At 33.5% G+C, this 66,893-nt stretch overlaps 2 protein-coding genes across 2 annotated transcripts; one reads left to right on the forward strand and one right to left on the reverse strand.

Moving 5' to 3' along the window:
- The first annotated feature begins 28,321 nt into the window (after positions 1-28,321).
- Positions 28,322-30,386, forward strand: LOC134235607 (uncharacterized). Its single transcript, XM_062717744.1, has one exon. It carries the CDS (start codon positions 28,738-28,740, stop codon positions 30,001-30,003), a length of 1,266 nt encoding a protein of 421 aa, XP_062573728.1. The 5' UTR covers positions 28,322-28,737; the 3' UTR covers positions 30,004-30,386.
- A 3,389-nt stretch (positions 30,387-33,775) lies between these two features.
- LOC134235608 (protein kinase C-binding protein NELL2-like) lies at positions 33,776-54,113 on the reverse strand. The gene is made up of 15 exons (XM_062717745.1): positions 53,496-54,113; positions 42,455-42,598; positions 41,650-42,155; positions 41,459-41,536; positions 41,145-41,304; positions 40,755-40,916; positions 40,540-40,650; positions 40,313-40,405; positions 40,078-40,179; positions 39,833-39,928; positions 39,538-39,633; positions 39,180-39,275; positions 38,553-38,646; positions 35,317-35,433; positions 33,776-34,425 (listed from the first exon to the last, which is right to left on the reverse strand). The coding sequence occupies exons 1-15, from the start codon at positions 53,956-53,958 to the stop codon at positions 34,368-34,370; spliced, it is 2,376 nt and encodes a 791-aa protein (XP_062573729.1). The 5' UTR covers positions 53,959-54,113; the 3' UTR covers positions 33,776-34,367.
- Between the last annotated feature and the right edge of the window lie 12,780 nt (positions 54,114-66,893).

Here is a 66,893-nt window from a genome sequence, read left to right on the forward strand (position 1 = left end):
AAGAAATAAAAGAAGAAAATATTCAGTGGATGTAAATATATCATCAACAGTTGCTACAGTGCTTTATTGTCTGACGTAACGGCGTCAGGCTGTTAAAGGATTCAATATTTTCATAATCCGAAACCATGCGATCATACCTAGAGAGCTAGATTTTGTGCAAGCTGATTTACATTGGAATTCTTTACCTGCATTTTAAAAGAAACAGTTTTCAAGAAAAAAGAATGAAATTGCTGATGCAAAATACTGCAGTATTTACTTCCTTTAGTCTTTTTGCATGGAACAGATTATTCCATGCGATTCGCCGTTTCAACCTGTCCGTGTATCTTTTTTCAGCATTTCTAAACTAGCGGATCAGTCCATTCATATTCTACGAAAGGGGTGAATCGCTCTTTCGCGCCAAATGTCACTAAGTAAAGAAATGATTTGTCTAATATGTTACCCCGCTATTCCGCGGTTGGTTTATTCCATAAATTGACTAGTTCAATGATAAATAACAAGTCATGGTCTCCAGATGCATGATCTGTTTTATATCTCTGTTCAGATGTACATAATAAATAAGAAACCAGTGCAAAATCTTTTTTCCTTCTACAAAGGCCTAAATATTGTGTTTACTTATTTAATTCTCAATATATGATAGTGGCACTACCCCACTTTCCGCCCCTTTTGAAGAAAAAAAACCATGAACACACATCACTACTCTTTTCTTCAGTGGAGGAAATACCCTCCAACAAAATGTGTATCTAATTATATTCATCTTTTGAAATGTTAACAATGCATGATTTGATAATAGATTTTATAATACTAGTAAGTGTTACAATGTAGCTTGAAATCAATTTAGATCAAGGGCAGATCAACTTAGATCAAGGGCAGAACCACTTTCAGAAAACCCCCACAGAATAACAGATCTTTAGTATGCAGTGTAAAGAGATGATTCTTCTACAAGTTAAATAAAATCAAGATTTCATTTACTCAAGGTTCTCAAAATATAAAGTAAGCCTAGGGCATATTTTAAAATCAAACCCATAAAAATTTTGCTCAAAATGCTCAAATCACTCCTCATGCAGATATTGCTTGATTTAGTCAGGCAAGCTTTTTGAAAAAGCTGTTACTTTCCGTTGTTTTTTAATTTCAGTAAAAAATCACTTATATTTTGATACTAACAGTACTTTTATTTGAATAAACCTTGGCTAATAATTTTTTTTTTATTTGAGAAACTGAGCATTGGAAAACAGGCTTCGAAAAAATACAATGTTCTTGATTATTGCAGAAAAAATGCATATTTGGCTACTTTCAGCAAAGAATTAAAATATGAGCTCAGCACACGATCCAAAAATTAAAACATGTTTTATAATCTTCAGAAACAGAACTTTCATTATGTAATTGCTATTTGGATCAGCGGTTGTGCCCTATACATGCTATGTGAAATATTAAAAAATACTCTTAAACCCTAAGCCATTTTCAAAGGAATTTACAGGATGTGGGGAAAATGACGCATTTTATGACGTCATAATGCATTGACTGGAGGGAAAATAACGTCATGTTTAATAGATACCTGGTCACCAACAGTCCAATTGATAAATACTGCATTTTCAACCTAAATTAATCAGTTTTAATTTTTCAGAAATTGTCAGGACCAAAAAAAGGCCTTAACGAGGCCCAATCTATTTGTCTGCGCATACGTTTTAACGCACCGTCGACTCAGGCACGTCACAATACCCTTGACTGCCGTCACAATTGAACACAATGACGTCACAATTAAAATGACGTCAAATTGCGCTAAAATGTATCGCTGATCTTGCTTACCTGGTAGTGCTATAGACTATGCATTGAAAGATGGCATTTCTACTATTTTTTTAATATTTAAACTAATAAACAACTTTGGAACCAAATTAACTTTAGGGATCAATTTTTTGGTACAGATTCATTAATTTATCCTGTTTTATTTCAATTTGTGAGTTTAAAAAAACGAACACTGCAACTAAAAGTTAACGATTTTAGTCATTCTCTTCGAACATGTTGAAGTGTTTATACACACTCTTTTTATTGCGAAATTAAATATGCATGGATTATCTTCAGTTTTATATTAACCATTTAAATTGAACCCTCGAAATATTTTATTTTTCTATATATTACATGATATTAGTAAAAATCGCAATTTTGTCGCCTTTACCCCCCCCCCCCCCTCTCCCCTCTACTCCTTTTTTCCTCGTAAAACAACGTCGCGTGTTCAGAGAAAAATAAAACATGGCGAGAAAATTATTTCATAATGTAAGAATAAATTATTTTTTAGAAACTAATACAATATTGCAATCGTTTGTTGGTGTTATGGAAACCCATTGCTACTTATAAAATACGTAGTTTGATAGAATAAATCCAAATTTTGTGTTTTGACATGCCCCCTTTTCACTGCAATAAAGGCTACCTCTAATTTTCTTTTCATTTTTTATAAGAAGAATGAAAATTGCATGATATATGTGAAAAACAAAGAATTTCATCATGTATTTTTTTAATTTGTAAATTTCTTTGTTTTTTGAAGAGTTTTAGTATGTAATTTTGTATAAAAACACGAAAAATGGTCCATATCTTGACAGTGTCCCCATTTCACTACAATAAAGGCAAGGTAACAAAATTCCATTCTAATTTTTCTAAACATAAAACATACCAGTATATTTCCAAGAATTAAAATTTTTCATCATTCCATTTATCGTAATTTTCAACTAGATCGGGCCTCGTTAAATGGCTCTTGCTCTTTTGACCACCTATTTTTCTGAGGAAGGACTTTATTAAACTTGAATTTAAACAAAGTGTCAATTGAATAATCTTATAGCATTAATAAATAGAAGTTTTTTTTATCTTATATATAATGCCAATCATTTAGATTGTGACTTTGTCTAAAAATTTAGTCTAAAATGGCATGAAGACAATTGATATACTCATAAATTTCATAGCTGACTTCGATTCTTTTTTCTTATATAGAAAACATGTTATAAAGAATATTAGCAGTTTGTGGATATAAATTTATACATGTATGTGTGCATGCATTTCCAGGAAATAAAAAAGAAAATGAAAATTGAAATTAACCAATCCTAAATATAAACGTAAAATTCCCAGTAACTTAAATAGCTCTTAATAGGTATATATTTATACTCTGTTTGTCGAGTTCTATTCTCGGAGTATATTAACATCATAAGGATGTATCTTAAGCCCTCAGAAATACGATTTAGTCAAGATTCCATAGGAAGTACCTTTGGATGTTACACTTCGCATCCCTTCAGACCAATAGGAAACACATTAGATGATATTTTGTCAGGAAAATGTGAGGTAGAATCTATTCCTCTTATTTCTGTGATGCGCAAAAATGGTCTATGGTTCACAGCAGACAATAGAAGGTTGTGGGTGTTCCAAATGGCAGAAAAAAGAGGAAAATGCGGCGGAATAAATGTACGAGAAATTTCTTATATCAAATATGAAAAATTCACAACGAAAAACAAGGGGACATCTATCCAAGTCAGAGGAAATCCAGGAGGTTCTCTTTGGAGAAGAATGGCAGACGAGAGCTCTCGAACAAATCAAGAAAGTGGATATCGTTCAACGAATTTTACAACAAGATTGAAACCAATGGGCACACCGAGGCCTGCATCTCAAAGTCCTCCAAAAATGATTCAACAGACGTACAATATTTCGTCCTTTTCCAGAGCTTCTGGCAGCTCCGTAGTGTCTCAAAGGCTCTTCCAAAGACCTGAGCGCGATTCTAACCGGTCTACAATCTTTGGGCCTTATAGAGCATCTACCTCATTTAGTGCTAGATGGCGATCTCCAGGACAATCTAATTGCATGCATGGACATATTCAAAATTGCAGGTACTGTAAACAACTTACAATTTCACCGGCGCAACATACATTCCAAACGCATTATCAGATTACGAACAGAACTAATCGTCCTTCTACATCTTTTTCAAGGCCCCGTCTGGGATCGAATCGGGTTCCTTTTATAACATTTTCTAATAATAGTCCCTTACGAAATGTGAATCAGTTTCCACAAATGCAAACAAATTATAGTATCAGGAGTAGACAGATTAGTGAACGGTATTTCAGAAACTTGGATAAGAATAAAACATTTGAAACAGAAACACAGAGGGCAACCAGAATTATTCGCCCTGCTACATCTCCCAGCAGGCGTTGCATACCTACACTGCACATGTAGGATGTGATTTCCTTTTCCTGCGTTCATTAAACCCTTTGTGGGCACGAAAAACTGTCCTAAAACAAGTTCCTTTACCAAAAAATTGGAAATAAATAAAACAGAATCATTTCAGCTGGATCACAGAATCATTGCAGCTGGAAACCACCCTAAGATATATGCAGTATTGTAATTCCAAGACAAACTAATCATTTGACTACTCGTATTTTGTTTTATTTATTATCTTTAAAAGATTAAATATGGAATATATATACTAATAATCGAAACGTAGGTTACTTGATTTAATTTTCTTACAAATGTTAAAGATGAAAGTGATTGATTGATTGATTAATGTTTTTACGCCGAGTCTGCAATATTTCAGCCATAAAACGGCGGGAAAAATGGAACAAAAATGCTTTTAAAGTTGTGTGTTAATTAATTTTTATTTATCATAGATCTTTTCACGTAATTATCTGCCTTTTCCATAATTAAGTTTTGTTTTCTACATGTACATATTAAAAGTGAGAATACCAGAAAAATAATTTTATATTGTGTGCTATTTGTGCAATAATTATTATATTATATTGGAGACGAATCCTCCTACTTTATTATGCAATGTAATAACAATTCGGAAAAAATATTTGATACAGAAAAAAATGTACATCCAGATATTATAACATTCTGTAAATTGATGAAATACTAATGCATCATTCTGAGGAGAATTGTGTGTATACATTGTACATGACTTATCAAGCACTTTTGTCATTCTCTGTTCTCTGCAATTGAAGTACCGGCAATTCCTGCTCTTTCGTAATTGTTTTATATGTGAATATTAACTTACAAAAGCTTTCCATAACATCAAACTTACACCATTCGTATTAAATTGTTAATTAATTAACTATTTTTTGATAATGTTTGCACGTGACTTATTTTATCTTTGAATTTAATAGACCATATTATAATAATAACCTTTATTCCCACTTTGCCAATGAAGCTCAAAGATTTTTATGATTTTAAAATAGACTGTTTTATTTTAATTCTTTTCTTGGCAGGAGCTGAACAAATGCGTTATGTTTTAAATTCCTCAATTAATTTGAAACAAGGTATAAAATGATATATATGCTTTTTAGCTCTGCAATATTTTTAATGATATTCTGAATGCGTTGTACCTTTTCAAATATAATAACAGTATTTGCAATATTTATGAGATGTGCCTTAGTTGTCAAACAATGTAATAAATTAATTTGAACCCAATGGTTTGAATTGATTCTCAGATTGAATGCGGATATTGCATGTTTTAAAATTCACTTTTATGGATCTTCTGTCCACTGATGTTTTGGATATTGAAAATCTATATTTTATAAAGATGTGAATGTTGAAAGGTTTACATGTTTCATTTTTCAACAATTAGTTGTCAAAGACAATGAGGGATTGTTGAACAGAAATCATTGTTTCATACGTGAACGAGAACAATACCTGGTACATGAAAATGAAGTATTAAATGAAGACAATTTACTGAAAAATTGAAATTGTAGGAATGGATTATGCATTTTGAAAATGTAGATTTTATTTCCTTTACAATAAATTTAAGGGCATATCATTAAAGTGCATAAAATACCATGGAATGGAACTCTTTAATCTGCAGTGTGAAGCTTCTTGAAAAGAAGGTGAAATTTTTCAAAATCTATACATAGACGAACTGGAAAATTAGATACCATTGAATAATTAAATCATTGAGATAACCTATGGATATTCATTGAGAGAAACACGTCGTAAGCACAAGGATATATCTTAAACCACGAGAAATTCGTTTTAGTCAAGATTCCATTGGGAGTACATTTGGTCGATGCACGTCACATCCCTTTAGGCCCATAGGAAATACACTGGATGATATTTTATCTGGGAGTTGTAACGTTAACTCTATACCTAATATTTCTGTGGTGGAAAGAAATGGTCTTTGGTTCACATCAGATAACAGAAGATTGTGGGTTTTTCAAGAGGCAGAGAAACGAGGAAAATGTAGTGAAATATATGTCAGAAAGACAAGTTATATTAATTACAACAAATTTACGACTACAAATAATGGCACTTCTATATATGTTAGGGGAAATCCGGGAGGTTTTCTGTGGAGAAGGAAACCAGAAGTGATCAGAAAACCAATAGAGCCCCCAAGAGAACTTTTTAATATATACCAGGAATCTTCAATGAGAACCTCTTCAAATATAAATACCGAGATAAGTCCTAGGCGAATGGAACAGGATATGTCTTTTTTCGGCAAGCTATAGCTATAGGTACCGCAACCCTGTAAGCACAGGTTTGGCATATAAGTTACCAATAGTAGAGGATTCGTCAGAAACATCATCAGAACCATCACACTGTGAACAAAACTACTCAGTGGAAACCATAGATACAAAAATATGTATCCAAAACCACAAGTGGACAATTTATCAGAAAAATCATCAGACAGCGATCAAAGTTATTCAGTGGATGTCAAGAAACGAAATGTAGAGGAAATGGAAGATTGCTATAATGAATATTCGAATTCTATGTCCAGCTTGGATGATACCAAGGAAACAACCATGAAAGAGAGTCATCTTCGAATTGTCCTTCAGATAGTATTTGTTTCGAAAAAGAATATCCAGGGAAGTTTCCAAACGACTTTTATAATTCATCAATTGCAGATTATAGAATCAACAAAAGTTTAGCAACATCGGAAGAAATAAGGGGGACATTTGTGGAGACGAAAACAGTGGTAGAAGACAAAATAATCTCAGAAGACATTATTATCATGGAAGATAACAAGGATATGGATGACACTGAGAGAGAAGAACCGACTGAGAATAAGAATGAAACTGACTTGATAAGAAGCATGACTTCTATGTCAAAAGAAAGAAGGGGAAGATTTATAAAGACAAAAACACTTACGGAAGAGGGAGGATTATCAGAAGATAAAGTAAACATGGAAGACAGCAAGAAAATAAATCAAAGTGACATAGAGAAAGAAACGATTAATGATATCAATAACGAAACTGAGGGCCAAATTAAAAGCGCGATTTCTTGTTCAGAAGAACTTAATCATGGAAAAGAAAGTGTCATTATGAACATGGAGGATGTGTCCGAATATCCAACAAATAAGTACATGTCTACGAAGAAAATTATTTGTATATCATTAATTATAATAGCTCTGGTGATAGTTATATTTTTTCTTGCTTACTTTCTCAACTAAGTTTTATTATCACATGCATTACCTTGTTTAGAGACTCAAATTAAGAGAAAAGAATTTACATCACCTTTTTATTCTGTTGAATATTGTTTACGTGTACATGTCTAATTTTAATTGAAATCTATTTTTAGAATTGGGTAATTTCCCATTGTTTATATTTAGGAAGCATACTCGTTTTCTGAAAATGATTTGTGACGTAAGTCTATTCAAAAGAACAGTCTACCATAGATATAGGACAAAATGCATTGTATCAAATGCTATTATTAACACACGCTGTATTTGAACTTCTTTTGATAAAAAAAATATTTTGTACCAATATTTCATTCAGTACAAAAGATATGAAAAATAACATAATTCATAACGCTGCATAATGTTCAATGATATAGAAAATGCAAATTATTTAAAATTTATTATATCTTAAGGGTGCTTTTAAATTAACACAAACAAAATTTATATATATATATATATATATATATATATATATATATATATATATATATATATATATATATATATATATATATATAAAGCACTAAAAATGACCAACGACACGAACAATAAAAATTGTCAAATTTTCGGGACGCCCTGTCCCTTCCTCAGGACAAAGAAAAGAGTTAAAAAATCATAAGAACAAAGGAAAAAGCGAAACAAAAAACAACTAGCACTACTACTAAACTACTAAACACTATATATTTACATACTTAGTTACATGTTGATTTGGAAATTTTTAAGAACACTATTAAAGAAAGAATCCGGACCGCTATGAAATGCGTCCGGTCTATCGGGTATAAAAATGTCCTGAGGAAGGGACAGGGCGTCCCGAAAATTTGACAATTTTTATTGTTCTTGTCGTTGGTCATTTTTAGTGCTTTTTATAAATTTCCATCCGTGACCTTGTATCTACTTGATAGATCCGACATTTAGGATATACAGTGTTGTTGGTTTTTTTAGTGCTTATATATATATATATATATATATATATATATATATATATATATATATATATATATATATATATATATATATATATATATCCAAGAAAAATCACAGTGATCGGTGATAAATATGAAAATGTTTTTATTTATTTAAAATGATTTTCATATATATATATATATATATATATATATATATATATATATATATATATATATATATATATAATTATAACAGTAACTTGATCCGAAGGGTCGTATCACGTCGAGTTGACAGGAGCGGATCATCAGATCTAACGAGATGCGAACCGTCGAGTTTGATCTTATGATCCGCGCCTGTCAACGAGACGTGATACGGCTCTTCGGATCAAGTTACTGTTATAATGATAAATTTATTATTTACCCCACCTCTGTCGATTTTTCCTTGAAATCCTGGCTTACGATTGGTTGAAGTCTGTCACGTGAAGACGGTGGATTACTTATACCCGGTCAGTTGTAAATCTATACCCGGTCGATGTATTACGTCACAAACACAAACGTGACGTCATAATAGGCACATGATAAGCGTGATAAAGCATTTAGCAGAGAAAACCATTTATAAACTACAGATAAAACGGAAATGTTTCATCGGTGGGGTAAATTCGTTACATAGTCTTCGTAACTAATAATACCCCCTCATAACTAGCTAAATATAGCAGAATAAAACTTTAGAGATCAATTGTATAATATTTAAGAAATAAGGTATCATTTTTAAACATCTATCGGGATATAAATATGGGTTGGTCACGAGATTAAATTCCATAAAGTCCGAAGGGCTTTATGATGAATTTAATCTCGTACCAACCCGTATTTATAGCCCGATAGATGTTTTAACCCTTTCGACGCCGAATAACGTTACTACTGAAACGTCACGGATGCCGTACTGTGACGTCAACTAAGACGTAAAATAGTTGCGTCAGGAAAAAAAGCGTCAAAGAGTTCATGAAAAAGCACCTGTTTAACCAAGGTAATATAATGTAAGCAAAATGCTTAGAAAAGAGTCATCTCTATTCCTATAATTTTAATCTCAGTACAATAAAGTAAGCAAACAATAATCCTTTATCTAGCAATTGCAAGGAAAGACTTTAAATAGAACGAAAGAGACCCCAATTCTTTTTTAAAATAATATTTCTACTAAATATTATTAAATTATGACTGCCGTATACGAGAAAACGGAACCTTATATAACCTGATACTTTCTGAATGCAAATATGCATAACTTTTAATTATATAATTTCTCATTTTCCAGAATTTTATGAGCATTTAGATAATTAAGACGAGTCGAAACAACGTTGGCGTTAATCAATGATAATGTTAAGTCGTTGCGGGTCTCGAATTCACTTTCTTAACATTACCAACATTTTTAATTAATATCTTTATTGTGTTGATAAAACCCCCTCCCCCCCCCCCCCAAAAAAAAAAAAAAAAAAAAAAAAAACAAAAAACAAAAAACAAAACATGAAAAAGAGAGAAGTCCAGTCCGAAAATTAGGGCACCTCGCAAAAAAAAAAAATGATCTCGATATTATAGAACAAATATTACTTTCATTTAGATGACCTCATGGTATATAAAATTGGTTCTTCAGGGTTAAATCATAAATAATTAAATTTTTTTCTACTACCAAGCGGATTTTTTTAATTTTACTTTTTTTAAAAATAAGTTGTTATATATATTTGAATTTTCAGTTTCCATTTTTAATTTTCTAAATTCAATTTCTTCGTCTGAAACACAATAGAAACATAAAACAGCAGGCTCATTTATATAATGTTATCAAAGTATTGTTTTGAGTGATTGATTAATTGTATATTGTTTAACGCCGAGTCGGCAATCTTTCAGCCATATTTCGGCGGAAGTATTGTTTATTCCATATTCAAAAATTAAATCATTAATTGTATTTATGTTTTTTTAAAAGTAAATCAGACTGTATCAAAAGCAGTAATAAAATTAATGCTGCTGAACTTCATTTTTTTTTGGTGGTGGTGATGGGGGGGGGGGGGGGGTGGGGGTCTGGGCTATCGACGCTTTTAACACTTGGACACATTAATTCAACATCATCTCAAAAACGTCATAGAAACTGGTTTCTATGATATAGATTCCATAATGTCGGAATGACTTGGCCATTCGCGATCATATTCCCAAATAAAATTCTCACCTGCTTGACAGAAAAAGTATAGCCGAGAGTCACGTGTCATGCTTTAGCATATGAGTTCGACATTCTAATTTTAAGTAAAATTAAATTGTATAACATTAGTTTCATTACGCATGGTTTAAAATAAAGAACTTTCTGAATTCCTGGAATTGATTAAATCTCGTCAGATATTAATCAATAATATGTCTATTCAACGATTGTCTGGTTTCCAACTCAGCTTTATGAAAAGTTCAAAAATGAAAAAAAAAAAATACCGAAACAAAAAAAAAATGTTTATTTTGATCAATGATAGGTGTACTGCAGTCATTTGACGAAATCTATTATTTATTATATTTATATATTTAAATTGTGTTGAAATGTACATATTTATTATATGTTTCTAAAGCAATAAAGAAATAATTCGTATACGGTATAGGTCTCTTTGTTTGAGGCCGTGCAGATAGGCATATCCTTTAGGCAGATAGGCATATCCTTTAATACTACGGCTCTAATTGGACTCTCTTCATCTCAACCGTTTTGTGAATACAAAGTAACGCTTTCTTGGAATCTAAATGTTACAGAACATGACTTGTAATTTTACAGGCTAGGTTTTTTTTTCGTTTGTTTGTTAAGCGTCCACATTAAAGTAAAAAAATCTTTCTATCCGAATAAAAAAAACACATACATGTACTGAAATAGAAAAGCGCAACATGAAGAATTTATCATCATCATCTGGGAATATACATTGTATCAAAGATAAACTACTAGTTCAGCGAAATCAAAATTTTTGGTACACAAAAAAGGGAAAGGGGTGCCGATCTCAAAGAGTAAACTGTGTGGCAATCATTTGTATTTGTACATTTTCATGGTGTGTTTGTTTTCAAATGGACCTCAAAACTAATTCCGAGTCGTCCGATCACGCTACACATAGAGTTTTTCAATCCAATGGAACTTGCAGAAAACCTTAAGGCTCGATCATAAACCCTCTGCTCATTCATATAAAATGTTGCTTGAACCTTAATGATTTTTCCCAAAAAAATGCATTTTATAAGTTAAATACAAACAATTATACGGGGCAAAATGAGACCAAAAGACAATTCAATATGTAAAATTCATAAAAGATTAATAGACATTTACGTCATTAAGAGTTATCTCTCTTATCAGAGTATAGATGTACCTTAAGACATAATCGGGGTGTAGAGTGAACAGAGTTGAAACTCGCCGTCCATGATTTCAATGTTAAACTGGACATTTAATACTATTACATGCTGATATAACAGGAATTTAATAGAAAGGCCATCTTTCAAATAATGTTTGTTTTCCTTTCCCGACTCAATGAAAAATAAAAAGGTCGGTAGGTAGTTGGGTTTTTTTTTCTTGAAAACTTTAGCATGTATGCTATCGGGATAAGACCTAAAAAATCTTGTCTTGGAATATTAAAAGAAATTTTTGTTTGACTCGGGACATTTTTAGTTCATCGGGAGGGGGCAACAATTTTTTTTTTTAGAGATGGCCTCTTTTTGCTTTTATTTTTCATTTTCCCATAATGTATACGACTTTGCTTAATTTTTTTTTGTTTAAGAACGCCCAAAAATCTTTAGATTGGGTAGGTAAACGTGTTTGTTTAAAAAAAAGATTTTTTTTTTTTTTTTTTTTTTAGAATTTTATTACATAAAAAAATTTAGCTTAATAAACATAATTAGCTCCACCTGATTGATAATAACGAAAATCAAGAACAAAAAATGAAATAGTTTCAATATCCCAGGCTTTAAAGCTTGAAAATTAAAATAAGAAAATGATTTGATTTTTTTTTGTTGGGGGGGGGGGGGCACTTTCAGTTGATCGGTAGGTATCTGAAAACAAACCAATTTTTAATATAGGCCCAGATTTCTTGAATGGCGTTAATAACGCTTACGATAACAGGTGATAGTACTTTTTCAGCTATCATTAATTCATTCTCAAAAAATGTCGCCATATGAAGATTAATTAATCTTTTATCAGAAGATCGCAAGTGCCTGTGGAATATCAATATATCATTTTTCAGCTTTGTCTATTGTTGTTTCTTTTGTTTACATACATGTATTATCAAGCATAAAATCATTGTCGGTATTATGCTCAAAAATAAATAAATACGCATCGGCGTGTATCTAGCTGTATTTCATTTCTTAAAAATTTTTAAAAATTTGCAAGTTCAATAAAATGTCAAAGTGAGTGAATATTAATATCAGGGACTACAGTTTTTAAATGTGTTTAGTCTATAATTTCAATTTATTTTAACAAATCTTATTTTTTGAATGCTGAAATACCTTTTATGAAGACTATAAGTAAAAAAAAATGTAAACCCCAATTTTCAGTGCCTATATTATGTATATATTTGCCCCCCACCCCCACCCCCCCCCCGGTTCCGACGCCTATGAAGTAAATTGTACATTCACTGATCCATCTCGATCTCTCTCTAGATGAAATATTTATATGCATGTAGGTATCACCGGGGGAATTCCGAAATAAGTGTAAACTGTCCGAGGACTATGAATCATTAAAAAAAACAAACTTATGCTATGGCGCGCCAAATTTTATTTAGCTTACTCCTAAACTTACGTCATAGTTTAACGTCAATATAAAGAAATATGACGTCATATTTAGACCAGTACCAATTTAAAAATAAAGACCTATAACTGTGTAAAAATATAAATATTACTGTATTTAATTTAAATTGAGATAAATGATAAATAAACGAAAAAGTTAAACATATATTAGAAAACGACATTTTTGTCGGTTTGGCGTTGACACAGTAAACGACATTTTTGTCGCTTTGGCGTCGAAAGGGTTAAAATGATACCTTATTACTTATATTTACATTTGTGATCAAACTCTGTAAAATTAACAATAACAAAAACAAGGAAATTGATGGGTATATAATAAATATATACTAGTATATCTATGTGTGTGTATAGTAAAAAATAACAGAACGCCGATTAAAACTCTACCGGTTTCAATTGTATCATCAGGAGTTTTGACATATTGCTATAGATACAAACATTTCAAAGTATATAGTGACGTCATGTAACGTCAAAAGTGTTGCGCTTTAGTACAGTTCATTGTGACGTTATTATGTTACGTTATTACGTTAACAATTAGACAAATAATGCGGGGAAATTGTAAATTGTCAATTATGACAGGGCATTTAGTTTTGGTTTAAGCAATGAAATAAAATGTTTTCGTTGGTTTTTTTGGGAAGTCTTGTTATAGAACTTGTATATAGGAAACACTGTAAAATTAGGAAAAAATTTTTCAGCACATATTCTGATATGTCCACTCACGGCAGTGCACTGGTATTCAGTTTGACGAATCTGTTGACGATGGACGGTCATTCGGTGTCTAAAGGTGTCCCCGGTTTGGCCAATATAATGCTCGCCGCATCCTGAACATGTCATGACATATATCAAATTTGAACTTTCGCAGGTAAAAGAAGAATGAATAACGAATTTTCTTCCGTTTTTAAAAATAAATTGTTCGGGTTCCTGTAAAAAGGGACAGGTTCCACATCTTGGATGATGACATTTTTTAACACCGGCTGTTTCTTCTGTATTGTTAAATTTGGCTCGTGTTAAAATCTTCTTTAAGGATGGGCTCTGTCTTTTACTTCTGATCAATTGAAATTCACTGAGTACGCCTTTCATCCTTGGATCATTCTCTAAAATTGGCATGTTGGTTTAGATGACTTGGAAAAATTCTTAATTTTTTGGATCGTGGGTAAATACGTAAGGAATGAGATTTTTTACGGGTTTTTCTTGTATCTGAAGAAGGCTGTTTCTGTCATGTAGTTTGGCGTTGTCTATTCCTTTTTCAATCAGTAAGGTTGGATAATGCCTTTGTTTTAATAATTCCCGTAACTCATTAAGTCTGACATTTAAAATATCCTTGTCCGATATTATGGTACAGAGTCGCCTAGCTAAATTATATGGTATGTTGGATGACAGGAATCGTAGAGAAGGTATTGTTTTGTGTCCGTGGCCTTGTAATATACGTCAGTTACGATTTTCCCTTCCTTTTTCATGACCATAACATATAAAAATGGTAACTTGTTTTCGTCACTCTCCATTGTAAATTTTAAGTTGGGGTTCATGTTGTTTAAAATATCATAGAAACTTTGTAATTCATCGGTACATTTGGTCCAGATTATAAAGCAATCATCCAATTATCGTTTCCAGGAGTTTCGAATAAAATTTTTGCACTCAACATCAAAATGTTCTTCCACGGTTTTGTTTAATTTTTCCTCAAGGTATCCCAACGTAAGTGTGGCATATGTCGGGGCAACTTTGGTTCCCATAGCTGTTCCAAGTTTTTGTCTGTAGGTTGTTCCATCGAAGTTCATAAAATTATTTTCCAATATGAATTTTAAACTTTCTAGAATAAACGTTTTTGAAAAACGAAGTTGTAGTAATTCTGTGAATTCATCAATCCAATGTTCAGTTGCTTCTAGTCCTAATTCATGTGGGATGTTGGAATATAAGCTGGTTACGTCAAATGATATGAATCAGTTGGAATATTGTCAGGTAGTAATTTTAAAACATCAATAGTATTCCATATATAACTTTTTACCTTTGATACATATGGTTTCAAAAGTATGTCCAACAAGTTGCTGATTCTCTGTGTTTCACAAGATGGCCCTGCTACTATCGGTCGTAGTTTTAAATCCTGTGGGTTTGGAGTGCATATATAAGTAGAATATGATTCCTTACACAATTTGCTTATATTTGCGCTTTTGTGAATTTTGGGTAGTCCATAAAAATCGCTTGTTTTTACTTCAAACGATAACAGGTAGTCGATTTCTTTTGCAGTTAAATCTTGTCCATGCTCTGCCATGATTTCACTTAATTTCTTCATTATACTTATAGATCGATACTCTGTTTGTTTTTCATAGTATGTTTCATCTTCAAGAATTGAAAGGCATTGATTTTGATAATAATCCTTATTCATCAGGACGACTGCACTACCTTTGTCAGCTTCTTTTATAAAAATGTTTTCATCCTTCTTTAAATTTTCAATGGCTGTCCAGTCTGATTTTCCTAAATTATTCGAAGACTGTTTTCTCTGAACATTGTCTTTGGGATCATATATATATATATATATATATATATATATATATATATATATATATATATATATATATATATATATATATATATATATATATATATATATATATATATATATATAAAGCACTAAAAAAACCAACAACACTGTATATCCTAAATGTTGGATCCACCAAGCAGATACAAGGTCACGGATGGAAATTTATATAAAGTACTAAAAATGACCAACGTCACGAACAATATAAATTGTCAAATTTTCGGGACGCCCTGTCCCTTCCTCAGGACAAAGAAAAAGTTAAAAAGTCATAAGAACAAAGGAAAAAGAGAAACAAAAAACAACTAGCACTACTACTAAACACTATATATTTACATACTTATTACATGTTGAATTGGAACAAAGCATTAAAAGCCTAGTGAATTAAAGGTTCTTCTGAGAATTCGTTTGGTGATCGAAAGAAATCGTAAAACGGATAAAATGAAAGAATAAATATCATATGGTTATATGTGTAGTTGGAATCGCTTTAAAATGGTATTTCAAACCACTTCGTGGCAATTTAAAGTTCGCAACAACATCTATATGAAATATCAATAGATAAAATGAACAAAAAAGTGGTTTGATTACTTAAAGAATTGACGAAGAATTTTAAAGTGGATTTGCAACTCACTGATGTTGACACTACAAGTGTATTCTTAAATAATGGAAATCAGATGCCATTGCTTTATTTAAGCATTTTCGTTAATGCGTTGTGGGGAATAAGCACAAGAATGTACCTTAAACCATCCGAAATTCGCTTCAGTCAAGATTCCATAGGATGCTCATTTGGGCGAAGCACGTCAAATTTCTTTTGGCCCATAGGAAATACACTGGATGATGTCTTACCTGGGCGGTGTAACATACATTCTATACCTAGTCTTTCTGTGGTGAAAAGAAATGGTCTTTGGTTTACAACGGACAATAGAAGATTACGGGTGTTTCAGGAAGCAGAGAAACGAGGGAAATGCCGTGAAATATTCGTCAAAATAACAAGTTATACCGATTACGGTAAATTTACAAATACAAACAATGGTGTTTCTATACAAATCAGGGGGAACCCCGGAGGTTCACTTTGGAGAAATATGCCGGAGGTGAAAAGGAAATCAAAAGAACTTGCTCGAAAAATTTCAACAGAAAAGTCCAATCCCTTCGTGAAAACAACTATGAAAATGAATATGGAAATCGGCATCGGGCAAAAAGGTCAAGATACTTCTGTTCTTTTTCCAAGCTTTGCGAATAACAGTTCTGTAAATTTCATGTTTCCGAGACATTCAAAAGATGATCTTTGTGGAACATTATTAGTTTGCAAACAAAATTATTCAGTCAATGTCACAGAGAGAGAAATAGAAGATATGAATGTTGATTCTTTTGTCCCTTTTTCTGAAATGACTTTTGTCAACGCAAACAATCATAAAGAGTCATCGATGACACTCCTTCCTGATAAAAGTAGTATTAGCATGCCCATGCCTGTTCAAAGACCAGCCATGTTTTCAAACCATTTCTACAGCGCGTCAGTGACAGATATAAGGGGAACAAGTGTGGATCTCAAAAGAGTTGTGGAAGACTTGGGAGAAAACATGCTTGTCAAGGAGTACATGATGGCAAAAGAAGGAATGGTTGACAATATTAACATTGAATCAAGAGGTCAAATAGAAAGCAAGATTTTAATTTCAAAGGTACTTAACCACAGAACGGAAAGTAACATGTTGAACATGGAAAATATGTCCAGAAAACCATCAAATAAGTGTAACCCCAAGAAAAGAATTATTTGTCTTTTTACTACAATAGCATTTTTAATAGTAATATTTTTCTTATCCACATTTTCCTCTCTATTTCATCATCTGATAAATAATTTGTGGAAAAGACTTAGAATGAAGGAAAATGTACTTTCAAGTGTTTAAGAAGCTTTGAAGATAATTATTTGGAAAAAGGTTATATTACTTTGTGCTTGTAAAGATTGTTCAAAGAAGCTAATTTTTATCTGTTTGAGTATTTTTAGAACTTGATGGATTACTTGTGGTTATATTAAATATGACCGTTTTCTGAAAACGGTCTATTAGAGGATCTTGTCAGATATATATTGAGAAACACATTCTGAAAATGTCAACTACAATGCATTTCTACCTTTCTGCTGTATTAAATAAAATATCTTGCAAAGATAGTTCATTTTTAAGAGATAAGACGTGTAAAACAATATTTCTCGAAGCGTCTAATTATATGAAAAACTTAAAATGTATCATTATGTTCCCCAAAAGGAGTTGTATTGGGGAACATATTGTTTTTACTCTGTTTCTTACTATTATTATTTTTTTCCTTCTGCCTGGGTACTTATTTGTCCGCTTATGATCTCCTAAACTACTCGTCCAATTGAGGTAAAACTTTTTAGGGTAAGTAGGCATGTTAATAATACAATTTAATTTTCAGAAAATGTTCCGAACATTCGACTATCGTTCGAATAATGCAATCGAATAATCGATTGAGGAAAATAGATATTTTGACATCCCTTAATTTCTTTTACTTCTTCATTGTCAAAAACATTCAAAATAATTAATCTTTCACTCAATATATAATAAACAATTATAAAGGAGAAGTTTATTTGCTCAAAGATATAGGCAGAAATCGGTGTTGAATTTGTAGAACTTGAATAAATATATATCATGAAAGTAACTTGCATGCACTTTCAATGTACGAGGGTTGATCCAAAAGTAATGTCACAGTGTCCATATCTTTTATTTTTGGCGTCATATTATCAAATATTATATACCAAAAGATGGACAAATATAAATTTAATTAAACTTTAATTTTTCATTCAATAATGTTTAACTGAATTTATTTTATAGATGTTTAAAACATATAAGACAGGGGGTGTCGCCGCGTCAAAACCGAACGTCAAAAATGAAAGTGTACTTTTTTAGTATAAAAAAGACAAACACTTAAAAAGCAACTTTTAAAAGCGTCTAAACGCAAAATACTTTAAAAGACAAAAATTTACATCATTTTCTAGTCTTAAATTGAAAATTATATGACATCACTGCTATTTTTTTATGAAAACATCGTTGATTTATTCCGGTGCATTGAAAAAAGGAGGAAATGTCAAAATGGACAAAAAAAGCCAAAACAAACTGTAAAGCATTTTTGCTTCAAAATGGAGAAATCGCCTTTAGAGACAGTTACGTTGATTCACCAGACTTTCTGAGGAAAGAATGTAAAAAAAGAGACTTGTTTAGATGGTGTCAGCGATTTCCGGTGGGTAATAAGTCATTAAATGCTCAACAGATAACAAGAAAAATGAAAGATGGGAGGGCGGACGAAAATGTTCAATGGTGTGTGACAACTTGTCAAAAAGACAGAATGATAGAGCGATAGGTGAAATTTTAAGTTGGTCTTTTACTACTGTTCAATGAATTTTGACAGAATCAATTATGAAAAGAGTGAGTGTACGATGGGTACTAAGGGTAAGAAAGTGAAATTTGTGAACGTGTTCGTGGATATCAAATCTCAAATATTTTTTAATGAAACGAAGGGAAGCGTTTAAATGTATGACGGCGCGTATCCGTCATATGACGTTATTTAGCTGCGGCGACTACCATAATCGCACGTTGTATATAATCCGATATTTTGAAAAGTATAAATCATGTAGAATTGAAATTTTCAGGTCTGATTTGAAATAAATGTAGCTTTCTTCATTTGTAATTTTGTTGTTTTACGTCGACTGATAGCGATTTTATCGAAGTTGTGACATTACTTTTGAATCAACCCTCGTATAAATATTTTCATTCACAACTCATACTTTTATCAATTGTTTTACCGCTGTTTTATGCATCCGGATCAGTTTTCTTTTAACAGTGGGTTCGACGCCATCTGATATTCTAGAACTTTAAATAAATTGTGATTGATTGTATTGACTTAATTCTTCACTTATGTGGAGACGCCACCACTTGCCGATGGAGAGCTGCAAATGTTGTCCTGTACCTGGCTCTTACAGCCATTGAGCAGGGAGGGACCATTTTCGTGCCAGCACCTACTGCGACACGGGACCTCGGTTATTATGGTCGCATCCAAAGGACCGGTGTCAACGTCCCACAGTGGGATTCGAACCTGCGACTTAAGGATTGACTCCTTACTTTGTGAGTCTAGAGCAGACGCTCTAACCACTGCGCCACGCGGGAGAAACTTCTTAAAGTTTTAACCCTAGAAAATTCCTCAAGCAACACAACAACTAGAGAAACTAAACTTTTTAAAATCGAGATCATATTATACATTCTTCTAATGAAATATGCCTGAAAAATTACCGACTCTGCTTTAAACAGTAATAAATCAATCACAAGTACATTGTAATACTACAAAATGACAAATGTGATCTCAAAATGTTGACTACCGTATAAGCAGAATTTTTAGCGAGGATTTAATTTGGCATTATGAGCAAGGGTGCTGAAATCGCTACGATTGAATATCGCTAAAAATTATTAGTGTTTTATTTGTAAAAATTTCCCAAGTTAGCATTGATATAACAGTTTCAAGAACAAATCGCTTAATTTGCGTCTCGTTAAAATTTCTACTTAGTCGGTATAGGTATTACATATCACTATTGACCGTTCACGGTAGCTCAGTCGGTAGAGCGCTCGCTCCGTGATCGGGAGGTCGTGAGTTCGTATCTCGGCCACGACTGACCTAGTCGTTAAAATTGGTAGCAACTGTTCCTTCGCCATGCGCTCGGTACTTTGAAGTGAAAGTTGCGGGTCTTTCGGATGAGACCTTGAAAACCGAGGCCCCGTGTCAGCGGCAGGCGTTGGCACGATAAAGATCCCTCACTGCTCAATGGCCCTGAGTGCCGAGTAAAGGTCAAAATTTGAAGCCCTTCACCGGCATACGGTGACGTCTCTATATGAGTGAAAAATTCTCGAGAGGGACGTTAAACAATATACAATCAATCAATCAATCATATCACTATTGACTGACACAACTCTCAATACCATTTTGTGCGGTACTTAAGTTACAACATTGTACAAAGACACCTAATGAATTGTATGAAATAAATATAATAACAACATCAACATAATTGTTATGAAAATAACGGGTAGTAAGATGAGATACTTTTTTTTTTAGATACGGTGGTTCCCCATTTTTTAAAAAATATAAATAGCGCAATTGTTTTCCGCAAGCAAGAGATTGTGCAATCTAACTTAGAGTTATCAAAAAGGTTAACAATGATTATGTCATCATTAATTTAATCTTGCTTCAAGCGTAAAATATTTTAAAGACATTATATTTCATATTAAAAATTAAATTTAAAAAAAATGAGCGTGTTTTATCTTAATAATTAAATAAAAAAAAAAAAGAGCGAATATGAAAGAAACTTAAGAACGACAATGTTGCAACAATGCAAATATATTCTAATAATAAAAACGCACACAGTCTGAATGGAAGTTTAAGATTCTGAAAAAATTGACTTGTTTATTAGGGATTAATATGTACATTTATTCTACCCTTACTTCAAGTTTTAATTATCAAATTAACTCAAGATGATGAATACTAGTACCGCTTGAAAACATGCATAAAATTATACTACAGACATGCAGTAATAGAAATTTATACTGAATAATAATGCCAGGAACGCAAATTTTTGTTTCTGATTATTTTTATGCACATAAGAACATAAAAAGGGAATAACTTGCCAGAAATTTATTTTTCTTTATTGCTGGGAAAATGGATAAAAAATTTTCTAAACGATTTTAATTTATGTCATATCATTTTCAAATTTAACACGAAATGTAGAGATATAAAACTACAAAACTTGCATGGTTAGCAATAGACATCTTGATTCCATTACCATATATAGTTAGCAGAAACTTTACAGTCGATTTATAAATGGAACTTAGGCATTCAATAGATATGTGTTTCTATAAGTTGTTCCAATACATGTACTTGTACATGTATTTGTGTTTCTTAATTCACTTTAGGAAACTACTGCAGATCATTTATGGCTATTTTAAAGTATAGTTTGAATGGATTCATTGAAAAAAATAATATGGCATCTATCTCGCCTATATGCGAATAAGATGCTTTTATCTTGGCAGCGCAATTTTTTTGGCGCAGTTACCTCTCCTTATTTTGGCCTTCAGTTATATATAAAGAAAGCACTCGTGCGGCAAACTCTCTCTTTGCCGGCTACACGCTAGTTGCAAGGTTGGTGTTATTCAAATTTTAGAAAACGACTAAGTATAGAGATTTAAAATTAGATTTTTGCTAAAGCCTTGATTGCTTTTAATTATTTGTTGAATTTGTACTGCTTATTTATATATTCGTTGACAATACAAAGGTTTTAGACCAGGTCAGACGCATTTCAATTTTTATATTTTTTTGCATCACCATGTGCTCGCCGCCATCTTTGTCCCTAGTAATCGAGCATGTATTTGATAATGATTTATAACTTTAGCTTATGATTAATAAACAAATAAATAAGAACAATGCAGCGGAGGATGTTTATAGGTTCCTTACTAAAATTTAAAAACGTGACTTAATCGGAGGTTGATACCACTGTCTACAGATTTCCTAAGAGTTATCGCCCGTTGTCGGCGTAACGCTCAATTTTACCACTTTGTCATTTGTAAGTAAGCTGTTGATATTTATTTTTTTGTACCTGTATTGCCACAGGACGGGTCAACAGGCAAATTGGAAATCATAATGAACATATTTAATACAGATTTTGTTTCTAGGATACTGGCCCATAGAGTTGGTAAGGTTATAGAGGGAAAATAGTGCCTTGAATTTATTGACCCTGAATTGAACTCGCAAAAGGGGGGGATAATTTCTTTTTTTTGTAAATCATTAAATGTCAAAGTCAATTTTTAATTTTTTGTATAATTGGAAAAATTTTGTTTTAAATTAACTTTTCATTTTTGTTTTTTGGGACTCACCATGCCATGCACAAAGTGATCAACTAAAGGTAGACCACCACAACGATTTGATCCAGCTGAAACAACGATGGAGAATCGGGGTCGCACAAGAAGGCGGTTGGACCGAACCCAAGCAACCCCAACCCCGAACATGCAAACCCATCCAGAAGCTACGTATATACCAGGTCCATCTAGTCGACCCATGCAGCCTCTGCAGCAGACACAACATGAGGCCCAACCACTGCCTGCGGCCACAACACAACATCAAGTCAGCCAGCAGTCAATAATGCAACCTGCTCCAATACCTCAGCAGACCCAACATGAGGCCCATCCACTGCCGGCTGCCACAACACATCATCAAGTCAACCAGCAGCCAGTTGCGCAACCTGCTCCAATACCTGCACAGTCACAGCATTACACGATCCCCCAAGCCCAACCACAGCAGACTTTCTTGTCAGGTCCATCGCATCAACCCATTCAACCTCAGCAAGCCCAACAACAGACTCCCACGACACAACAAGCAATGATCAGGAATCCGTACCAGTGCATTCGGTTCATAATCTAGGTATGCACATTAATCAGTCATTAAAACAAAAAATAATTGAAGGTCAGTTTGTAGAATTACAGTCTCTGCTTCCACCTAAACCTGGGGGTACTGATAAAAAAACTAACCCTAAGTGCCACAGGAGAAATTGTAACAAAGGAAAATGTGGCTAAAATATATACAATTGAAAAGTGGACTGATGTCATGCTCATGTTTGCATCTGTTTACATATCTGCCCATCCAGATAAAGCAGTAGATATGCTAAAGTACATCCATACAGTTCGGTTGGGGGCTTCAAGGGGGGCCACAGGGTGGTACCAATATGACACGCAGTACCGTCTGCGGAAATCAATAGATCCCTCTAGTTCTTGGGCATTAGTTGATTCAGAGCTGTGGTTGTTATACATGAATCCTAGTTATCAGCTTGGATTTCCCCAGACTCAAAGCACGCAAGTAAACAAATGTTGTTACGATTTTAATTTTCGGGGGTCCTGCAGTTGATATCCGTGTCAGTACATGCACACGTGTACACGTTGTGCCGGCTTGCACTCAGTCATACAATGCAATTATCAAAGAGCCCAGGTAAATACCAGTAGCTCATCAAACTCCACAAACTCCTTTCGAACCCAGTCCATGCAACCACAATCACAATTTAGAAATGCATATACAAGACAACAAGCTCAACCAAACTCCTACCAAAGATCTCAGTCCCACTTCCAAAATTACAAGGGAAATGGACAGAGATATTTGGGTCCTAGGAAAAACACCAATTAAAATTCCCATATTAAAGAGTTACCTTGATCTTTACCCAAACAAATCTGTAGCAAACAAATTGTTAAGTGGCTTTTCTGAGGGGTTCAGACTTTATTACTCAGGTCCAAGGTTACATATAGAAAATAACAATTTAATTTCAGCTTATGAACACAAATCAGAAATAAAAGAAAAAATTAACAAAGAAGTTGAATTAGGCAGGGTGGGGGGACCCTACAAAGAACTACCAATCTGTAATCTCAGAGTGTCGCCAGTAGGAGTGGTACCAAAGGGGGATAACGCTGGGTGGCGTTTGATAACACACCTTTCATATCCTGCGGATAACAGTGTAAATTGCTATATAGACCCTAGTGAGTCCACAGTTCATTATACATCCTTTGATACAGTTGTACAAATGTTGGCAAAGGTTGGTAAAGGTGCTTTTATTGCAAAAGTAGATATTAAATCAGCATTTAGGCTACTACCTATCTTCCCTGGGGATTTTGACCTTTTAGGATTCAAAGTTGAGGGTCTATATTACATTGATAAATGCCTTCCAATGGGCTGCTCTCTCTCGTGCAAAGTATTTGAAGAATTTGCAACATTCTTGCACTGGATTACTGAAAAAAAGAGTGGTTTTGATACTTTAGATCATTATTTAGATGATTTCATATTTGCAGGGGAGGATAGGGAGTCGTGTCTTAAATTAATGAAAACATTTCAAGGAGTTTGTACTGAACTGGGGGTCCCCTTAGCTGATGACAAAACGGTTTATCCCACTCACTGTCTTGTATTTTTAGGTTTAGAAATTGACACAGTGCAAATGTTAATCAGAGTACCTCATGAAAAATATATTGAATTGAAGTACATACTGCATGAATACTTAAGCAAAAAACAAATAGTTTTGCGTCAGTTACAGTCATTGTTAGGGAAGCTAAACTTTTTTACAAAAGCTATTTCTGCTGGCCGAGCATTTGTCAGGAGATTGTACGATTCAACCCATGGTGTGTCTAAGCCTCATCATCATATTAAGCTAAACAATGAAATGAAGCAAGATATGCTTATGTGGTTAAGTTTCCTAGAGCAATTTAATGGTCAAGTTTATTTCCAAGAAAGTGATTGGTCATCAAATTTAGTTTTAGATCTGTATACAGATAGTGCTGGTTCTGCACACCTGGGTTGTGGAGCATACTTTCAAGGGCAATGGTGCTATTTTCCTTGGCCACATGAATGGGTCACTTCAGATATATTGCGTGACATGACAACACTAGAGCTTATCCCAGTAGTTTTGGCCATTAGCTTATGGGGTAGTCAACTTGCAAATAAGAAAGTACTGTTTCATATTGATAATGCAGCATTGGTTTCGGTTTTGAATAAACAGTCCTCAAAATCCAGTAGAGTTATGAAATTAGTTCGCCCATTTGTTTTAGATTGCATGTTAAACAATATATTTTTTTGTGCTGTTCACATTCGTACAAATGATAACATTATTGCCGATTCAATTTCTCGTCAGCAGTGGCACCGTTTCCGGCAGGCTGCACCACATGCACAGACCTCACCACAACCTGTACTAATCGAATTCCAGAACCTCATATCCAGCATGAAATAAACAAGTTGTTAGGGGCAGCATTATCCGAAAACACTAGCAAAGCTTATCAAATAGGCATGAGAGCATATTTCAGCTGCTGTTCACAACAAGGATTAAATACCCCTTGGCCACCCACCTGCGATTTGATTGTTAGATTTGTTGCGCATTTGTCACTTAAAGGCCTTGCATTTTCTACAGTTCGTACCTACTTGGCTTCTATTTCTTACAATAGCAAACTTCAAGGTCATAAAGATCCAACAGAAGAGTTTATAGTTAAAAAGTTGTTACAGGGTTTGAAACGCACAGCTCACAGTAGTGACACTAGGTTGCCCATTACAAAGTCCATATTAGAGCAGATTCTTAAAATTCTACCAAGTGTATGTACAAGTTTATATGAGGTTTCATTGTTTTCAGCTGCATTTTCTATCGCATATTATGGCCTGCTTAGAGCTGGAGAACTGGCAGTCTCCGGCAAATCCTCAGATAAAGTTGTTGCTTATACACACATCCAATTTGACGACAATAACACTACACTATTCCTCAAAATAAAATTTTCAAAGACTGACCAATATGGTAGGGGTACAATTTTGCAGATATATGGCACAGGGGATGTAACTTGCCCCTGCACTAATCTCAAAAGGTTTTTAGAAAATAGACCTACTCAGGGGGGTCCATTATTTTGTCATTTTTCCGGAGCTCCCCTGTCTAAGTACCAATTTACTTCGATTTTATCCAAAGCAATATCAGCCCTAAACCTTGAGTCTTGGGGCTACAAATCCCACTCCTTTCGGATTGGGGCAAGTACGGAATTTGCCTTAAAGGGGTTTTCATCTCAAGTTATTCAATCCTCAGGAAGATGGAAATCTGATTGCTATAAAACCTACATACGTATTCCAAGATTTTAATTAACCCAGAGTTGTTATTTCAGATTCTCAAGTCGTATGGTTGTTTGGGTCATCAATTATTAAAAGGGCTTTTGCAGAAGCTAAGAATAGGCCTGGTAGGTGTGATTTAAATTTGCAAAGAATAAATATTTCAATTTGGTGGCAAGGTTACAGTGGTATAGAATTTAAGAATGCTGTAGCAAAATTGCGGTTGCTGAAAAAAGTTGGTCCTAACCCTAACGTCATCCTTGTGCACTGTGGTGGAAATGATATCGGGAAAACATCAGTAAGAAAATTAAGAATGTTAGGTATAAAATTCTTGGAATTTATTAAGGAGGAATTTCCTCTGGTTCACTTAATATGGTCTCATATTCTGCCCCGCATTAGTTGGCGTTATTCGTCAAATAACCTGGCAATGGAGAACACTAGAAAAAGGTTAAATGCATTTTTCTCTAACAAAGTTTGTCAAAATGGGGGTTCTGTTATCCACTACCCTGACATCAAAAATCATGCCCGATTTTTTGAAAGGGATGGGGTTCATTTATCTAAGTTAGGAAATGAAATTTTTCTAAACACAATCCAGGGGGGTATCGAAGCAATTATTAGGCATGGATACAGGTTCTATCCATCACGGTAATGACTGATATCTGGAGAGGAAGGGTCACGGCTGTTTCAGGCCGCTCAGGACCCCCACTACTAAAGTGGCGGCGCCCCCATTCCTAGATGCTTTGTTCAAGCATATACGACTGGGGTCTTGTGGCGAACTGAGCGGCATACATCAATTTAACTATCATATAATATTTGTTCATTATTGGACCGCTGCACCACCCAGGGTCAAAGTTGAATACCATGTAAATATTGTGACAGTGTAAACAAAACTATGTTTATTTGCTTCCTTGACTTCTGCACCTCCCAGAGTCATGGATGTGTGAATATTATTCTTGCATTGCAAGTTTTTATTATGTGACCTTGACCTCTGCATCTCCCAGGGTCAAGGTCACCTGATATGTTGTATGTTGATGTTGTACTGAAATGTTGTTGTTGTTGAAATGAAATGTTGTTGTTGTTGCTGGGCCTACCCGTTGCTTTGGAGGCCCGAAATAATATTTTGTGTAATTCAGCCGTGCCCAATAGCGCCAAATAAATATAAAACCCATAAGAATTTTTGTTTCATTTATTGCGCCTGTCCAAGATAATATGGCATCTATCTCGCCTATATGCGAATAAGATGCTTTTATCTTGGCAGCGCAATTTTTTTGGCGCAGTTACCTCTCCTTATTTTGGCACGAGTTATCTAACCTTCAGTTATATATAAAGAAAGCACTCATGCGGCAAACTCTCTCTTTGCCGGCTACACGCTAGTTGCAAGGTTGGTGTTATTCAAATTTTAGAAAACGACTAAGTATAGAGATTTAAAATCCCTCCCTCCCCTTAATCCCCCAAATATACATTGTTGAATAGATACTGCTGGTGTTTCTGTTATTTCTTTTCAGTGGAAAATACAAGGCAAGAGGTCATCTGTACCTACATATCCGGCACGTCTGTCATTTTGAAGATTGTCTGTGAACTTGTGAACTGAGCGGCATACATCAATTTAACTATCATATAATATTTGTTCATTATTGGACCGCTGCACCACCCAGGGTCAAAGTTGAATACCATGTAAATATTGTGACAGTGTAAACAAAACTATGTTTATTTGCTTCCTTGACTTCTGCACCTCCCAGAGTCATGGATGTGTGAATATTATTCTTGCATTGCAAGTTTTTATTATGTGACCTTGACCTCTGCATCTCCCAGGGTCAAGGTCACCTGATATGTTGTATGTTGATGTTGTACTGAAATGTTGTTGTTGTTGAAATGAAATGTTGTTGTTGTTGCTGGGCCTACCCGTTGCTTTGGAGGCCCGAAATAATATTTTGTGTAATTCAGCCGTGCCCAATAGCGCCAAATAAATATAAAACCCATAAGAATTTTTGTTTCATTTATTGCGCCTGTCCAAGATAATTCTTATTACTGCAAGATACTGATATTGTATTTTAAACTCCTACGTTTTACATTAATAACTCTGTTTTATAGAGACTTTCTGAGTGTTGTGTCGTGAAATATGTTTTTCAGTCGGCGAACAATGGTTGGGCCTGATAAGGAAGAAAAGAGATTACCTAAAATTTAAGTTCCCTATACGAGCCTTCGTTTATAACCAGTTACTTTGTGTCTCATTTCTACCTAATCTTTCAATACTGTCCCTATTTGAATGACAAACAGAGTGATACACGAACCCTATCTAGATATCTTTTTTTATTCAAATTTAAAATAGAAATAGAAAATTACTGAAATTTATTTTTAGGTATTACAAGTTAAACTGGAAATACCGATAAGATTTATATATTTAAGCATTGTGTTACTTCGTCGTACACTGTGAAAAATTTGTTGAAAGCATAAAGATGTATCTTAAACCACTGGAAATTCGCTTCAGTCAAGATTCCATTGGAAGCACATTTGGCCACTACACGTCCCATCCCTTTAGACCTATAGGAAACACACTGGATGATATTTTATCTGGGCGCTGCAACATTAACTCTATACCTAATATTTCTGTGATAAAAAGAAATGGTCTTTGGTTCACAGCAGATAATAGAAGATTATGGGTGTTCCAAGAGGCGGAGAAACGCGGAAAATGCAGTGAAATATACGTCAGAGAGACAAGTTACATTAATTACAACAAGTTCACAACTGTAAACAATGGTGTTTCTATATACGTTAGAGGAGACCCCGGAGGGTTCCTTTGGAGACGTATGCGAGAAGTAAGCAGGGATATGACAGAGCCTATTCCAGAAGTATCAACGATGTACTCAGATTCTTTTATAAAAACTTCTACAGATAGTATAGTTTCGGAAATCAGCACTAAACAAATAGACAAAGATATGAGTATTCCTCCAGCAAACTTTAGGCAACACAGTCTTGAAAATACAAATTCGATGTTTCCAATCCCACCAGAAGACGATTCATCAGACAGCGAAGAGAGTTATCTAGAAGATGTCAGAAAATTACCTAAGCCAGCTGAAGACGATCCACCAGAAAGACCATCAGAATGTGAGGCAAATTATTCAATGAATATGAGAGAAGGAAAAGTAGAAGAAATGGAAGTTGACTTTGATAAAAAGTCTGAATCTTTTTCTGACATTACTGATATCAGTGGAAACAACCATGATGAAAAGCCATCGATGCGTTTCTCTTTTAATGAGCACAGTGATTGTATCTCGATTAAACAATCAAGTGAGTTATCAAACAACCCTTATGGCCACTATGGCGTATCAAGAGTGGAGGATGAAGTCAAAATTTCGGCAGTTGAAATCGTGGCAACCACAGAAGAAATAAAGGGAACCGTTATGGAGAACAAAGCATTTGTGGGAGACGAATTAGTCATGGGAGACAATAAGAGTAGCGAAGCCATGGAAAAAGAAAAACGAAATCTGGAAAATAAAATATCCAAGAACCAAATACGAAGCATTTCTGATTCAAAGCTACTTCATTATCGAAAAGAACATTTTATTCTTAATATGGAAAATATGTCGAGAAAAAGACAAAAAAAGTGCACGTTAGCGAAAAAAATTCTTCGTGTATCCAGTATTGCTCTTGCACTGTTATTGGTGCTATGTTTGTTATTGTTTCTTTTACACCTTCTCTGGTACTATATATCAAATATATAATCAAATCAAGAACTTTATAAAAACCTCCAAATAATTATTCCTTAATAAATAATTTAAATAAACGCAATCACGTTATGATCAATTGAAACATTGAGCATTGCTTGTGGATGCTAATTTTATAATTGACATGTATTTTTAGATACAGGTGGATTCCATGTGTTTATTTTTAATCAAACATGGTCGCTTTCTGAAAACAGTCTATTACCTAAGTTGTCCGGTATAGATATGCGCAGAAATCAATATGTTAAATTATAGATACAATGGTATGTTTACCTTGTGTTATGAATGCCATTTTGTCATTAAAAGTTACATAACGAGGCGTTGATTATAAATTAATGAAAATAATGTATCTTTTATCTTGATTTGAATGGCGATTTCATGATTTAAAATGACTTGTGTATTTTTTTTATTGCTTTTTAAAAGATGAATTGAGTGTATGGTATTAAAAATAAATAGAGTCAATTATTTGAGTATTCGTTTTGATCGGTCGTGTAATTTTATTATCCTTTTCCTTTTTTAGAATACATTTAAGCATTATATACATGTAATTGTATGCTTAAAATTAATTTTAAAAAGTTGTAAGGAGGTTGAGGTGAGAATTGTTCTTGTTTATAATGATGAACTGAAAATTATCTCTTTTAAATCAAAACATATATCAAGTCAGTCTATAAAACTTTTTTTCTAAAATTCTTCCGGGTATGCAGTGAAAACTAAATGTCTCCAATTTCGAAACACTAATAACATATCCTTAAAAAGAAGAAAAGCATCAGGAAATACATTCATTGAATAAATTAATCTGATCTATTACATTTTAGTTTTTGTTGATGTGAAATTCAACTCTCCTTAGATATGCTTATTTTTATATATTAGTACATAAATCACTTAAAAAATTATTCAGTTAGGTTTTAAACGGTGTTTTTAATTCATATAAATATGTGATTGGATATAGCTTACGATTCGTTATTACATGCAGTAATCTTTTGCATATGTTTACTGTAGAAATTTGAAATTGAACGTAGGAGAAAGATTTTTCGGCAAGGATGCAAGAATAGAAATAGAACAGAATAGAAAATGTAATTCATGTAACTTACGAATTGTCTAAAATAAAAATAAAATTCAATGCCGAGTTAACTGAAACACCTTCAATTATTTAAGTATTACATTAAATGTGTTTTCTTTTTTTGTTTTTTAAAAAAAAGGACGAATACTCAGTTTTATATATTATCAACCCGGTTTTCTGAAAATGATTCATTACGTATAATTTGACATAGATATAGTGCAGTTTATGAGACAGTGAGACAAACTCACTATCTAAATATCACGTACAGATATTATTGAATCAAATTATGGCATGCAAGAGATCACTACTCAAAAGTCCAAAATGTAAAAGAGCGCATGAAAAAATTAATTATCAATCATATAACATTTAAAAATCAAAAGATGAAAATTGTATTTTGCAAAGGAAGGGTTTAACTCCAAGTGAGGAAATATATGGAGGGAACGATGGAATATTAGTAAATTAAGTAAATTACTTGACATTTATATAATTTTATAGGGAGGATTTCTACTCATATTCTTTGTGTATTTATAAATTAATAAAATCTTCACAGAATCAAGAAGAGTACCTTTAAGTGATGGTATCCTTTAGATTAGATTTGATTTTATTAAAATAAGGTCATTGCAAAGTCATTAGGTTAACTTGAAAATAATATTTTCGTTTCCCCCTGCCGACTCAGAAAAAAAAGATTTAGACAATAGGTGGATTTTTCCCCTCAGAAAATTGGGTTTCCTTTCTAAAAGAAGGAAAGAAAGGTGTCATATTTTCCACTTTATATCAATATGTGATAAACTTGCAATTTTCATTTAGACCACTTTGAGCTTAAGTACATGAACATGAAGTTGCACTATAAAAATTTGACTGAAAATTTAACTATATATTTTTCGTTATACCATTACAACCATTATCAGTAAAGGTTGTAACAATATTACAAATAAAACGAAAAAAACTTCTTCAATAACACAATTTTAGATCTACTTACTTTATTATGATTTGAATTACTTAAACATTCCATTCCATAACGTGCATTTATTTTCATTATCCCTTGTACAAACATATCCTCGACCTAGATTATAATTACGGGATTGATAGCTGCTGTACTCAGAGCTTTTTGCATTTTCAGGAAATGCATATCCGATGCATGTTTGCCAATTTCCTAGTTTCGTTTTGTTTACCGCGAAAACGCTGTCTGCTTTCAAATGTAATTTGACAGATCGTAAAAGAATAGGCTTTATATGAGCTGATAACTGCCATGGAACTTAAACCTTCGGAAATCCGTTACAGTCAAGACTCTATCGCACGATATTTTGGACGAAGCACTAGTCACCCTTTCCAACCCATTGGCCAAACACTGGACTCGATTTTGTCCGGAGAGTGCAATGTAAATGCAATTCCCAAGATATCGGTTGTCTCGCGACATGGGCATTGGTACACTACGGACAACAGACGTTTATGGGTGTTTCAAAAAGCAGAAGAACGCGGGTATTGTGATGAAATCACTGTGTATAACGCATATTTTATTGACGAGGGGAAATTTACAACTACGAACGAGGGGCGGTCAGTGACTGTCAGGGGAGACCCAGGTGGGTATCTTTGGAGGAGATATCCTGTTGTTAAGGGGGAATCAAGAGCATATGGTTACCATGGTTCAAGGTCAATGTCAACTTCCGGATTGCAAACTTACGCCAGCAAGTCATCAAACACTCCCTCCTATCAATCCAGACCTGTAACGCCGATTCAGATCTCCAGGCCTTCTTCATTCACATCGAGCTACTCAGCGTATTCACCACCAGCAAGAGCTCAACAGACGAGAAGGGAGTTCTCCTCTGTGACATTTGAACAGGAGAGGAGAAGGTCCAGTTTTTGGGACAGTTGTGTCATTTTGTGAATTGATGTGTAACGGCTTGTGAATACTATGCGTAATAGTGCATTTGTTTGTAATAATGGTATTATTTTTGATGATGGAATCATCGTCCTATATAACTGCATTTGTTATATGTATTTATTAATGTTAATTAAATTAAATTATTTATTTTTCATGCTTCTCCTAAGTTATTTTTTACAATATTTCTAGTGTGGAAATCTTCGTGCATTGTAAGAATGTTACATATGAAACAGACAAATTAGTTACCTGGAATAAGTTGATTACCTTAATCATCTCATGGAGTTTCAACGGAAAGATAGTCCATGATGGCGTGAAGGTTCATATTATATGCTAAAAAATGAAAGTGCATTTGCACTAGAAATGTCCATTTATTCCTTTCAAGATGGTCTGTTCTAACTCAAAATGATGTCAACTGTTTTGCTTACTTGCAGAACAAATTTTGTTCTGGTTGAGGTCAAGAGTATATTTGAACCACATTTAATATCTTTGTATCTTTTTAGTAATTAAAGCAGCCTTACCTGTCACCATATCTAACTATGGCTGACGGTAGGGATTTCTGACAAACTGAAACAAATAGTTTATTCTCCATTATATTTTTTCATCAAGAAAATCTGGGAGGGAGAAATTGTGAATCAATTTACTTAATAAACTTGAATCATGCTATAGTGAAACATATGTTTGGTAAAAATTTAGAAAACAGACAAACTGCATAACGCAAAGTGTACATGAATTTTATGACCTTAAATAACATCAATAATATGATTATTCATTAAATAAATTACACAATCATGGACATTTTTATCATGGCAAGTGATATGAAAAATATACAATCAATAATTTACTTTTATTCTTTGAAATCTGTCAATCCACATGAAACATGTATTAAAAAGCACATAAATGTAGAAAAATATTTGAAACAATATAGTGTATAGGTTAAAATCTCAACAAAGCAAAAATCATTTAGATGTTTGAGTATCAAACGCATATTCTTTGGTATAAATATAAAATATACCATACATTTTTGCCATTTTCTCTCAAGTTTGCAACAGAGCCACTGTACATCTGACATAGCTATGGAATGTAAAAATAGTCTGCGAATTGAGGTATATCAAAAATGAGGCTATAGGTATAAGTAGGATTGATAAATCCCTATTTCTCTGACGTCAGGGTTCCATATTTTTTCTTAAACTTGGAAATTTCTCTTATCATGAAACATGAATGTATTTCATTTTATGTTTGTCTTTAATAACTTCCGGTCCAGAGAAATAATGCAGGAAGTTTTACATAGAATCCATTGATTCCTTGAGGAGGGCCTTCTCCATACTTCTAGTCTGTTTTCCAATGTGATTATCTTCATTAATAAATGAAGCCTGAACTGTGACATTTTTTTAAAATTATCGTTCAAGTAATTATCCACTCTTCTCAGATGCATTTATATGCTGCTTTGTATATTGTTTTTGCTACAATTTCGTACCGAATTCTGAAAAATAAAAGTATGCAATTTTAGAATATTTTGTTTTTTTTAAAGACAATTGCAACAAAAGTATCTCAATTTTACCCATATCTAATAAAACTTAACTATAAATTTATATATTTTACTGTCATACACACTTTTAGGACTAAATGCATGATGTACTGAGAAACTAAAATCTAGAACTTCTTTATATCAAAGATAATAACTCTCAAATTAAATATGATAATCATGGACCACGGTTATTTTAAAACTAAACAAAATTATATACAAGGTGTGTTTCAGAATTTTAAAAAAATCTAACGCTTTTACTTTAAAGAAAAATATTTCAATTTAATTTGCCTTAAGAAAAAAAAATGCTGCTACTTTGATTATTTTATCAAAATAAAACTTTGATACTCTAATTTATTAAAGTAAACTTTAATTTGATTAAGTAATATAATTTTTTTGTTAGGTTGCATTTCCCCCTCAAAAATTGTTGAATTCAGTTTATTGGAGTTTTATGAAGAGACTTATAATTTTACCATTTGACGACTGACTTTTACAATTTCAACATAGACAAACTCCAATCACTAAAATGTAAAAGTCAGCCGTCAAATGTAAAAGTAAGTCTCTTCATAAAACTCCATTAATCACTTAAGGAGTATAAAAACTCGCTAAAATAATTTTTTTTTTAGATATTGAAAAGTTGCTTCCCTTGTTTCACAAATGACAGTAAATCATATCTCAAATAGATTTTTTCCATTTATTTAATTGTTCTTTTTAAAAAGAAAGATGAAGGATTATATATATGTTAATACTTGTTAACAGAAACTTATGTAATTACTCGATAAACATTAGACTGAGAAACAAAGAAAGAAATCCAAGAAAGAAAATTTAATAGAAGTTTTAAAACCTTACCTGGTTTTGACACAAGATTTCCAGCTCCATGGCCCACATTTCGTGATGTATTCCTCTCGGTACATCCTCTTGTAGGACCTATCATATGGCACGGTGTATCGAGTATAAGTACAGCCTCTGTAAATATCAGTATATCATATCAGTATCACTGTAATAATAACAAAAGGCCCAGGGGCCACAGCGCTCACCTGAGCACATCAAGCTTGAATTTACCCCCCCCCCCCTTCCAGGCGTTCATCATTTGAACAAACTAGAATCTACACTACCTGAGGATGATTCCATATAAGTACCCCGGGTATCACTAATCATAGCTTTGAAGTACTTGAAAAGAAGATTTTAAAAGGTTTCCCAATATTTCCCTATGTAAAACTTGGGTCGGCCATTTTGGCCCCACCATATCCCAAAGGCAGGGGGTCATGATTTGAAAAAACTTGAATCTACACTACCTGAGGATGATTCCACATGAATTTCATCTTTCCTGGCCCAGTGGTAATTGAGAAGGATTTTTAAAGATATTTCCTATATATTCCTATGTAAAACTTGGGTCGGCCATTTTGGCCCCATCCTTGCCCCGGGGGTCATGATTTGAACAAACTTGAATCTACACTACCTGAGGATGATTCCACATGAGTTTCATCTTTCCTGGCCCAGTGGTTCTGGAGTAGAAGATTTTTAAAGATTTTTCCTATATATTCCTATGTAAAACTTGGGTCGGCCATTTTGGCCCCATCCTTGCCCAGGGGGTCATGATTTGAACAAACTTGAATCTACACTACCTAAGGATGATTCTACATGAGTTTCATCTTTCCTGTCCAAGTGGTTCTGGAGAAGAAGATTTTTAAAGATTTTTCTTATATATTCCTATGAAAAACTTGGGTCGGCCATTTTGGCCCCACCCTTGCCCCAGGGGTCATGATTTGAACAAACTTGAATCAACACTACCTGAGGATGATTCCACATGAGTTTCATCTTTCCTGGCCTAGTGGTTCTTGAGAAGAAGATTTTTAAAGATTTTTCTTATATATTCCTATGTTAAACTAGGGTCGGCCATTTTGGCCCCATCCTTGCCCCGGGGGTCATGATTTGAACAAACTTGAATCTACACTACCTGAGGATGATTCCACATGAGTTTCATCTTTCCTGGCCCAGTGGTTCTGGAGAAGAAGATTTTTAAAGATTTTTCCTATATATTCCTATGTAAAACTTGGGTCGGCCATTTTGGCCCCACCCTTGCCCCGGGGGTCATGATTTGAACAAACTTGAATCTACACTACCTGAGGATGATTCCACATGAGTTTCATCTTTCCTGGCCCAGTGGTTCTGGAGAAGAAGATTTTTAAAGATTTTTCCAATATTTTCCTATGTAAAACTTGGGTCGGCCATTTTGGCCCCATCCTTGCCCCGGGGGTCATGATTTGAACAAACTTGAATCTACACTACCTAAGGATGATTCCACATGAGTTTCATCTTTCCTGGCCCAGTGGTTCTGGAGAAGAAGATTTTTAAAGATTTTTCCTATATATTCCTATATAAAACTTGGGTCGGCCATTTTGGCCCCACCCTTGCCCCGGGGGTCATGATTTGAACAAACTTGAATCTACACTACCTGAAGATGATTCCACATGAGTTTCATCTTTCCTGGCCCAGCGGTTCTGGAGAAGAAGATTTTTTAAAAATGCCATTAATTTTTTAACAAATTCATGATTATCTCCCCTTGGAAAAGGGCGTGGCCCTTCATTTGAACAAACTTGAATCCCCTTTACGCAAGGATAATTTGTGCCAAGTTTGGTTGAAATTGGCCTAGTGGTTCTTGAGAAGAAGATGAAAATGTGAAAAGTTTACAACAACGACAACGACTATGACGACAACAACGACAGACAACGGACAAATTTTGATCAGAAAAGCTCACTTGAGCCTTCGGCTCAGGTGAGCTAAAAATTAAAAAAAAACAGCTGAAAGGGTTTTTTTTTTTTTTAATAAAATCTCTTATAAAACTAAGGAGTGCTTCAATTTTATCAACTATGCATTTTTACCAGCTGATCTATTTAATTCCTAAAATTGTAATTACTCTAGAATACGGATCAATGGGTCGCTAGATTTTAGCTGTTGTTAAAATATACAGTAAAATATATTTCTGTGTTAATCACCCTAAAAATTCTTACAATAAGATGGTCCTAGACAGCATTTATTCGCAATATGAGCCTCTAATTACGGTACATAAATACATCTGCTCTTCAGAATTACATAGATATATTTCAATTTCAATTTATAAAGGTGAAATGTGTTCTACATTGACACTTTAATTATGTTAAATTTAGGAGTAATTCTAGACATACATTGTAACGCCTAACTGCTTTTGACACAATTTCAGCACATGTTTTTGTGTCAATTTCAGTTTCTTGACACTTAGGCATATTAATATTCAAGTTTGTATTAGCGTCTGATTTTCGAGTAGTCTCTCTTTCAAGTCTAATTCATTGATATGCAGTCTTTCAAGCCAATAATAACAACTTGAAACTGAATATCTTGAGCTCATATAAACTTAAACACATAAAGTACATTCCTTCGAGAAAATAATGGTTTTCGTTAGATTGATAGAGAACAAAAATTAAAAAGCAAACAAAAGTAAAATTATGAAGAATATGAAGAAAATTGAAAAAAAAAATTCTGAGAAGACCATTCTTATGCAATTAAGTTTTGTTTCTTAACATTTAAAATATCTTACGATTAATAATATTGATACGAACAGATTAATGCTCTACTATTTTATAAATGAGGAAATCTGACAAAAAAGTTCATGTAACAAGAATATCAGCAGTCTCGTTTAAAGTAATAATTTTGCTAGTTCTTTGGTCAATACAATGACCCTGTCAGCAAATACTATCTATTATTAATCTGCTGATGACTTTTTTAAATTTATTAATTGTTAGGCCATTAATTTACACATTGGATTGTCTACTGATTTATTCTTTTTTCTCGATCATGACATGGAGCACACGGCGGGTATAACGGGTCGGTATATGCTGATCTTACCTCTGGTGTTTTTTAAGCCCATGGTAAACGTTTGCTCTTCTTACGAACTGATTTGTTTTAATGATCTTTTGGACTTGAATACTGTTTGTTATCTCAATACTTCATAGAAAACTCTTCTCACACATATGTACAAGTTTTATGTTAGTCCATAATTTTGAAAGAGGATATTGTTTGTCGATAGAAAAAGGGAATATTCTACATACCTAATTGAGCATCTTTTGCCTTTCCATCCCGCAGTACATCGACATTTATTGTTTCTACATTTTCCACCATTTAGACATGGCTGATTGCATCGCCCTGAAAAAAATTATAAGCCAGTGATATATGTAGTAGCAATATATTTAAGCTATAATATTTACATTACATACTGTTTTCTATCTCCTTTATTTCTTAAGAGAAAAAAAACTATCACCGTAATCAATCCCTTAATAATGGCCTTTGAAGCGGACACCGGTTTTCTAAAGTCTAATTACATTTGAACGATTTCTTAATTCATAATTATGGTCTTTTATGAATGTAACATACGGACCAATATTTCACAATTTTACTATTTTCGATTACTTTTTTTTTTAAAAAAGGTTATACAGATATACAAATTATCAATAAAAAGTATTTTAATTAATACAGGAATAACAAAATCAATCATTGCAGGAAAACAGAACAAAACCATTGAATTCTGCATATTACTCCTTTATGATTTTGTAAGTTTCATCAAAAATATATTCCATTTTATTTCATATTAATTATATGTACATGTAATTCATTAATGATATATAATTTGTAAAAAGATTGTTTAATTCATGTATATAAATTGTTAACAATTATTTTACCTATGTGACACCATTTCCCTGAGTACCCCAGTGGACAGCTACATTTATTTGGTCCTATACAGAAACCACCATTTTTACATCTCCTCCTACATTTATCTGTACGTCGATAAACAAATACACAATTAATTTAACATTAAAAAGCTTGAATGAAAACAATCAATCACACAAATATTCCGCATAATTTCTTTCCAAAGTTATTTTTTAAAATTCAAAATGAGATCTGTTGAAGAAAAAGAATTAAAATCAACAGTGTTAGAGTATTCTATTTCTTGTTATGTATAAAATTTTGGAAATTGAAAATCATTTCATCGTTTTTTGTCATGATGTTGCTTCGTATATGCCATTTTCCGTTACTTACACTTCTCGCAGTGGGACCCATAAAACCCTGCCTTGCACTTGCAAACGTTTGGAAATATACACGATCCACCATTTTTGCATTTTGGTTTGCAGATAGCTGAAATAATTGACAGGACGTTATGTTGTCAGCCATAAAATATAATCTCTAAAATGTAACGCATAAAATTTGACACATAATTTCTATTTTTACCAGATGAATCAGAAATATTGGTTTTTATCATTTAAAAAAAGATGACATTTTATCAGTATGAGAACTATTTTTTGGTGAGTAGGAATCTAGGATGTGACGTAATAACCTTTCTGACATCTTCTTCCTCTATAGTCCTGCCGACAAGAACACTTATTTGGTGCAACGCATTTCCCGCCATTATTACACCGACGCCGACATATCGCTGTGTAGAACATTAAATCAAATTCATTATCAAAGCGTGTGATGTAATCGTCATGTGGTGAAATATTTATATATTTTATTGCATCCAGTCTTAAAGATTTTTTTTGGTTGATATACTTAATAATATATCTATTTTTAAATTATACTTACGTATTGAACAATCTTTTCCCTTGTATCCCTTTTTGCATTTGCATCTTTTTCTTTTCCAACATTTCCCACCATTTTGGCACTTTATGCTACATCCAACTGTTGCTGATAAATATATGAGTTACAATAATTATATTATTTGAATTGCATTTTTGAATCTCTCACGATTTTTAATGGATCGGTCCCCTTTAATCGATAAATTCCAGTATATGTATAATATAATATCCCTTAGTCATACCTTTACATGTTGGTTGTGAGTAGCCTTTGGGACAAACACACACACCAGGACGAATGCATTTCCCGCCATTTTTACAGCGTGGTTTGCAAATAACTAAAATACATTTCATTAACTTAATCAAAAAGAACACAGATTTCTCTCTGACATGTCTGATGCAATGCTTTATTGAGAAAAGTATCATATACTCTGAGATTCAATGGCATATACATTAGAAATCACAATACTACCTTTTTGGCACTGTTTCCCTTTGTATCCTTTTGGGCATGCGCAACTTCCATCTAGTCTGCAGGAGCCGCCATTATAACATTCTTTCGAACAGCCTTTGGCTGAAGCTGCATCTGTATAAATGGCAGATGAACAGTTTATAATACTTAGTATTTTGAAATTAACATAGGTACCATAACGACAGATAATTGTATCTTAACAGTTTTTAGGTAATTACCAGAACATGCTTTCCCCCCACAAGGTTTCGTCTGAATTAACTGATTTTCTTTTTCTAAGCAATTTTCAAGGTCATTGTTACCACAGTAGCGAGTGCGGGACTGGAATCCCATACCACAAGACACACTGCATGTAGACCATTCCGACCAATCAATATAAACAGCTGTGAAAACATGAGAGTACTAAATGACAAATTGTATTGAATGAGTGGGTATATAATGAAAATGAAACCAAATCAACCATGATAAATCAAACTTATTATTCGTCCAAAAATCATATGCTATGGTTGCTGAGAGGACAATGGTTTGCAAATCTATTTTATTTCGTTAACTTACACGGAAAAATTATTACATTTTGTCTTTCAAATTTAAAAAAGAAGGACAACTCTTACTTGATGTTTCTTGAGTATTTAAGGCTGCTGCAGACGTGTTTTTAAATGTTGTTCTGTCTTCGCTATTGTCCGGTTTGGATTGTTCGGACTGTAATAATGTCTGGGCGACACCAACCTGACTGTCGTCTTTAACTGCTTTTTCTGTCCCAATTATTTTCTCCTTGTTGATAAAAAGGACAATATTTAGAATCATATTACATATTTATTTCAGTATTTCAATGTTCTCAATACATATCATAGCAACATCACCAAAATGAGATAATATCACCGGACCATTATTAACTAACGTCAAAGATGGATGTCAACGTTCTTACCCCGTTTTGCAATTTACTGGAACACTGTTGAGCAGCTGCATTTGGATTCTTAACAATAAGTAGCTGTTCGATGGACCCCTAAGAGTACAGACATAAAAATAATAGAGGGATTTACAATTATATCGCTAATATTCAGGATATAGAATTTTAAAACTTTTCACTTCACCAATAGAAATAATGAAAATTACTACCTGGAATGGAGTTCCATGCCTTGCAAAGTAGGGCCCTAGAGCAAGCATTAAGTTAACTCCTACATAAGGTTTCATACTCCTTCCGAAGAACTGAGACCTCACTTTCTCACAGTCAATAAAAAGAGTCACTTGTTGATCTTCCACACTGAAGGCGAATTGGTGCCAGGTAGAGTCACTGAGATTCTCTACAAATCCTGGAGATTTAGGCCCAGGTAGTCCGTTTTGATCGTAATATTCTAAGGTAAGCCTTTCTCCAAACTTTATAGCCATTTTCTGTTGGCCCATAATGTCACTAAACGTTAATATATATCCTTCCGACGATTTGTTAAGCTTGGCGGTGATTAATATCGAGAAATCCTTCGGAAATTTACCTCTGTAGAGGTCGGATAGAGGAATATATAAATTGGCTTCACTACTTATAGAGTAAGCTGAAGTTCTGTTAGATTCTATGGATACCCCGTGAGGAAGTTTAGGTATCCCTAATGCTTTGAGTATGTCTGTTGTTCCTGAAAAGATTTGGGGAAATCAAGTGTCAATATGATGTGTAAAATGGTTTCAGAGAAGAGAGAATCGTCAAAGTTATATTTTCTTGCTGTAAAAAGTGTTGCTTTTGTTCAGAAACCTGTTAATTAATTATCTATAATAATTTCATTTCAATTTATGACAATGACGCTCAAAAAGAATTACCATTCATAGATATAGGTATACAGTAAAATACCGTTATAACGAGTTCAACATTCATTTATTGGATATTTTCATCATGACAGTAAGTCCAAATTTTTTTTAAAACTATTTTTCTTTGTACCTTTACAGGGGAATTCGTTACAGGACCTCCTTTCTGAGACTGCGCTAGAACAGGAAGTCAGGTCGCTGCAGCCTCGTTTTCGGATCTGAGTTCCTTTTCCACAAGTAGCGCTGCAAGATTCCCACGACGACCAAAAATTCCAACCTGAACAGAAAATAATCCTTTTAAAACAATTTCCTTACAAAAATACTTGATAGATAGTTTATTTCTATTGATAATAAACAGAGTTGATGCTTTTCGACTTCGGCTCTTTGGTAACTAAAAATATAATAATGAGATGGACAACGGTATTTCAAATTTGAGAGCAATAAATCTGAAAAATGCTTTAATCGGGAAGAATACTTTCCCTTTGTATCTATTAAACTCTTCCATCTGAGCTATCATAAATGATTTGTTAAAAAAAGATTGTTAATGTCTATTAAGATATTTAATACAGTTCGCCTTAGTTTTTTTGTCCCTTTTGCCCTAAATACATGTAGGCGAATTTTAGTTTGGTCGAAATCAAAGATATACCCGGTATAACTTTAATATGGGCTAAAGACAAAATGTTTTATGTGCTGAAATTGCTTGTTGATATCATTGACCTTAATTTGGACCGCTGTGATGTTTTCATTACGTCATACTTTATTCCTTCAGTGCGTGATTTGCAAGTGTTGGTTTTCAACAGTTACTAGGTTGACTGAATAACATGTAAATTCGAAGTGTGGCTTAACAACATCCGCATCAATTGTTTTGCCATATTCTGCCAAGCACTCTTATACAAACAGCTTGGTTCTTGGATCCGAGAAAACTCGTGTTCCCCTGGAACTCAGTCAATAAATGAATGGTATGTTTACTTCTTAAAAAAAAATTCTGAAAGAAAACTCTTATTTACAAAAGAAGACCACGATAGTTTTGATTTCGTCATTTATAGCATTTTACTATTTTTATATCAATTTCCTATAAACATTTTAAAGATGATATCTATCACTATGATACTTGACAAACCAATGTAAATGTCGTGTACTGTAGACTTGTACAAAGAAAACCAAACTTACGACTGCCGATAGTTTACATCATGATAATATGAAGCTGGTTTCCAATTACCAGTTGAAGTTGAAAAATGTACTTTTAAAGATTTGAGAAATTTGAAACATTCCAGAGTTAATTTGAAACTCAGCAGAAGAACATATTAACAGAGATGAACTTAAGGTGTTTATTCTATTCTTATACCATTCAATAATATTCCTGACGGGTGCATCAAGTTCATAATATTTTTGTTGTAATATGTTTTTATAACCGTTTGATCATATCCATGAATGACCCTAGTTGTAACATTGCTAGCAGCTGGATTCAAACTTGTCAAATTATGTTATTTAATTATTTGTTCCATGATACACCGTTTTAATAGAAGTATGAATGGAGCTGTCTTGAGATAAAGCATTAATCCTACGTAATCGCCGTTATGGGTCTGTTGCTCATAACCCTAACTGTCTAATGCATTTTACAGAAGTATTTTGCGTGCGATAATCTATAGATGTATCCTGCTGATATCTCCCTTATCACACTCTTGATCTGACAAAAAGATATAAAGTGTCATGAAGCACGCTAAGCGAGAATTCTACACACCAATAGAACACATACACGTGCACGTCGTGCATTAATAACATATGTCAACGAAGAATTGAAAAATGTATGCACACCTGTACAGAGCTGGTCTCACGGTCACTCTGTTTTAAACAAAGTGCCAGTTTGAGAAAATGACGTGGTCAGAATGATAAGGAATTTTATACTCAAAACAAATGCGCCATTCATTTTGATCCATGCAGAAGTTCTTGAAGAGTACATAAACAAAGTGTACCTGTCCTATTCTTATTGCAATTGTTATGTTTTCATTTTAAATAAATTGATTATATGATTTATTCCTGCAGAATTAATTTTAACTACCTCTGTATTCTAAAGAGGTATAATATGATAATTATTTTCAAGGTCATTACAACATGTACAATATATAAAGAAAATTGTATGGGTTTCCTTTTTTTGTTTTCCAGAATACATATCTGCACAATTTGTAAATACCAGTATATATTTCAACAATAATATTGATTGTTGTTTGTTTGTCTTTACAGAATATCACGTATTGATCAAACATCAATCGTGAAACGACAGCATGCAACCTTGTCAGTTATCAAAAAGGCCAAATGTTGGCTTCCACAAATGTGAAAGACCATTTGTTGTATCTTTGAAATCTTACATTTGTATCATTGAATATCATTGAAAACAGACACGTTACAAAAAATACTAATATCTCTTGTACTGGAGATACGAGTATTTTAGCAATACCGAGGCAACCAAAATCTTCAAGAATATAAGAAACTTTGTCAAAAGACATGGTTTTTAAACAGTGTTCATTTCAATTACATGACGGCAGCTGATCTTTGAAAAGTAAACAGACTATTGAGTTATAACAAGCGTTAGCCTCTTAAAGTAACTTTGTCACATTATCTTAATATTACTAACACTGATTATTCTCTAAATCCAAAGATCCCAATGTTTGCACTTAAAGGAAACAAAACACTGGAAGAAATGAGGTGGAAACTTTAATACTAAAACGTTTAAAAATCTTTCAGATTCTTAATATTTAAAAGCCATCAGAAGGTCATAGAGAAAAACGCCGAGACAGATCAAAGAAAACTTACAAAATACCCAGATATGATTTACTGACTGGGTCACTATAATAACTTAATCTGAACTAAACCTCCCCCATAGACACGCTAAAAATTCCACGTATATTACTGAGCAAATCTTTTTCAGAAGCAGTATTCCTCCCCGCGGCCAATCGGCGGCACTATATTTTTCACTTGGCTGCTCTTTTGAAAAGAAGGTGCAAAAGGTTTAAACGTCTCCAGAAAAAGGAGGCGAGAAAGGTATTAAATTGCTCTTGTGATATATAAAGAAACACTTGAGTAGCTTAAATAGAGCTCTTAAAGTCATTGTTTTGATTAAAAGACCGTTTTGAAGTGCTAAGATGCGACTCAACAGCGACAAACTGTTTGAGAAGTCTGCAGGGTAGCTCAAGTCTGTTGGAATCCAATTCACAATCAACAACATTATACAAATCAATGGGTATTAAGTATTAAAGTGCTTGCTTCACTTAATTATGTATCAGAGAGCATTTACAGACAAACTGTGGGGTCTCACAGACTTTTGTCGATCATCATTTATTAAAAAAAAGTTTATACAATCTATGATTTTCAATTTACCTCGATAATTGAAGTTTTACTTTTACCAACAATGGAGATCAAGACAATCTTGGCGGCAAAACTTCTGTATTGAGAAGATTTCGCTCGACATGTTACATTTCTCATCAAATTTTGAAATAACTTTAATCTTTTATTAAATTGGAAAGATAATTTTCAGAGATATGTTATATATTGCAAGTTATGATGAGAATATTCGAAACTCAAGGTGAGACGCTGCCCTTTCATCGGCGTATCAATTTTCCCTATGATCTCAATGTTCGAAAAATGAGCCATGAACAAAATATTGATGCATTTTTTAAGGACGAAAATAATATAATATATCATCGTGTGAAACGCACTGGGTTAGAAAAAGATAATTTTAAACAGAATAAATAAGGACCAATACCAATTGTTTATGATAATTTTGAGAAATTTGTTGAAGATGCAGAACAGTTTATCTTAATTGATGTGCATATATGTAAGCGTTTACAAGGTAATTAATATAGACTTTCAATGATGTTATGGCAACATCTTTTAAAATAGTATATGACGTGCTGAAAGGACCCAGCACCGTTATAAAAACGTCTGGGTCTATTTAAAGTAGATATAGGGGTTCGTGGCATTTTTGATTTCTGACACAGAAAAAAAATTCAAGTTACGGATTACGGACTAACACTTTTCGGCAATTTTCTGATAATTAATCTTATTTATTGCTGCTCTTTAAGATAGTCTGGCGAGTAAACAATGTTATCCTTATCGGCGAAATTCGGACTATCTGCCAACACTGTTTTTGAGATGAGTCTTTAATGCATTTAAACTTTATTTGCTTGTGAATCTATCCCCAAGCAGGTTAAATAACCGGGTGCCATTCCAATTAATGTTTATTTACTGTTCAATTATTTGAAAATTTGGATCAATATTGATTTTTCACAAGCTTGGCATTCCAAAGGAAGGACGAAATTGTACGAAACGGCGAAATCGGGATAAATTTGAACATCGATAAAGATGATATTTTCTAATATCAAGGAGAATTTTCTATACATGTAACTTTAAACATAAAATATTAAGGTAATTTCCATCTCAAAACTTGCAATCATGTTCAAGATGGAAAACAAAAAATAAAAAATAAAATATTCTTAAAATAGAATAGAAATAGAAAAACAAAAACCTTCCTAGATAATCAATTGCACTTTGCTCAGAAGTAATCATGTCTGTTTGAAAAAAGACAGAGACGCAATATAACACATTTCAACAGTCTGGCGAGTAAAAACAGACCACTGCATGCAATATGTGGAAGTGTTCAGGCAAAATAATTTTCTTTCCCCACTTTCCATCTTTCATTATGAATTAAGCGTTTGTTTATTTTAAGAAAATGATCTTGTTATGATGATTTGTGTGTGAAAACAAGTTATTTTTCATTTTTCTGATATTCTAAAATTTATCTGGCATTAAGTTCTTTTAAAAAATATTTTGCAAATAGAAAAAAATATATATAACACTCAAGTTTTTATTCAGTGTCCAGTTTTCTGACTGACACTGATTGCTTAAAAACTGTCCTCAAATAGATGGCATTCATTAACTCATAAAAACTTTCTTCAAATCTATATATTTTTTTCTCCATAACACCTGGTACGAATCTGTATAATTTTCATCTTTTAGAACGCATGTGTAGAAATGAAATAAACACGATTATGGAACAATATCCAGTATGTAATATATTTAATCAAACTAATTTCTGAATCGCACCTTGCATGTGTTAAGTAAGAGAGGGTACGAGAGAACATGTTGGCAAATATTGGAACATCTTATTAATTCTCTCTTACAACTCATTGCCTTACATCCTTGTTTGCTTGTAATTTTCTGAATAAATATTTGAAGTTAGGCCTTTATTTAGTAAATCTTAATAGGATATAAACAAACTAAGAATTTTCAGGTGAAGAATTGAAACTTTATGTACATACAGCTTTTGTTATGTTGCAGCGTACAGTATACTGTTTTGTATTTAGAACACCTAAAGTGATTTATAAATAGATACTGATGATCATCTTTTTATTCACTCTTTTTAAAAAGAGCCTCATAGTCCAAACATTTTTGAAATATTTTTTTAATGAAATTAATTTCCCGTTACATTTTCTTTTTAAGTTTCTTCAAAACTGTAGGGCCATAGAAGCCTTTTTCCAAAGACAGATGTCAACTATGAAAAAAGAGGAAAATGTGGACTTTGGGTATAGTAAAATTCAGTCCTACTTTTCTGCACATAAGATATACCGGGGATATTATCATTTATAGATTACACATCTCAAATGGTATGCCATGGTTCCGTTCTTATAATAGCGTCAAGATGTTCTATTTATGATTTTGTAAAAAAAACAAAACAAACAAACAAAGAAACAAACAAAAAAAACCAAACACATACACATCCTCAAATAGTAAAGATGTTTGCAGCCAAGGAGAAAGAATAAAAAACTAAAATGTTATATTTCTCTTTCTTTGAGACAAGCACGGCGTTCTGATCTTGATATCAAAATATTTTTAGTGCAAACGTATGCCATATATTGAAAAAAAAAATCTTGATTTTTGTCTTCATACATTTCTGATTTACAGTATATTTGCAGCATATTGTGTACTTAACTGACATTAACAAAGATAATGTAAATGCAATTATGGCATTCCATTCGTATATAAATGATGTTCATAATCTCAAAATGTGGGCTGGAAGGAAATGATTGTATTGGCATTTCTGTAAATATTCCGCTTAAGGCTTAAATTTGCTAAAAAGGAAGCTATTAGACGAGATCTTAATTTTTTAGCATTTGATGTGTAATCGTCATGTAGTGTCAAAATATTGCAGATATTAGCCGAACATATTTCGCCATACAGATTCTATTTTAACTCATTCAAATTAAGTAAAGGAATGAGTGTCATTGATCAAAAAATATTTTGACTCCATCTAACGGCATATTTTCCTAATTATAGAAATAGCCATATTTTGAAGGTGTTTCATAAAGGCTCCGGAAACAGAACAAAATACCGTTAAACTACATATTGAACAGGAGGTTGCGTTTTCACAATGAATTCTCGCCAAAAATGTCAGCCTTCGGTTTAAATAATGAATATGCGCTTTCTTGAAGAATCACATCATGCTAGGAAAATTAATTGTAGCGAAAAAAGGAGTTATTTTGTCGTATTAATTACCGGGTACAAAACCGTGGATAATTCCCGTTCGGTTCCATCCTTCCATTGTAGTCGGCTAAGTCACGAAAGGGCTCTATACAAGTGACATCTTTGTAAGGGGTATTATACATACTGTAGCGAGGGGAGGGTTTCTTCAGAGTAGAGGGCTGAACTTACTTTGTCGCTAGCTTATTGACGAGTTTATTTAGTTCCATCGAATCTTTACCACCCATCTAGAAAAAATTCACGAAAACCTAGCTACTTGGTTAGTTGACTTAATGCATTATAACATGCACATATATCCTTGCCTTTTTTCCTCATGTAAAAAACGCACTTGACAGTCTTTAATCAGTTAATTGTATGGGTGATTTCAGATTGATTTGATACTTTAATAACTATTTGAAATTCTTCACCTGTTTATCTAAGATAATTAAATCAGCAATCATGTTTTGCATAGAGATAATCAAACGATCTTTCAAAAGTCATTAAGCTGATTAATATCATATAATTTTTTTTAAAGATATATATGTCAAAACGTTGTATTTTAGTATTTATATGGGTCACTTGTAATTTAATATATTTGAATGTTTTGGTTTTAAAATTATATTAATTTTATTGTTTTCTAATGTCATTGCCCCCTGTTATAAAAATATGTTCCGTTGGTGGTCATACGCCAACCTAACACTGCCCCGTCAAATGTTAACAAGGGATACAAAATCTACCCATGTTCAAAATACTATAGATAATAATACCCAGTCATCCCCTTAAAAAGAAAACTTTTAACTTCTGAAATACGGGTATTTGAGGAAAATAAATCGCTACAATACTCTATTCACATTTCTGAAATTCAAGCCCCGGTTTCACAGATCAAGTCGTAATGAACTGCTGTGAACAAATAATACAAATAGTTAATAACTGTCCCGCACTGAAGAAATAATTATATGTCCATTGGTCACCCGCAATCAATCCTTCACAAATACAAAAGATGGCTGTCTTAATCGGACCGGCTATCATGCGATAAATAGCATGATCCCCGCTAAATAAGCTGTTTTTGATCATACGGTGGGTAATTTTAAGAGGATGAAGCACAATTTATTTCTCTATAAAATTTTAATTGTAGATCACTTAAGGGAATATTTAAACCCACCCTTAACAGTCTTAAGGGGACTTGATATCTTGAAAGAGTTTTGAATTTTTCATGTTTATTCATGAATACCATAAACATAATTAAAAGAAATATATATACATGTATAGGTATTGTTCAGTTTCGTGCATTGTCTTGCATTTATCCAGCATTGTATCAACGATTGTATCAATGTATTGTTCTATGAATAAAAGGGGAAAAATTGAGACGAAGGCAGAGTTGCTATTTTCATAAACCTAAATTGTAAATTTTATCACTCTTACTTGTAAACTTTATCAAGTTTACTTGTAAATTTTATCACTCTTAAGTGTAAATTGATATCACTCTTACTTGTAAACTTTATTAACCTAAATTTACTTGTTAATTTTATTTACCTAAATTACTTGTAAATTTTTACTTCATCACTCTTACTTGTTAACTTTTATCACTCTTTCTTATAAACTTTATCAATTTTACTTGTATATTTTATAACTCTTACTTGTAAACTTCATCACTATTACTTGTTAACTTTTATCACTCTTACTTGTTAACTTGCATCAATCTTACTTGTAAACTTTTATCAGTCTTACTTGTAAACTTCTTTACTTTACTTATAAACTTTACTACTTTTACGTGTAAGCTTTATCATTCGTACTTGTAAACTTTATCCCTCTAACTTGTAAATTGTATTAACCTTAAATTACTTATAAAATTTTACTTTATCACTCTTAGTTTTAAACTTTATCACTCATGCTTGTAAACTTAATCACTCTTACATGTATTTTTTAACCCTGTTTTTTTTTTATCGATAATTGTCGAAATATTATATGTCAAAGTTGACTAAGATGAAATTTAAAAATTACAAAAACAATAATATTTTACACTACTAAGTCTATAAATTCTCTCTATGTTCTGTAATTGGGGTAAAGTGGTGCAAATATGTTAAGTATGAAAGTTTTGTTCACTTTCAATTAAGTTTTGGCGGATAACCTCTCTCTTGTTTCCATCTCATTGTAATTATTTCTAGGTTGAATGTGAAGTTTTGACTTTCAAAATGTGCACTTGAGTTCTAGGATTTTATTCAAACTACTTCATTTTTTCAATTAATCTGGTTCAGAAAAGTTTCATGCTGTGCATCAAATTTAAAGTTATCAATTGAAAATAACTCATTAATCATATAATATTACGAAAGCCTAAATTCTTATATATATGTGAAAGAGATAATTGAAATTTATTTATCAAAAGTAATTTCAATTCATATTTTATCAGTTTTTCCCCATAAGAACACCTTACTCTTTTTTTTACACCGTTGTGCCAACGTTTAAAACAAAATCATATAAAAAAGTAAAAAGGCTTTTTAATTTTCACTTTTATTTTTCCTTGACCCTTGTCAGATTCTATGCCACTGTCTAAGATTTTTTTGTGTTAAAACTCCAATTTTATTGATTAACCATCATATCTGTCAACGGGGACACATAATAATTGATTTTAGCGTTAAATAATGACAATCAAGTCAAAACAGACAATAAAGACAGACTTAAATCATGTTCAGCACTGTGACCCCCAGAAGTTATGTGACCGGATGATTCAAACAGATTCATAATCCCATAGTAATATTCGGGCAAATACCCGAACGATATTACCCGGGAAAATTGTATTTTATGATGTATATAAGTCAAATTCACAGATAAGATTTTGCTAAAAATCAATTTCAAAGATAACTACCTAAGAATTTATCGAATTAAATATCAATTTTCCTAGGATAAAGACATGATGATATGGGCCTTTTCGAGCGTTCAAATTCTGGCGATTTATGGGCACGAAATTATGACCCAAGATCCCAGACCAAACAAAAATTAAACGTGGATGTTGGTATTTTACTCCATAAACTTTCGGAATCAAGGAAAAGACCGACTTAATCGAATGCCTTAAATCAAGGTTGGACCAAAGTCTTCAGTTTTGATGAAACTTTTTTTCATTTTGAACGTAACATAGACCCTGAAAAAATAAAAATCCCCCAAAATGCATTTTAAAGAAAAAAGAACTGAAAGAGTAAACAAAAGAACATGTTTGATTCATTTTAATTAAAAAATAAGAATGCATGTTCTTTTGCGAAAAATGATGACTAACAAAAAAAAAAAAAAAAAAAAAAAAAAAAAACACGGCAATTTATTAAAGATTGTCTGCTTTGTGTTACTTGGAAACGGGTATAGCAATTGTAAAATAAAATTTGAGAAATGCTTCTAATTTGGTAAAATTTGACTATTCACACATCAAAATTACTCTTGAAAGATTAATTTTAATCTTTGTATATCATATAGGCCTAGGCCAAATGCTATCCTTATCAGAAGAAGCAAAGTTGAAATAATTTTTAATTTTTCTTCCAAAAATATTATCTGTACAGATATCGTTCTAGCGTCACATAATTATGAAATGTATCATGTTTACTTGCGATTTAAAAGATTTTCCTTTGAAAATGTAAATATTTGTCAATAGGTATAAATAATCTTGATATTCGATCTGTTCTTAAGTCTGTCTTCACATTACACATTAGTCACCAAAAGCGATCCCCGTTACACGACCTTAAGACCTTTGGTTACACATGAAAAATAACCCCAATAAAAATATATATAATTTAAAAAGATAATAATTATCTGTCTTTGCTTATCTTGATGATGACGTAGTTTTTTAAGCTATGTTCTTGTTTTTGTGATGGATACAACCAAAACACAATTTAAAAAGAAAAGAGCAATTAAAATTGAAAGGGATAAGTTGTGTCAAAACGTTTTTGCAAATTATGAACATCCTGTAATTGTATGTTTCCATCCACGATTGTAAGTTTCCTCTGCAATGAGTAATTCATGCTTCCACAACCTATCGTGCTATATATTCACAATATAGTGGCAAAGCCACCATAAGAAATTTACACCTTCGCAAGTAAAGTACAATACTCTTTATTAAACGTGGAAAGATGCCTTTTCACTGATAATGCTGTGTGACTACAACGTTGTTACACACTTGATTTTCAAAAGGTTGTCTTCATAATATCATTTCAGCATTTAAATTTCAATTATCCGGCACTTACAAAAGCCAAAATGTTTATCTAATTTTATAGGGTGCAATATTTGCACACTTCGATTTTTTTGGCATTAAATGGCTAAATACCCTCGCAATGAACCTGATGAAATGCAATGCATTTATGTACATTTCTGTAGAATAACTCGAAAATGCTTAGTAAGATAATAAGAATGTGTGACTTTACATGAGAGATGATTATTTCGGCATGGACAGTTTACCATGGAGAATGTATGCTACTAGACAATGTCAACATTAATCTACTTTGGTACCATAAAATCTGTCTTGGCTTATTAACTACTGGTCAGGGGGAAAATTATTCTTCCGAGTTCATTTCTGAGAACATTATTGCAAATTGATTAAATTAAAGAGAATTTCAATTTTGAATTTTTATCATAATATTTTGAAAAAAAGTATTGAAAGGAAAACTGAAATTTGACAAACTCACCTAGCTGTGTGAGTATTTCTTCTTCTTTGGTTTTGGTAAGCTCAGTGGCAGCACCAAAGATATCATCGTATTTCGCCGACAGTCTTTCCTTGTATATTGTCAGAAACAATATGTAGATTTCATCTTCGGATATGTCAGCATAACACATTTTCTTATCCCCAAAATTACTAATGACAAAAGTGTTCTTCGACACAGGGGTAAGCTTTTCGACCAGTTCCTGACCTTTATATATTGTAATCAACTCTATTTTGGCACTGTAAGTAAAATCTTTGGACCTGAGGTCTTTGTAAGTTTCATGTACATATCCTGAAACTACTACATCCGCTAGTAGCGTTCGGTTGTATACAGAAAGGGGTTCCCAACCATTTAGCAAAAGAATACAACCTTGTGTCAAAGAAATGATCTCAGACAATGTAAGATATGTTAATATTAATCCATTCAGTTCGTAGCTGTTGAGCCTCATATCTGATCAGCAAATCTCTGGTATCGGGTAGATGTTTAAGCGTCAGGGTAAATAATAATACGTTTGTATATGAGATCATATTTCATCATGCGATGAAGATTATTCAAGTGCCTATGAAAACTTTCTTCACAAAATTATATATCCATAAGGAATTTATGGAAATTTCGAAGAAATCACTTTTTTGGATTAATAGAAATTTTTTGCAAAGTGTACGAAAAATTCCTTAAAAGTAGAAGAAAAAGACAATCAACTCACATTTTTCTTTTTCATTTTAAGGAAAAGAGCACTAATTAATAAAATCCAATAGAATTAAAATCCATTTTAGATGGCCGTTGCAGAAATTATGTTGAACAAGACAATAATTAGCCTTCACATCTCGGGTATTAGTCCTATGATGATAGTAATGTAGCGTAGAGTTCCATTTAATACCATTCATAATTCTGTCTCTCGTACACCCGACCGCGTATTGGCTGTTTTACCCCATCTACACACTCCCCTCTAAGATCCTAAGATATGATTTCTTCATGGGTGAAGTGATAGCTTGGAAATCAACTTTGACGTGAATGAGCGGTAGAGAATAAATATTTAGATCCTTTTCTATAAATATTTCTTTTTGTTAAGAGCTTACTTATTATACGGCGGGGAGTGTGTAATCTTAAAGTAACAGCAGGAATCATTTTCTTGTTGAAAAGCTTTTTCAAATTATCTGACTTTTAGTTTTGATGAGACTTTAAAGATTATGTTAGAGATAAATATTTCATTTTTTTTTTGAAATCTTGATTTAATTTTACCTGAGAAAATTGCCTTCTTAAACACAAAACCTTCCATAGGGTTTATTTGCATGGATGTTCATCATAGATAATTTTAAAGTGCAAAAAAAGTCTTAGTCAAATACACAAAGCGTATAAATATGCAAATATGTCACAATAAAGTTGAAAATATTTTTGGAATAGAGATACAGTTTTGTGGAAGATGTATATTGCAATGATTTACAAAGACAATGTTAAATCTTTGGAGAAATTCAGGTAATCAAAGTTGAGGAAAAAATGCAATAAATCAACAATGTCAACTTTCTGGGTAATTTGCGTGTTAAAATTAAATTAAATTAAATATAACATGAACATAATGAAATACTTTGTTACCTCATCTATAGTTTAATCAATTGTGTACCAAATACTTAATGAAATAAATTTCGCATATATATGAAGACGTTGAAGTTTAGGTGAGTCATTTTCTTGCGGAAAAATAGGGAAACTTTTTTGCCCTGCAACATTGTTTTCGAACATATTCATACAGTGCAAACAAAAAAATTAAATCGTGTTGAGTATTTTTTGAGGGTGTGTAAAATGTTTTAATTCATATCTTTTTGTCAGTGTTTCAACAGGTGTCAAGAAGAAACAGATGCTTCTACAGGAGTGTTAGGATGCTCACGTAAAAAACAATAAAACTACAGGAAGAAGGAATGATACGGCGGAAAACAGGGGCAGATTGGTCTGCGGTTGGTAATAGGTTCATGACTGATTTCTTTTATATATATGTGATTACGTTTTTTAAGTGTTTTTACATGTTTTGGTTTAATTTTATTTCAATTACTGATTAACTTTTTTTTTCCAATTTTTTTTTCAGGCATATATTTTTATATAGTTTTCTTATCTCAACCACCAATATTTATTTCAGATAAATCAAGATGGATTGAAACAAATTTGTTGTAAACAAATACGTTTGCAATTGCAATGACATTATTAATCTTTATGTTTGTTAATTCTAAAAATCGACTTAATTATATCATTCTTCAGTACTAGTAAAAGACTATTTGCCCGGCGGAAAATAATTATGCTGCATGCGAATCTTTAAATGAATTAACAGAAAATTCCTGAACAATTATTATAGAAAAAAAAGGAAAAAACGGGACATCTTAAGAAAAAAAACTGCAGAAGTAAAGAATCATGAAGGAATATGTATGTATGAAAAGAAAGACAACAGATTGATTTAAAAAAGTACAAGCATCTTTATTAGAATTCTCTGAGCTTTTCAGACATGAATCATATGTATACTTCGCACCCGTAAAATACGGCGCTTTAATTCAAAACCACGTTAAAGATTAAATACTATTTGTAAACAATAAATCAATGAAGTAGAAAATTATCATCTATCTTCTAAATGAGCCCTTTTTTTCAATAAAAAATTTATTTCTAAAGCCTTGAGCGATGTTATTTTATGCTTGTTTTATTTCCTGTTGAAATTGCAGATATATCGCGTTATATAATAATGTTATCTATCTCCTTGGGGTTTTTTGGCATGCTTCAACCAACTTTTAAAGATTATGTTGGAACATTCAACAAAATATATTTCTAGCTACGATCTCGGGATACTGTCTCTGGTATTATACGTTCGTCCTTTCCTGCTGAGAATTCATTCACAACGATGGAAATCTTGCTTAAGAATGAAGTGGAAATGTAATCGTACAAAACAATCATTTACCTTACTGTAAAAATGTGCAAATAAAAATATTTCTTAAATAATTTACACTTTTCGTTTCTTATCTTTATTACTAGGAAAAAAATATTTAAATCTAATTTCAGCGAATTTTTTACGAAATGGAAATGACTTGATATATAGTGTTCTACGTCAATGCTGACTATATTTTAGGTTCGCTGAAAATTTATTTTAAAAGATTTTTTTTTATCTTTTTTCATGCTATCTATTATTTTGTCTTCAGCATTCAAAATTTTAACATTCGTGAAAATGAATTAACTATGTGGATAATGGATTAAAATCATTTAAGAAATGCACCATGGGTCATAAAAAGTATTAGCTGCCTTTAAAATACTACGGGAATCATTTTCCCCTCTTATTTGACTCTTGAAAGCTAGAACTATGCTCTATGTAGATTTGAAACATCTTTATTCTTGCTGAATACAAGGGTGATCTCCATTGAGAAGTCTAGAGACATTCACTTAAAGATGACTTTTATTACATGATAGTGAATAATAAACATGTCAACGGAGATGGACACGATTATTAATTACTCTATGATATCTATAATTTACACCAGCATCTTTCAATTGTTTAGTCTTGTAATGGTACACCATTTAAAAAAGTGACACCAGTGGCTATATTTCTGACTCAATTAAGAAGATCGGTTTTCTTAAATCAATCATTCTTTCACTAAAATGAAACGCTACACTAAATAGGAGACAACGATTTATCATTTTTGACTCCACAATTAAGGAAAACTTTGGAAAAAAGCAGGTAATGGAAGTCTCATGAAGGCAAAGTTGTAAAGATGCGCTTAGGTAGCTACAACTCCCGGTTTTGATAAAATGTTCGTTGGCTTTCAAACTCAACTAGAAATTTTGTAAAGCCATTGTCAAACACCTAATGGTTGAAGATGCCGCGATAGTGATTGAAAATGATAGTGGGTATGGGGCGATAATTTAACCTGCACAGTATGTGATAATCATTTTCATTACAAGAGGCGACCGAGCTGAAAAATGCTTTTTTCAACAATTGGAGAGTCTTTATGAATGTACGTCTGATCTTATAGTGATTTTTGTCAGTTACTTCAAACAGCCCTCTGATTTTTTTTCTCCCTATCTCCTGTTTTCACCCACTGTTGCTATAAGGTCCAGTCAAAAAATTTTCACGCCATGGTACACCAGAAAGACATTTAATGGTGAGTGAAAGCTTATCTTAAACCTAGCAAAAACTACGAATGTGATTTTTTTTTTGAAACTCTGATATATTCATAATATAACGAAGAGCAGACAAATAGATGTCTAGATAGCTAATTGTTGGCATATCGGAATCGATTTTAACCCTCAAAGCAACATATACAAATGCACAATGCAAAGATTTCACTATTCACTATAAAAATAAGCAATCAAAAGAAACCCAACTTTATTTTTCAACATTTGAAAGAATACCATATACAATACTAGTATCCGATTCCCTGCTTTCAGTGAAGTTCTGTTTGTCTAGGCGTCTTTCAGTTTCTCTGAACATGTTAGTGCTTCTTTCATTTAAAATATTTCCCATTTAAAACACAATACTCTCTCATTACTGTAAACCATGTTACAATGAACTACCATGCTAATCCTCTCATTCACTGTTCATATGCATCGTATGCCCGTAAACGGAATGGAGACCGTCAAGAGGTCTCTTGAGGGTCCAAGGCGGAGTATTGGTTGGATGGTAGGCAGGGGTAAACCACCCCCTAATATTTAGGTGTTTTAGAACAGAAATTAAAAGATAAGACATGAAAATGGAATCATCTCTGTGACCTTCCAACTTTAAATTTAGTCAAGCCTGTTTGATGATTTCATACTTTACCAACTAAAAAAAACCTGTTCACATTTTTATACAAGCCTCTCCACACCAAAGAGAAATCTGCATGAGAATTACTCATATTACAAAACTAAGCCTGGGCTAGAGTTCTACAGGTAAATCTTCAGAGTACTAGTAAATGAGCAAAATATCAATGCTAGACGATGCTTATTCCTCTATGGTACCTGATCCCTTTCCTGATATTTCAAGAGTCCCGTGTTTGTTCTTCTTCTGATCTGTTTTGTTTAGATGGACTTTTAAAATTGTTTGTTATCTCTATATTTAACCAAACAAACACTGACATAGCCTTAGCCCAAGAAACATGGCTTTGACCAGATATCAATGACCGCGAAGTCATACACTATCATATAGGAATAGCAGACTATCAGACGCCTACGGTGAATTGCAATCTCAGTCAGCTCTAATATACTAAAATACGGCTTCAAGTGACTTCTAATGCGAAATAGTGGCAGTCGCCTTCCTTATAACGGTAGCTTAAAGAAGCCTTTGGTTAAGGGATCGGTTTATAGTTCACCTAACAGGGATTGGTTGTGCTTTATAATCCGTTCTTTGTCAGACAAGAAGAATGCATGGTTGATGATGTGGTTTGGAGGAGATATGAATACTCACCAAGCCATGGTTTGATATATAACATCACTCACAGCCAACACAATCCAGCAGTCATGAATTTTGCTTTTATTGACACCATCCATGGAATTAGTATAGTGAACGGATTGTAAACTCACCAACGCTCAGGGGGAACATGAAGATATATCAATCCCATTCTTGTAAACAAGTGTGTCAATATTAGTGGTCCATGTGAAAGAGAAACCACATTTTTTTGACACAAACAGTACTATACCATAAAGACAAAAAAGTGCAACGATTCAGCCACTTGTGGAAACCGAAGACCTTGACGACATAAGAAGATATCAACTAGTTTTTCTCTAAGTTAACGGTTGACGACAGCTCCGACCTTCCAGTTGACCACAATTTCTATTGAGAAAAAACAAATGCCTATAAAACACACATGTCAAAGGTATAGCAAATCATGGTGTAACAGATCAGTCATTCAGTCAGATGGTTATCCCAACGGATGCAGAGAGCCTTCTGGAAGGCCGGAAGTAGACAATCTAAAAGGATTGTCAGCACTACCGTAACATGAAGAAGTCTTGTCATGCAGAGTGTAGGCAGGCCTTTCATTTTTACATTGATAATAAAGTGAGGAACGAAATTAACTGATTCAAAAAGTTGTTTACTTTGGTGACAACAGAGGTATTTCATCATTCCAGAAGGATGAAATTCCTAGATATCCAAAACAAACACTAATTCTCAAGAGAAGAGACAGGAGAGCAGAGCAAACCCTATAATAGCTTTCGCCAATAGTAACTAGATAGCCTCTACGAATGGGAAAGACTGATTGATTGGTTTATTGTTTTACGTCCCTCTCGAGAATTTTTCACTCATATGGAGACGCCACTACTTGTCGGTGGAGAGCTGCAAATTTTGTCCTATACTCGGCACTCAGGGCCATTGAGCAAGGAGGGATCTTTTACGTGCCAACACTTACTGAGAAACGGGACTCACTACGGTCTCATCCGATCGATCTCCACGTCCCACAGTAGGATTCGAACCCGCGACGTAAGGGTCAACTCCTGACTTCGCATTTCTAGAGCAGACGCTCAAACCACTACGCCAACGAATGTGAAATTGATCGGTTAATGTCATTCAACTCTGACAAATGCGAGGTTATATTATTACCATTGCATGGAAAGAAAAATTATCCATATTAACACACAATAATTACAAGTATTTAAAAAGGTGGATTTTTACGCGGCATAATATACTCGTAGCGCTTTATTCCCCAAATGAAATAGGTCTCGGCCCCTTCGGAGCCTCGGCTGCATTACTTTTAAGGAAGGGAGCGCAACTCGTAAAAACTTTAGTTACGTCGTGTGTTCTAACCCTCAAGGCAGATCAGTCGTAGGAGCGCTCGCTCTAGTGTTCGAGTCACGGCCGCGACTGAACTTAATCGATAGAAATAGCTAGCAAATGTTCCTTCGCTAAACGACCCTAAAATTTACAAAATACTTACGAGGTTGCTGAAAACCCTCAACGGGACCATAAGTTATACGTTTGCAATGTACGCAAAAGAACTAGGACCTAAAACTCAACCCCTTACTTTACGACTCTAAAACGAGCGTTCTAACCACTATAATCCGACACTCAATGGAACAGGACCTCAGTTTTCATTTATAAGGTTTTATTCGAAGGATCGTCTCCATGGCCACGTCCCGCAAAGTAATTTGAAGCAACCAATTTAATCTCTGTTCCAACCTGGTGATTTGGTTCCATAACATCCATTCCGGTATTTATAACTGCTTGCAGGTTGAGACAGCAAATTCAGATCCGTGCCTGAAACAATTTAAAGGTCTTTGAGTATTGAGGGATCTTTTTCGTGCCAGCATCTACCTTATCTCGGGACCTCAGTCTCATCCAAAGAACCTGTCTCCATGATGCGTAATTCCCTTCGAAACAGCAACATAAGAATCAACAACTTACTTCACGGCATTTTAGCAATACCTGCGTCTTTACTGTTTGTTTTATTAACGTCACTTGCAGAATTTTTCACTCGTTTTGAGGTATTAGTAGCTGCAGATCTTTTTTGTGCGCAATAAATATACAGTTTTTTCAATGGGTGGCACTGTAGCTCTCCGGTCTATCAATATTTTTTTTCGGAGAGCTACAGATCTGCAGCTAAGGTATTAGAGGACTGCAAAGTTAGACCTTTACTTGACATTTGGGGCTTATGACCAGTGAAAGATCTTTTCGTGCCAGCGACGTAAAAAACGAGACTGGAAAAGGACCCATTATCCGCCTATTACTATTTCTACATGTATATCGGGACCAGGGGCCCGTTTTACAAAAGAACTTACGACTAAGACCAAAAACTTCAAATATTGTAAAAGTTTGCAAAATTAATAATTATCTTTGAAATTGTTTGTGTAAAAATATCTGATGTTCCTTTTAAAAAGCTAAAAATAATTTTCGATATAATATTAATTAAAAAGTTGTATTGAAGATTTAAATTTGGTCTTAAGTCGTAAGTCCTTTTGTAAAACTGACCTCAACATTACTTGCGAAGTTGGAAGAAGGGGGGGGGGGGGGGGTGATAACTCGGCATCAGCGACCCAGGTTAAAGTTGGCCATGGGGTATATTGGGGTATTTTGGGAAGTTTCGAAAAGGATTTAAAGTCCTATGCTAGACCGAAATATCTGACGATTTCCAGGCTTTTTTACAATTTTGATATTTTACGTGCCAGGAAACCTGGCGGCGTGTAAAATTAATATCAGAAGTGCATGTGAGAAAAAAACCTGGAAAACTGAAAATATTTCGGATTTAAAGTCCCATGCTAACCAACGTTTCACTGATGACACATTCATTTAAAGACGCCACCACTTGCCGGAGAAGAGCTGAATAATTTTTACCTAAACTCGGAACTTGGCATGCTTAGGACCATTGAGCAGCGAAAATATCTTTTTCGTGCCAGCATTAAGATAAGGGTCTAGGTTCACACGGTCTCATCCGAAGGACTGGCTTCTACGTTCTAAACTAGAATTTTGAACCCGCGACGTACGTATCAAATCCGAACTCCGCGACTCTAGAGCATGAAGGAAATGGAGATACTAGTAACAAGTTCAGTATTCAATATTAAAATCCACAAAATGATACAAAATTAGGAGCAGAGCAAATACGGACCTCCAAAACATACAAAATTAGGAGCATAGCATATACGGACCTCCAAAACATCAGAGGTGGGATCAGATGCCATGGTGGAGTGAGCATACCTTGCCGATCGGTCACACCTGCCGTATGCTTCTTCTCATTATCACAGAATTGTGTACCAGTATCTTAATGTAGTCTACTTGTGTGCCAAGTTATATTGAAATCAGACCAAAACTGTAGGAGGTTTGTACTAATAAGAAATTTGAAAAATTGTTTACAAAAGCAATAAAAAGAATAATGATCCTTCATTAACTCTCTTTTTGTGGCAAAATTGCAAAAAGACTACAGCTGTACTAAGGAGTAGCTTTTCATAAAATTTCTCTCTGTCCAGGAAAGCTAAAAATGAATAACCGGGAATAATTTGTAAAGAGTAGGTCCTGCCTCAGCAACTTGAATCTAGGACCTACTTGAAACAATCTTGTGTAACAGGAGAGGAGAAGGTGCAGCGGACCAGACCAGTATTCGAATCCGGGCCCCCTGAAACTCCGGTCAGGTGCTCTACCAACTGAGCTATCTGGCCACCGGCGATCAAACCCGACTGACCGCCACATTCCTCCCTCCTTAAAGGTCTTTGGCCCTAGCTCTAAAGACCCCAAACCAGGCTCATCCCTGTCACGTCTTTCACCTGTCAAATCCAGGGCAAGGTACGGCAACAAATGTAACGGAAGAGGAGAAAGTGTAGCGGACCAGATCGGGATTCGAACTCGGGCCCGGGCCTTGAAACTCCGGTCAGGTGCTTAACCAACTGAGCTGGCCACCGGCGATCGAACCCGTTTAACCACCACATTCCTCCCTCATTAAAGGTCTTTGGCCCTCCAAAGACCCCAACTCAAGCTCATCTCTGGCAGGTCTTTCACCTGTCAATTCCAGGGCAAGTCACGGACCAAATGTAACAGGAGAGAAGGTGCAGCGGACCAGACCAGTATTCGAACCCGGGCCCCCTGAAACTCCGGTCAGGTGCTCTACCAACTGAGCTATCTGGCCACCGGCGATCGAACCCGACTGACCGCCACATTTTCATGGATGGTCATGCTGCATCTTTAGAGATTCAAACTACTAGATTATAAATTTATTGTTTAGTGTGGCACATTTTCTTACTGTCACCATTGAGGTAAACTCTGAAATCTCTAGTAGCCAATTTGTTGCTTTTGAAGTTCGAAAAGCGAAAGAAAAGCTGAATTATTCTGGTATGTACTGACGTATTTTTGAGAATGAAAATGTTATTGCATCTTAAACGTATTGCGCGCATTTGTTATGTCTATTAAAATTTAAAAAAACGCTAGCAAGGTTTCTTGTTTAACATATACATTTTCTTTTGAGCTGGGTGTAACATATATCACAGAGTACATAAAAATATCAAACAAGTGTTTTAATGCTTAAACAATGTCATAGTTGCTAATTAACAGATGGGAGCTGTCGAGAAAATCCTTGAACTTTAAACAGTAGCAGCATTGAAAAGAAGCAGATTTCCATGTGTTTCTGAAATTAAATTAAATACAGAGACAATGAGCAGTATTAAAGCTCATAAATCCATATTCAAACAACAGATATTGGTAGCAGAGCAAACGAGGACCTCAGGCATCAGAGGTGGGATCAGGTGCCATAGAAGAGTGAACATCCCTTGCTGAACGGTCACAACCACCGTGTGATCCTAGTCATGATCGGGGGAAATCCGTAGACAGTTAAATGAAAAATTGCATGTAGAAAAAATGACTTAACGATAGCTGACAATCACCAGCACTGTGGTTTAGGGTTAATCGTACATGTAAGCAAATGAATGGTTAAAGAAGTGGATCCTACACTGTAGCTGATTGGCTGTGATTCGAGCTTCCAAGTGAACATAACACATAACATTTCACATGGAATCCGTGCTTCTCAGCTAATTCAATTACCCAACCTTCCAAGAAGATAAAGCATTTGATCTTTAAAATGTCTTATGCTTAACAAAAACAGATAAGTTGTATCAGATATATGTTAGACTAGTAAATCATGTAGTTTGATAGGTCATCGTGTGTAATAAAAATACTCACAAGGGGGGGGGGGGGGGGCTACATTAAGTGCGTGTACAAAATAACTATTCAAGTTCTTGTTAAGGAAAATGGGTATTAAATTTATGGATGGATTCGTGATTTCCAACTAGGAAGGGCTAAAAAAAATTATAAAAAGGACCAATTAAATTACCCCCCCCCCCTTTCTCCTGAAGGATGAGGGGAAGGTATATCGCTAATTGTATTTTGGTAAATATCTGCACCGTTAACAGATGAGTACATTTGGAATATATTTACAAGAGATCGATCAAGGGATCAAAACATTATTAAATATCCTGTTATTTGAGCATTAGCAGAAGTACCTGCATAGATACCAGCAGTTTCGGTAATTTTGAAGAAATTTATGTTTATCTGCCACTGACGAAAATCTACAGGGAAACAGGGAGAAAATATCACCTTGAAATTTCTCTTTATCAAACTATACAATTTGCATAATCCGCTTCGTACTGTACGGAAGCCAATTTAGGACCTATCAAAAAATATTTTTGAATTCGTTATAACGATTTTTAGAATTCGTTATATAACGAATTTAATTTGTTATAACAGATTTACTGAATTCGTTATAACGAACTCAATTTGTCATAACAGGTTCATTGAATTCGCTATAACGAATTTAATTTATCATAACAGATTCATTAAATTCGTTATAACGAATTTAATTTGTTATTACAGATTTATTGAATTCGTTATAACGAATTTAATTTGTTATAACAGATTTATTGAATTCGTTATAACGAATTTAATTTGTTATAATAGATTTATTGAATTCGTTATAACGAATTTAATTTGTTGTAACAGATGCTTTAGTTTGCTTTCGTTATAACGAATTTAAGAAGTTTTTAAAGATTTGTTCTATATATTCGTTATGTAAAACATGGATTCAAGAATTTGGTTATAATGATTTTAACAATTTAAAATATACACTACCCAAAGATGCTTCCACAAAAGTTTCAGCTTCCCTGGCCCAGAATTTCTTGAGAAGAAGATTTTTTAATGACCCCACCCTATTTTTGTCTTTTATTGATTATAACGAATTCAAGGGAAATCTTTGTTATAACAATTTAAATTCGTTATAACGATGCTTTGTAAAAAGTTTATAACGAATTCAAATATATTTTTGAAAGGTCCTAAATGGGCTTCCGTAGTACTGGAAACTGTTTTAAAAAACTGAATATTGAACAAATGTGTTTTGAGATGTATTAGCAGACAATTTAATGTTTAAAGTACACCCTACATCTTTCTTATCATAAATCATAGTAATATATCGTACGAAGTATTCAAGTTCTTGCCGCTGGAGAAAGTGGCGAATACTATTAAAATGGGCTAACTAAAATCATTCAGAAAAAATTGCAATCATGCAGGTTGTGTAGTTCTTAAAAAAACCCTCGGCCCTGGGTATTTAGAAAACATTCTAAGTACTTGGATATGATGAGCAAGCATCCTCTATAATCAAAAGAGCCCAGTCCAAACAACACATCCCCTTACCCCAGGGGCCATGAAGTTCGCATTTTGGAAAGAGTGCCTTGCTTATCATAACCATGCACTTAGTAGTTTGCCAAATAATCCAGGAGTGAGATTTTCAAATATCCAGAACCCCTGTCATAGGGTCTAGACATTGACAACTTGGGAAAAGGCATACCTTGTTCATCATAACCATGGACTCTTTGCTTATAACTCAGGGGGGAAAGATTTCGTTTAAAAAATTATGCAATTTCACTATATGTTCAATACTCCAGGAACTCTGACCATTGGTGCCATGAATTTCACAATTTTGGTAAAAGACTCATTGCATGCTATTATCATGCCAACGAGTTGACTACATGATGTCCAATAGTACAGAAGATTGTTGAAAAATACATTAATTTTAGTGGTTTTAGCCCCACTCCTCAGCCCCCCAAATGGATTATATATATCATGAATTTCACAATTTTTACCCCCCCCCCCCCCCTTTTTTTTGCCTATAGATGCTCTGTACGGAAAATTTAGAAATTGAAATTGGTTCAATGATTGCAGGGTAGCTGAAAATGTTCAAAAGTTACAAAGAACAAAAGCAGATTGCAATAGGTCACCTAAGTCACCAAAAAAATATCTCAATGCAAGTCAGTGCTTTAACCACTGACATTTTTCAAAAAAACAAGATGTTTTCTTATTTAGATGACTTTAATCATGTCATTCATATTTGTTCATTAAATGAAGTTATACACATTATTATAAGGAATTGTACATCAAAAGCATTTACAACTCAGATCATGCATATCACACAACCCATTCAAAAACAATGACCCACTGACCCTAAACTGGTCCTCCACAACCTTAGGTCAGGGAACAAGCTTACAAAATGAAAAATTTTCCTTACACAGACATTACAACATTTAACAAAACAACAGTGGCAGTTCTTTTTCTGAGTTCACCTTACAGCTCAGATTTCAACATCAAAAAAGATCAAATTTACTTTGTATTAAAATGTATTAAAAGTGCTTATCAGGGATATGATAGATTACTACATGCAAATTGTGCATGGAATTTCATTCATGGTGGAGCTTTACATCAAGTTTTTGTCTGAGAACTTCCTCTGTAATAGGATCTGTAAATCTCGACTAATGTCAAAACAGAGACATGTGGGAGATGATGCAGCATAAAAGCTGATGTAAAGATGAAACTTTTAAAAAATTCTTGTATACATGATAAAAGGATATACAGCAAATACCCATATTTGTTCAGATTAAAAAAAAGAAATATGCAGTTAATATGATACATCATTTACATACATATAC

This window comes from Saccostrea cucullata, unplaced genomic scaffold (assembly GCF_032062105.1).
Source record: "Saccostrea cucullata isolate Sc308-1 unplaced genomic scaffold, CSIRO_AGI_Scuc_v1 ctg309, whole genome shotgun sequence".
Classification (NCBI taxonomy): domain Eukaryota; kingdom Metazoa; phylum Mollusca; class Bivalvia; order Ostreida; family Ostreidae; genus Saccostrea; species Saccostrea cuccullata.

What these genes read in the sequence shown, in the direction of transcription:
- LOC134235608 (XM_062717745.1), bottom strand. Translation starts at nt 53,958, where the DNA reads ATGAGGCTCAACAGCTACGAACTGAATGGATTAATATTAACATATCTT. An exon ending in TGGGTCCCACTGCGAGAAGT is followed by an intron (nt 39,276 to 39,537) that starts GTAAGTAACGGA and finishes ATCGACGTACAG; the next exon opens with ATAAATGTAGGAGGAGATGT. An exon ending in GGCAAAAGATGCTCAATTAG is followed by an intron (nt 35,434 to 38,552) that starts GTATGTAGAATA and finishes TGATATTTACAG; the next exon opens with AGGCTGTACTTATACTCGAT.
- LOC134235607 (XM_062717744.1), top strand. Translation starts at nt 28,738, where the DNA reads ATGTATCTTAAACCACTGGAAATTCGCTTCAGTCAAGATTCCATTGGA.